This window comes from Osmerus mordax, chromosome 28 (assembly GCF_038355195.1).
Source record: "Osmerus mordax isolate fOsmMor3 chromosome 28, fOsmMor3.pri, whole genome shotgun sequence".
Classification (NCBI taxonomy): domain Eukaryota; kingdom Metazoa; phylum Chordata; class Actinopteri; order Osmeriformes; family Osmeridae; genus Osmerus; species Osmerus mordax.
This window is the reverse complement of record NC_090077.1, coordinates 1,258,767-1,325,471: the sequence shown is the minus strand read 5'-3', so window position 1 is coordinate 1,325,471 and position 66,705 is coordinate 1,258,767. Positions and strand designations below refer to the sequence as shown.

Sequence of the window (66,705 nt, the reverse complement as noted above, 5' to 3'; positions counted from 1 at the left end):
TAACCCCTTGGTGCCACACAGACTCTCTCTCTTCAACCCTCTCTTAGCTTGATGCTGGAGCGCTCCCCCCTATCCCTCTGGTATGAAAGCAAATCAGTGACATAACGTCAAAGGCATCGAATTCTTAATATTGATATTTAAACACCACCGAATTTGTTGGTTTTGTATTGACCTTTTTAAAATTGTTTTTGAACCCAAAAAATTTGAGTGTGTGTGTGTGGGGGGGGGGGGGGTCATGTGTCCCATCCTTCTGTTTTAGTATTTGCAATAACACTGATCAGGGAGCCCCATAGCAACACACCTCTTTCAGCTAACTTCTCTGTGTCCCTTCCTCCAGACCCAGAACCAATGTCCTTATGAGGGCAGGCTCGTTCCTTCTGAAGGGGCTCCCAGGCAAAGACATCTGCCCCTCTAATGAGATCTGAATTGCAGCCCTGGCCTACTGTGAAGAAACTGGAGTGACAGGGACCAGAGGAGAGAAGAGAGAGAGGAGGACAAGAGAGAGAGAGAGAGAGAGAGAGAGAGGAGGACGAGAGAGAGAGAGAAGAGAGAGAGGGGAGGATGAGAGAGAGAGAGAAGAGAGAGAGAGGAGGATGAGAGAGAGAGAGAGAGAGAGAGAGAGGAGGACAGAGAGGACAAGAGAGAGAGAGAGAGAGGACAAGAGAGAGAGAGAGAGAGAGAGAGAGGAGGAGTGAGAGAGAGGGAAAAGTGACAGAGGAGTGAAGGAATCATATTTCTGGAAAACGCGTGTCTCAAGTTCGTCTCTCCACTCTCAGATTTTGGCAGATAACACTGATGCAGCGGTAATTGAATTTGCTTGTGACCCGGCGTCATTTATGGTGGTTTCACATTGAGCTGAACAGAGATTAACCTTCACACCATGATCATCACATGGTTGAGTTTTCCCAGTATAAATCACAGACAGCCAGTCAATCACACAACCCGCAATGAAGACAACCACACACACGTTCCTGTACTGTCTCCAAACCTCGACACCTGTCACAGGGCTGTGAGGAAAATGACAGGTATTACACAAGTACGCTAGTTGTTAACCCTCACAAACGGGGGGCGTGGCTTGTGGGGGCTTTTTTTCATGTGAGTATGTGTGGATGTGTCGTGGGAGGCACATGCTCTGCTGTGCGGCAAGTGTGTCTGCACGCGTGTTCATATGCGTGTTCATAAGTGTTTCGAGGGTAAGCGATAGGCAGCTTGACAATGATGTCATGTTTGTTCATGGCGCGGCGAGGTGGGTTTCATGCATGGTGGGGCGAGGTCCAGGTTGATGACAGAGGTGAGAGTATTCTGTGGAGAAGTCTCTGAGGAGATGTGTTAATACGTCTCTTATCCTCTCTCCCTCTCTCTCTCTCTCTCTCTCTCTCTCTCTCTCTCTCTCTCTCTCTCTCTCCCTCTCTCCCTCTCTCTCCCTCTGAGGAGATGTGTTAATACGTGGCTGACTTTTCCTCTCCTCCTGGGAGTGACATGGTGTACGCCACGGACCCTCCAGAAAGGTAAACAGGGCTGGGCAGAAAGGCTATTCATAGGCCAGACATTTGATGACACACTGGAATCACATTCTCAATAACTTTTCGTAGTGCAGTGTAATCATGTACACTATCAAGCCCTGATGCTCTGCTTGTTTTGAAAGTATTAAAGAATAGGCTCTTTAAATTTGCCAACCAAGCAACTTGCAATAACACGTGCATCTGAATCAATATTGGATTTGTCCAGCGCTGTGGTTAGTCTGTTTCCTAACCCTGAGGGAATTAGTTTTGACTGAGACACACGAGAGGAAAATCTACCCCTCTCTCTTTCCCTCTCTCTGTCCCTCTCTCTCTCTTTCCCTCTTTCCCTCTCTCTTTTTTCATCTCCCTCTCTCTTTCTCTCTCCCTCTCTTTTTCTCTCTCTCTCTTTCCCTTTCTCTCTCTTTCTTTCTCCCTCTCCCTCTCTCTCTTTCCCTCTCTCTCTTTCCCTCTCCCTCTCTCTTTCCCTTGTTCGCTCTCTCCTTCTGGTACTGGTCTCTATTTTTCTCCATCTCCTCCTTCACCTTCTCCCTATTCCTCTCCCTCCTGAGTCCCAACTGTCATCTCTTCCAACTGTCATCTGTCCAGTTGTATAAAACAAGAGGTCACTAAGTGCTGTGTGTTTCAGTCTTATGGGAACACAGTGCCATCTGGAGGACTTGGAACCACTAAGGGTGACTTTTCCTGGACCAGCCCAGACAGGCAAATCATCACAAGCCAGCAGAGAGGGGAAGTCCTTTGAGGGACAGAGAGCACCAGGGTGACTGTCATACCTAGAGAGCCCTGGTAAGCAGATCTGGGACCAGGGTGGAGGTCAAGGGTCAGATGGCCGACATTACAGGCAGTTTGTTATCAATTAGTATGTAAACGGTGATGTAACCTAACTTATGTTTTAATTTTTTGTACAGGAGAATGTAATATCTGTGCAGTAGTCATATGTTTAACTATAATATATTTCATATAACATTATGTGACAATGTCATTTTATATTTTGGGGGTTGACATTGAATTAGAAATATATTTGATTCATGGGTTCATGTAGTTGTTTCCAGGCTGTATACTGAGTCCCTAAACATCCAGTACACGACTACAGTAGTCATGTTAAGCCATATGATCTCACGTTCTGTGATTTATATTGGTACTCATGAGCAGGTCTACATGTGACCTTCCAGAGAATGACATGGGGGTCATATCTCCCTCCTAGAGGTAAAAATAGCAGTCTGGTCATTAGACTGTCAGACACTGAGTCACTGAGACGTAGCTTCATGTCACACTGAAGGTAAACAAGCTGCTGACGGAACACAAGGCTGTGGAACACACCAGAACCACGGAACCCACCAGAACCACGGAACCCGCCAGAACCAGCAGACTGCGGCAAGCTGACTGAATACATTCGTTCCACAGGTAGGAGGAGGGAGGCATGGGTGTTTGTTCAACCATTTTTGAAAACAAACTATTGTCTTTCAAACTGTAGTTACATTAAAGCAAGGGTTTTTTAAATAACTGAAGTAGAGGAAATAGGGGTAAACATGATTATAGCTTTCTGGAACTTTTATATTCCTGGAGCATGTGGACATTATTCAAATCCAACCTGTTACAGAACGTCGGAAGTTGTCAGTTAGCGCTCACACTGGTTGCTTGTCCACAGATAATTATGCAAACCAAAGGTCTCCACTGACCTCACTGGGATCAACCTTAACACAGTAATAATGTGTCCAATCCAAATGATCTTAAAAGTAAATTTTAACTAAACGATAGGGATGAGAAGAAAAGTATTGTTTGTTTTCAGGTCTACACAGAGAAGCTGGACTCTGTGCAGCACACTTCAGATGAGACTGTTGAAAGATAAACGCTTTAGTGATTGATGAGTTCTACATTTAGGCCACAGGCACCTTTGGTGTCAAATATGAATGTTACTAGGGCCCCAGCAAAGCTCTTGACCCAGTTAATCACAGTGAAGCAATAAGGAGCAGAAGAAGATACTGGATACTGGAATAGTGAGACAACACGCATGGAGGATTGTGTTTGACCACAGTTTTGGGTAGATGTACTCGACTCTCAAAGGACTAAAGGAACCAACGTTTACGTTGTCTCCTGATGTGTCTCTCCAGGAGTACGGCATCCTAACTTTTTTAAACTGTCCGTCTACCAACGTTTTTTTAATTAATATATATTTTTTTTTACATTTGTATTTTTCCCTGACTTTGCTTTCCTCCAGGCGAAATGACCACGAAGTTGGAGAAGAGAATGGACGTCCCAGTGCCTGACCTCTCACTGATCCGGGGTTTGTGGGAGGTCCGAGTGAAGAAGTACAAGCACAAACTGAGGACGGAGAAGGAGAGGGTGGAGAAGAGTGCTCTAGTTAAGTCAGTACACCGCAAACAGCATCCCAACACAACAATTAGGGATTTAATAACAACATCTTCCTTTAGCAGACGCTTTTATTCAAAGCAGGGGGAGTGTTCAACCCGCTTCCTCTTGATATACAGTCAAATGCTCCATTGCTGATCTGAAACGATCCCTACATATCTGTATTGTAGCGAGTAGTCCTGGCTTTTGGTGTCGCCAGCTGTCGTGAATGTGCTCCACTGAGAACCCCACAAATGGCTTCGGTCAGAGTAGACCACGTTCCTCACAGAAGTATCGAGTACCACACATTCTGATGTTACTCAGTCAGAGTTTAAAAGGTGGGTTGGACACAGCTGTCAGTTAGGCCATGATAAGAGCGAGAGGTGAAGACTTATTTAAGGGAGATGAATCAATGTGCATCCATCCTTCCACTGACATCACTGTCATATATGTGTGTGTGGGCCTATTGTATGTATCACATACTTCATGGAATGACAGAATGGGGTTCTGGAATTAGGTAACTGTTGGAAACACCCTCTTGTTAGTCTGTATGTCTAGAACCCATGTGTATTTGTGTGTGTGTGTGTGTGTGTGTATAGGATCAACAAGCAGTGGCAGTACCGTATCCACTGTAAGGCTCTTAAGTCCAGTGAGGTGACGGTGCTGCATCACTACCTGGATAGGACCGCTCTGCAGGACATCCAACCCTGCCAGGAAAAAGGCAGGGACAGCTTCCTGTGTGTGTGTGTGTCTGTTTCTGTCTCCGTTTCTCTCTGTCTCTCTCTCTCTACGTTTCTCTCTCTCTATGTGAGTGTGCATCCCTTCCAGTTACCTAGTTTATTTGATAGATTCTAGATACAATGCACCAACCCCTTATCTGTTTCCCTGTTTCTGACAGATTCAGAGGCGCAGGATGAAGACAGCAGGTTCATCTTTGAGCTGGATGGAGACAAATGGACTGTAAATAAGGAAACAGCTTGACTATTTGAGGGGGGAGGGGGGTACAAAACGGTTTCTCTGTGTGTATATCTGTGAGTATTTGAAATAGATTAGATTAGCGTTATTGTTTTTTGTTGTTTGATTGTTTGTTTGTCGATTGTTGTGGATGTCCTCCATGGCAGAAGCTCCCTGACAGCCTTGAGTACATGACGTACCTGAGGGAGTGGCACATCCGAGGAACCAGGATCCAGCAGCTGCCGGAGTACATCATGGACTTCCAGGACCTCACCGTTCTGGAGATCCCCAAGAACGGACTCAGGAAGCTCCCTGTGGAGATAGGTACCTGTCCCCGCCTTCCTGACACAGTGAAACAAGGACCGTGGTGTGTGGAAGGTTGCTATTGATTCTGTCATTCTCCTCCACATTAAGTATTTCCCCAAAACAAAGTTATTTGTCATTCGTTTGAATGAATTGTGGGACGACGAACACATCAAACTGATTTTGTTTTCCCCCCTAAACATTCTCTTTCCTCCCCTGGCTTTTGTTCAGGCAAGTTGACCCAGCTGAGGGAGCTGAACGTGAACTACAACAAGCTGAGCAGCGTGCCCCCCGAGCTGGGGGACTGTGAGAGCCTGGAGCGTCTGGAGCTCACAGGCAACCTCAGCCTCAGAGAGCTGCCCTTCGAGGTGAGGGGCGAGGTCAGAGAGCTGCCCTTCGAGGTGAGGGGCGAGGTCAGAGAGCTGCCCTTGGAGGTGAGGGGGGAGGTCAGAGAGCTGCCTTTGGAGGTGAGGGGGGAGGTCAGAGAGCTGCCCTTGGAGGTGAGGGGGGAGGTCAGAGAGCTGCCCTTTGAGGTGAGGGGGGAGGTCAGAGAGCTGCCCTTTGAGGTGAGGGGGGAGGTCAGAGAGCTGCCCTTGGAGGTGAGGGGGGAGGTCAGAGAGCTGCCCTTCGAGGTGAGGGGGGAGGTCAGAGAGCTTCCCTTCGAGGTGAGGGGGGAGGTCAGAGAGCTGCCCTTGGAGGTGAGGGGGGAGGTCAGAGAGCTGCCCTTCGAGGTGAGGGGGGAGGTCAGAGAGCTGCCCTTGGAGGTGAGGGGGGAGGTCAGAGAGCTGCCCTTTGAGGTGAGGGGGGAGGTCAGAGAGCTGCCCTTGGAGATGAAGGGGGAGGTCAGAGAGCTGCCCTTGGAGGTGAGGGGGGAGGTCAGAGAGCTGCCCTTCGAGGTGAGGGGGGAGGTCAGAGAGCTGCCCTTCGAGGTGAGGGGGGAGGTCAGAGAGCTGCCCTTGGAGGTGAGGGGGAGGTCAGAGAGCTGCCCTTGGAGGTGAGGGGGGAGGTCAGAGAGCTGCCCTTCGAGGTGAGGGGGGAGGTCAGAGAGCTGCCCTTTGAGGTGAGGGGGGAGGTCAGAGAGCTGCCCTTGGAGGTGAGGGGGGAGGTCAGAGAGCTGCCCTTCGAGGTGAGGGGGGAGGTCAGAGAGCTGCCCTTTGAGGTGAGGGGGGAGGTCAGAGAGCTGCCCTTTGAGGTGAGGGGGGAGGTCAGAGAGATGCCCAGGTTTTCGACATGTACATGTAGCTACCGACCAAACTCTTAAAAGGTTCTTCTGATCTCACCTCAGTAGATGACGTGTGACTGGGAATCTGGCATTCAGCAAAACGAACATCCCTATCGTACCTATTTTTTGTTGTTGCTTATAATGGTGAAACGTAAGCATCTTGATGTCTTCCTCTCAGCTGAGCAGCCTGAAGAAGCTAAAGCACCTGGATCTAGCAGAGAACAAGTTTGCCAGCATCCCCATCTGTGCCCTTCGTATGGCCAGCCTGCAGCTGTTGGACCTGAGCAACAATCAGTTGACAGACCTGCCAGAGGATATGGACAGGTACAGCCAGCCGTGGACACACGTCCAGCACAGCTACCAGAGCAGTGAAGGGGACGTTTTCACTTGCCTCCCCGCTTCCTGAACCAGCCTTAATGGATCTAAAACATGCAGGACAGGAGGTCCTAAGGACCAGGGTTTAGAAAGGCTGGCGTAAACCAGGGGTCTCCAGTCCTGTTCTGAGAGAGGGAACTTCCTGTTGGCTGTTGCTCCAACACTAATCTAGCACACCTGATTTTAATGATTAGCTGGATGGTGTGGAAAATCAGGTTAGTTAGAACTGTTACAGCAAAAACATAGATGAAGGGAGCTCTCCCAGAAACAGGGTTGGAGAGCTCTGTCCTAAACAACTTGTCGTCCCAGGTTACAGGAGTTGGACACTCTGTTCGTCCACAAGAACAAGATGTCCTACCTACCACTGTCTCTGTCCAAACTCCCCAACCTCAAGATGGTTGTTGTCAGTGCAGACGAGCTGAACAGCTACCCCTCCAAACTAACAGAATCCTCTGACATCAAGTAAGTGGTTAGATACATTGTTGACTCACCGCTGGAAAAGTCCAAACTATTATCTTATCTCAACTGTTTACTGGGTTCACGTACGCACTCACATGTTCCTATAAAGACTGGAAAAAATATTCAGCCGAGTTTTCTCCTGTGTCCTGCCCCAGGTTCATCCGTCTCTATGACAACCCTTTCCACAAGGTGAAAGGGGAGGAAGAGGCTGTCAGAAAGGAAGATCATGAGAAGGAGTTCATGCAGACATACATTAACTCCCTCCAGGATAGAGGTACTGGCAGATAAGGGCAATGATGGGCCTGATGGATCAGTAGGGATTCAGCCTGTATTATTGTGTTTGAAAGCACTCTATGATGAAACTATACTGTATGTATAGCTGACCCAGCACTCCTACAGTGTAGAGAACGTAAAAACGATTCAATGACACTTCTTTTTTAAACGTTTGAAACACTTTCCTCTGCAGAAACGGTTCCCTACTCCACCACCAAAGTTTCCATCTCTTGTCTGCTGTGATGGAAGGATGCCCGAGGCGAAGGAGAGAACGGATGCAACGACGGAGGGATTAAGGGAGAGAAGGACGAATGGAGGACAGCACATCTCTCTGCCTAAATCCCACATCCGTGAGACAGACTGTGAGAGCTATGGAGGTAGAACTCTGTGGTGGGATTCTAGAACTGCACTTATGCGAAAAACCTCAATGATGGCCTCTTCATGGGTTTCTATAGTGATAGTGGAATCCAAGAACCCACACTCACTCACAATGGTGATGCATACAAAGAGGAATGTAAGAATGAGCATGGAGCTCTCACGTGATTCCTTTCGCCACGCCTGAGAACGAATTTGATTTTTTGTACGTTTTGCTTCATTGCAGCCTCTACTATCTATTTTTTGGACTGAAGGCATCAAATGCTTCATAAAATGACAGTTGCGTTTGAAAGGGAGGCCTGTGGAACTTCTCTCCAGCTGTGAGTACCGCTCTGCTTGTTGTTCCTCGGATTTTGCTGAAAGTATTTGTAGGTTTAAAGCAGTTTAGGCTGGCTTCTCACTTGTGATTTGCCTCTCGACTATCCTTTGAGAGAAACACTGTATGTACTTTCTATGGTGTTGTGATGTGACCAAACTGTTGTTGCCCAGGTAGGCTTACTTTTCCGTATCGTCTCAAGTGGGTTTATTGGTGGAGAATTAGAAGCACAGTTTATCACATCCTGTTCTCAGGAGTAGTAGACAATACCGTGAGCGACAGCTTTGTTATTGTGATTTGACTGTCCTCAGATTTAGCTGTGCGTAGGATGTGGTTTTAACACTGCTTGTCATGCCGTAAGATATGCCTACTTGTGCAATCGATATCATGCCTGCAAACAATATTTAATTAGAAGATTGAATGGATTTTTAAAGAATGAAAGGCTTCTTGTGAATAAAGAGAATAAAGACAACAATTAAATTACATACATTTCTCTTTATTATTTATTAATACGGTTGATATTATTCAAAATTAAAGTTTAAAGATAAAATGAATTACAAATGCACAACCCATATAGACATCATTCAACGTCATTTAAAAAAAGACATCAGTAACTGCTCAAATTATTAACATGATAATTTTAGGCACACGTTTCATTAAAATTAAGGTGCAGTATTTAGCAATGAATGCATGTACACTGCAAGAGTCAAGTAGATGACTGTATGTATATTCTACGTGGATATCTATCTTAACTGCATAACTGATTTTTTATTTGTCTTTTTTTACTTCCATTTATCGATTATAGCGGCTAAATAAAATAGCCTGGATCTTCAAACAGAGCAAGTGCTGCTTTATAAAAGTTTCAAAAGATTCTTGTCTACAGCTATAGATGGTTTCATACTACAACTGGTGCAGTGATATGTTGTAAGTTCGGGTCAAAACAGCTGACAGAAGGGGTACAGTACATCAATATCTCTATTATACAGTGAATACAGGACATCCATCTACTCTTACGGGTCAGCTACGATTGTATACAAAAATAGAGCTTGTATTCAGTTTCTGACATCAATTATCTCTTTAAGAAAGCATAATTGTAAGAAAAGAGAATTAAGTCAAAGCAATGAGATGGCGAGACCAGACAGAGGGCTGTTCCTGTCAGGTGTGGGCGCTGAGTCGAACCCACATCCCACAGACGAAACACACCAATACTAAACCCAGCTACCAGGTCTCATCGCTAGGGTCCTGTCAAATACCCAGGACGACAGTTGAATCCTAATGTGTCACATCGACACCATAAACGCTGAGGGCTGTGTGTGGCCACCGTCATTTCAACACACACACCTCAGCTTTTAGAAAGTGTGGCCGATAACACTCAGAAGTACTGTAAGGAACAGTCACGTAAGTGGTCGTATAAACTGATTGGCATGTGCTAGCTGTTGTTGAAGCCAAATTTGGGGCATAGGTTTGCTTGTTGACCCGTTGTATGCAGAGATAAACATTTGAGGTAGCAGAAATACGCCAAAGGACCGTGGGCAGAAACTCAGTTTAAACTCAGACTCGGTTCAGCTTCTCATTCCTCCTCAGAGATAAGTGACCCATGCAGTGCATTTGTTTTCCTAACATGGAGTTCAGTTCATCTCCAGCATAGAGGAGAAAAGAGATTCTGAGCGACTGAGTTTATCCCAGCCAGTCAGGAGTTTGTGAAGATTGGGGGTTGGCTTGTTTGGAATGTTATGGTACTGGAGGCGTCACACATTCAGGTCACAAGAAACGTCACTGTGCCAATTCAAAGGAACATCACACCAATTTAAATACAGCACCACAAAGATCAATGCCAATTCCAACAGTCTATTTGGCAATTCATAGCCCAAAACTGGCTTTTATATTGATGAAATGTTCCTTTACAGGGACTGACACAGCTGAAAGGCAGAAACGACTATGTAAAAATTAACAATGGCACAGAGATTTGTTAAAAATCAAATGCCTCACCTCTGTGAAAGCTGTTAAACTGTATAGTCAACTCAGCTTATAGACTTATCCTAACTACAACTATCCGTTTACGTAACAGGATTCATTGCACAGTAACTTAATTGACACAGGTCATGGTGTTCAAATTTCAAATAAAGCTATAATGAAAAGGATACTATTGGCCTTGGAGAGAAAAATCCTCGCTCAGTAAACACGTGAGTAACCAGCCAGGCCGGAGGCATCAATCTCTTTCAATCTACAAACATTGTCTTGGCAATCGCTTGACATTGGAGCACACAGACGCCCAGTACCACACCCACTCTTGGGATGTCTCCTCTCCCTCCCAGACCTCACTGTGATCGAGGGCCGGGGGGGTCATATGGATCGAGTTGTGATTGGGACCATTGAGTGACAGCCAAGTGCATAAAAAAATTATTCAAACTTCAAAACAACCACTTTTACTTTCTCTCTCTCTTTCCCCGCCTTTCTTTCTCTCTTGGTGTCTGTGATTGGAAGGATTCTAAACAATACAATTAAGTTGTCTCTGTAAAACGCAGAGCAGACAAGTCACCCTCCCTTGCCAGCTGCCTGTGATCTGCAAAGGCCGCAGAGTGGCGGGAGGGGGGCGGGACCTGCAGGTGGGCAAGGGGTGGTCTAATTGGAAGCCTTGAGTGTCCATCACATGCTGCTGTCTTGCAGGAGGGGCTCAATGTCCTCGTCGCTGGTGGGCGTGGCCAGGGGGGCGGAACCCTGTGGGTGAGGGGGGCCAGAGTGGTTCTTGCGGACCGAGCAGGTCTTGACGTCCAGGTTGTGGTGCTCGGGGATGAAGATGGCCACCAGCAGAGCCAGCAGCACGGCACACGCCCCGAACAGGAAGGGCGGGCCGGGGATGGCTGACTTCTGCAGACGACAAGCAGGTAATGCTTAGCTTTGATGTTGTGCGTGTGTGTGTGTGTCATGTTTGAAATAGTAACTGCACTTGAGATTGTGTGAAAGAGCGCGAGACGGCGAGAGAGATAGACACAGACAGAACAGTAGATGTATTCAGTACTAATCTTCCTTTGGGCTAATTAAAACATCCTAATGTGACTATCATCATATTCTCTCCCAAACTCATATGATCGGAGAGAATTACACAAGATATTCAGTTGACACTGTGTGTGTGTGTGTCCAGTACCTCGATGGTGGCGCCCTGGCGAGCGTCCCCCCCTCCCACAGGGTTCAGCTCGTTCAGCTCCACGTTGAAGAGGAAGAAGATGAAGCCGTAGAGAGCCGGGCCCAGGCCGTTACACAGGCCTCTGATGCCTGTGACCATGCCCTGCACCACGCCTGCAAACACACACCGTTTACAGCTGATAAGGAGCGTGCAAGGACACACATGATCCTGATTTAGAGGTATAGAGCGATGGGGGAGGAGGAGAGGAGAAGGAGGTGAAGAGAGGAGGAGAAGGAGGTGAAGAGAGGAGGAATGGAAGGAGGTGAGGAGAAAGAGGTGAAAAGAGGAGGAGTTACCCTGCTGCTCTGGGGATGCGCTGCGGGAGACGAGAGCACTGACCGCTGGGAAGGTGATGCTGGACATGGCTGCCACTGTGCCTGCAGCCCACATCATCCTGAAAACACACACACAAACAGTCACACACGCCTTAACATTTGACCTTGACCCACTTTCTCCTCCCTTGTCCCAGCATTACATTAGACTAGAGCTGAGTCTTACCATGGTTCAGATCCAAACCCGTACCAGGCGAGCTGGAACAGCTGGAAGCCCAGGCCTAGCAGAACCGTGTTCTTGTTCCCAATGGTTCTCATCAGGATACTCAGGAACAGAGTCTGACAGGAAAACACAGAATGAGAACAATCCTACTACAGTAGGAACAATGACACCTTACTATCACTTTCAGTATGAGCAACAACCAAAGACAGACCATCATTCACAAATGTTTCTGGTGACTCATTCTTCTAGAAACATCAATGTAAAATTGACTCAGACAGCAGATTACTGAAGTAAAAGGACATGAAAACAGTACGATACCTGAGCCACAATAGACAGGATTCCCACCATGGCGATAAAGGCAGTGATGGCAGCTGGAGAAAAGTCAATGACCTGAGGGAGTTCAAAAAGGAAGTAAGCATCTCCCCAACAATCCCACCACACAACAGAATTACTTTTATTACTCTCAAACAGATATCACTTCTTTCAAATTAGACAGATGAGATCGTGTATATGCTTGGTGTGTGTGTATATGCTTGGTGTGTGTGTGTGGGTGCATCACCTGTCTCAAGTAGAGAAAGAAGCTGGAGTATTGTCCGGCCTCGGGCAGGTAGGACAGGAACACAGTAACACAGATCAGCAGCACTGTAGAGTCCTTCCCCACGCGCCGCAGAGACTGAGGGGAGAACACACACACAAGCACACACACACACACCTGGTTAAGCACGGAGTGTCGCCGTCATTTAACCTGGGGTTATGGACACCATTAGTTAGCTGCTAAGGTCACTGCGAGCTATTCTAGGTTAAGTAACAGTATCTCACAGCGAAGGGGTCGGCCTGCTCCCAGGAGATGGCCTTTCCCCATGTGCTCAGCCTCATCTTGTCCGGGAGCGACTCGGGGACGATGAAGAAGACAAAGGCGATGTCGGCCACGGCAATGATGGTGGCCAGCAGCACCACCAGGCTGTCGCCGTAGCTTGCCGACAGGTACGCCCCGATGGCCGGGCTCGTCACCAGGCTAGCCGCGAACGTCGCCGACACCTGCGGAGAGAGAGACAGAGAGAGAGACAGAGAGAGAGGCAGAGAGACAGAGGGAGACAGACAAAGAGAGAGAGAGAGACAGAGATAGAGAGACAGACAGAGATAGAGACAGAGAGAGAGACGGGTGAGCACGTTAAGGCGGGTATGTAAACATTTGGACTTGTTTTGTGAAGGTTTGTTTCTGTCACAGGATTGGCTGAAGTCTTTATTAGTCCAGGAAGTTATTTTTAGTCCATTGAAGTAATGTTTAGTCCAGGAGCAGGATTAATCTGTGCTTCCCTGCAGTCTAATTCATTAGCACAGTATGTGTTGGTGAATGTGGAGGCTGTTATCAGGCCAGTATAAGAACTGGGTGAGTTGCAGCTGCAGGGTTTGCATTCACCAAGCGTCACACAGTGGAGCACTGATCAAGGATGTCTGCGTATCCTTCCACTGAAAGAACCCCTATGACCCTAAGTATCCTTCCAACCCCTCCTTTGAGGTAAATACGGCTTTCTCATCTCTGGACCGTGACAGGGCATGGCCAGGGGGTGTGGCCCGTGGGGCGTGGCCAGGGGGCATGGCCAGGGGGCGTGGCCAGGGGCTCTCACCAGTCCGTAGGCTGTGCTGCGTTCGTGCTCCTCTGTGATGTCAGCCACGTAGGCGAAGATCACCGAGAACGTGACCGAGAACACTCCGGAAACGGAGATCAGCGCGAAATACCACCTGCATGTCGGGGGGGAGACATAAATTAACGTAGGGTGAACAACAACGTTTCACACTATAGGTACTACATCAGCAACGCATATTTCTATATAATAACTAAGAAAAACAATATCCATTGAACAAAACTGAGCTGAATAGAGACATCTGTGTTATGTCATTATAACTCTAAGCCATGTCTCCCCCTCTTTATAACTTCAAAACGATCACTTTGGTTCTGACTGAGAGGAATGGACACGTACCAGTCCAATCTGTGTGTGTATAATCATGAGAACCACATGCCCCTGATTCCCAGCCCTGTGTTTGCAGTGAGAAATCACTGACCGCACTGCAGCAGCCCCCCTCACATGAGAAGCATGTGACTGCTCACAAAGAACACAATGTCTGCTTGCTGGTACATGCCGGCTTGGTTCGGCCTGCCTGCCTGCCTGTTTTCTGGGGCCAGAACTGAATGTGGCTGGTGGTTCATCTAGGGTTATGGTAAAGGTGATAACTCTATGGTTGTTGGCTGTGTGCTATTGTCTATACAAGCCTGGGAGCTAGATGTAGTAAACCAAAGACTAGGAGGCTTGTTTTGGTCTGGGGGGTCAGTAGTGTTAAAGGCTGGAGGTCAAGGGTCAAGGCCTGGGGCTCACCATGGGCTGATCCTCATGAGGGGGATGGGAGCGCAGGTGAAGAACACGGTCATCAGCAGGAAAGACTTCCTGCCCCACACATCCGACAGAGCACCAATCAGAGGGGCGCTCAGAAACGACAGCAGGCCCTGCGTGCATGCAATTACACACACACACACACACACACACACACACACACACAATGTCACCAACGGTGACAACATATGCAATATGACAACACATACAATATGACAACATCAACACTCATGTCAGTGAGCATTGAGAATTCAACTCAGTACTAGAACAAGCACCTGCAACAGTTTAAGATGTGTGGCATTTGTAAGAATTGCATTTGTTTTTAGATTCAGAATTTGTTCATAATATCCAGTGCTATCTGGGCATGACCCGATTCAACTGACAATCACTATATGAGTCAGAGTTGTCAAGTTTACTCAATAGGCGGAAGCAGATGGCACTCTTCTACAGGGGAGTTTTCACATCTTATTATTGTACCAAGGCCAGAAGGTTTCACAACACAATTTCGTCAACCAACAAAACCATAGCAACACGTTTCAGAGATGAGAAAAACATGACGCTAACCTTGGCTCTTTATGTCACTAACTAACGGTTAAAACAGCCCCATTTAAACATGACTAATCAAGTGTCTCACCTTCACGCCTTGAACCAGACCGTTCATCAAGAAGGTGTGCTGGGGAAAGGTTTCATGGAGAACCTGCTCAACAGACACGCACAAAAAACACAACATGTCAGTTAGGCTTTAAATTGGTTTGACTACAAAAAAGGCTGATGCGTGCTTGGTGACAACTTGGCCCGATCCCCGTTCCCACTGTTTACTAACGGTCAGCATTGGTGTTGTCAACAGCCCCCACGCGAAGAACTCCAGGAAGATGACCACAACAGCATGGGTAACTTTAGCACGACTTGTGCTGTGCTGGTATCGGTCGGAACAGAAAGAGAAGTCAATATAAAAAGTTGTCGATGAAAGTACCAGTAGTAGTAGTAAATGATTGAACAGAATCCGCCGAGTGTCTCGACTGGAATAAACTAGAACTGGAATGTTATTTTAAAAACTGGTTAGACTAACTAGTGTCGGCTTATTAGCTGTGTTTACTTGATCTGTCATCCGACCGTAACCAGATTGTTTAGTTTGGTCTTTGCTGTAGCGTTTGTAGCGCTTCGCTAGCCTGCTAGCTACAGTACATTAACGCCAGCATTGTGGCAGACAATGCTTTTCGCTCATATTTAGCCACGACGAAATATTCGGTTGTCAAACAATTAAACTATACGTTATTTAGCTAGCGCTCTGTCAAATATTACAACAATCATAAACGAGATTAGCAGCAAACCCTAGCTAGAACTACTGTATCTATTTGCTCACTCTACTTACTGAGGTCCCATCTCTTTTCCTGACCAACATGATGTCGTTGGCCTCACTCGGTATTTTTTCTAGGTTAATTTCACATCTTGATGACTCGTTATTTGCATGAAGTCCATTCTGAGAATATGTCCGAGATGTATCCGTTACTTCCAGTTTGTCTGATGTTAATACTATGGCAATGTCTATACGTTATTTCACCGATTGTCATGGACTGATAAACTGGGGGAGTTTTTTTCTGAAATTCCTCCTTCTGATGTCCATCATGACATCCGTCTTCCGCCCGGCACCGCCTCCGTCACGCGCGCACCGGATATCACCAAACATCTGTTCTAGGTGCAGTTTTTTCCTTGGCTACTCAAACCGTCTGTGTAAAGACATGAACTACAGAACCGACCTCAGATCAGCCAAGATATTTGTGAATGGGTGGTTTCTCTCTTCTTTGTTGGCTTGTGTACATGGTTTTGAGAAGGTAACTGCGCCACCTATTGCTTTACAGTGCAAGCTACAATGCAGTTGATGTATCTAAACATTTCTTACGAAAAGCTTGGGTAAAATGAAAAAAATGTTAGTTCATTATTCTTGTGAATTTTCTATTCAAAGTGCATGAGCTCTTCTATGCCCCTGTTTAACGTGAAAAGGAAAGAAAACGTAGTCTGCGATAGATCCCACTATTTGGCAGGAAGATTTTTGCGTGTCGCTTTATCACACAAAATACTGGATCTCTATTTGGTAGGCACAAGGATAGGGATAGGCGGGACTCGGTCGAAGAATTTGGGTTGTATGCAAACGGCGCAGAGGGGATCAATGTAGACATACTATTCGTCTGGTAAGCAACCGTGACACTGATCCTTCGATTGGTAAGACGCATGGACTCTTATTAGCTTTTATTTGCGCCGAGTTATGCATTTGCAGTGACAATTGCGTGGTAAAACGAGGTAGATGTTTGCATTTTGTTCATGTGAGACCGACCCACTGGCTAGCTACCCTCCCCTCCTTCTTTGTTCGCTTGCGCCTTTTCGCACTGATGCGGGGTTTGTAAATACTTGGTGCAACATGGCTGACATTGAGGTTACCTGAGCAGATATCACCTATGTAACAATTATGGATCACATTGGCATTATTGGGATGAGGTTCACACGTGTTGGCAGTAAACAACCAGAACCTCCCCCTTTACGTTAACGGTATTCATTGTAAACAAAACGTCTATTTTGAGGTCACAATATTGGCATCTCAAGTTGTAGAACCAGTTTAATGTTGTCCAGCTTGTACATGAAAGGTAAGTACGTATTTTACATAATAGTAATGGAATTAAACGATATTAGTGTAATTTATGAAAGACATTACCTGAAGATAATGAAGAAGCAACATTGAAGCATTGAATTTGTCTACGTTGTACTTAAGGCTATCCACGTCTATAACTGGCTAGTTGATCTGGTACATGGGCAAATCCAATATATTTGCCTTGTTATTGATAACCAATTGAAACAAGCTTAGTACAAACATTGATGTAAAACCTCTGTAGCCTCCAACATCATCCCAATATGCATCATCCCAGACTGTGAGCAATGCTTGTGCCTTGGATTTTGCTATTCAGGACACACTGCCTCATAGTCAATCATATTATATTACTGCAGAGTGGCTTGTCTCTGATTTCAGTGCTGATGCTAATTTGCCATCTTTCTCTCCCCAGTGCCACAGGCCAGAGTAACCACAGTAGGGAGCTGCAGAGAGCACCCATCCTTCCAGGAGCCACAAGCTGCATGTGGGGGCCAGCCCTCCTTCTACGGTCCCCATCTCAGAGCTCCAGAGTAGCAGACACTGTCCTCTTCCCCCGGCAGCCTGGCTGCCCACCCACATGCACATGAATGAAGACCCCATTTGGGAAGACGCCAGGCCAGAGACCCAGAGCCGATGGGGGTAAGACCCAGACAGACAGGCAGACAATCAGCCAAACAAACAGACACAAGCCCTTTTTAAACAGATCCTGCCAGATCGCCTCTTTATGGCGGGGTTGTTTGTTTACACCGAACCAAACAAAGCCAGCTTCATGCGACACTCTGTGTGGAACCATGACGGCGTTCTGGAATCAGAGGCGTGACCTTGGTGTCTGGTGTGTGTAGTCTCTTCTTGCCAGCTCTCCCTTTTACCCAGATGTCAACATGCTATGGAAAAGGCTTCAGACAGTCAGACAGACTCAGATGTATAAGTAGGCTGAGACACACACTCATACACCGAGGCAAGATTGTTCTGTTACAGATCAGAATGTAGGCTATACATGTCTTCATAACTGTGCCACAAAGCTAAAAACTGTTTTTCATTACACACATGTTTGATGTTGAGGTGTTAATTATAATCTGCGGCCGTTTCTGGCACATTTTTAGACCCCCTGTTTCTGTTGTTTCAGGGCATTCGGGAGTTTCTGCAAATATGATGAAGAAAAAGAATTCCCACAAGTGAGTTGGTTATCTTCATGTTAGATAACTTTCAACGCCTTCTCAGATCATATGCCTCTATGCTCATTAATTACCTTGTCTATCATCAGTTAGACTCACAGACATAAATAGATCAAAATATAACATAATTTCTTTGGGCTCCCTCACTTTCCGTAGAAAACAAAAGACCAGTGTGGGCCCCAGCAAGCCGCTAGCCCAGCCCAGACGCAACATTGTGGGCTGCAGGATCCAGCACATATGGAAGGAAGGCAGCAAGTCGTCCCAGTGGAAGGGCACCGTCCTGGACCAGGTCCCTGTCAACCCCTCCCTCTACCTGATCAAGTACGATGGATTCGACTGCATCTACGGCCTGGAGTTGCACACAGACGAGCGTGTGCAGGGGCTGGAGGTGCTGCCTGATCGAGTCGGTAGGTCTGGCAGGAAACCGGAGGACTTCACAAAAATCTGTCTCATTCTCTGGCTAAAGTCCACCTTGACATTCACATGTTCCATGTCTTGACTAGTTGACAACACATTTTGTCCCCAGCAAAAACCAAATGACACATGTCATTTCAAATCACGATCACACGAGTCTTTGGTAGCTACAGCCAGGCTCTTGTCTGAGTGGTCTTCCCTCTCCCCCAGCTCCGTCTCGCGTGGGCGATGCCATCTTGGCAGACACCATGATAGGCAAGGCCGTGGAGCACATGTTCGAGACAGAGGAGGGTCCGAAGGAGGAGTGGAGGGGCATGGTCCTGGCCCGAGCCCCCATCATGACCACCTGGTTCTACATCACCTACGAGAAGGACCCCGTCCTCTACATGTACCAGCTGCTTGACGACTACAAGGAGGGGGACCTCCGGATCATGCCTGACTCTAGTGAGCGTTACACACACACACACACACACACACAGTACTGGGCTGACGTCTTAAGGCAGACAAGGGTTTTGTACATCAATATCGTGTTGTTTTTTTTGTCTTCTGTTTAAAAGTGAAATTTGGGAAAAATGTTTGTTTAGTCTTTGTTTTTTTAATTGTGTCAAAGACTATTGCACAGTACTATAGTACTACTAATATATAGCTTTTCATAGTCTCCATCTTTCAGACTCTTTCATTCTTTCTTTTGTCTGCTGGCTTTCTTTCATTCTTTTCTCTCCTCTACTATGTTTGTTATTAACATTTCACATCGGTGAAAGTGCTTTCTCTAACGAGGATGTCTTCCGTCCTAGACGACTCTCCGCCAGCTGAACGGGAGCCGGGCGAAGTGGTGGATAGTCTGGTCGGCAAACAGGTGGAGTACGCCAAAGAGGATGGAGGCAAAAGGACTGGCATGGTCATTCACCAGGTGGAGGCCAAACCATCGGTGTACTTCATCAAGTTTGACGACGACTTTCATATTTACGTATATGACTTGGTAAAAACATCATAGGCCTCATCTGCAGTATCGTCGATCCATAGACTTTGACGAAGATCGTGAAGATTTCTCTATGACAAGACAAAATGACCCCCCCCCCCCTCTCCCTTCTCATACCATTATAAATGGACAATTCTTTGTGGCCCTGTGTTTCATGACACAATATTATTGTACATTACGGTTCCAACTTTCCCCTTTGTTGATGAAGGAAAGGACATGCCTGCAGAATCCACCCATGTCTGTAAGCTTGTTCTTGGAATTGGAGCAGTTTAAGGAGAGACTATGTTAGAGCATTTGAGCTACTTGATAAATGGCCCATCTATTCCGTTGGTTTGTAAGAAATGCCCCAATGACGTTGTCTCTCATTGAAGGTTAGTTTCCAAGACTAAAAGTATTTAAGCACTTCGGACTTTATGGGTTCACAGAATCCCTGTAAAAAGGGTTCACTCCAGGCCAACTGTTTCATAGGTGTGAGTGGAACTACAGGTGTGGCCACAAAGTTTTGCAGTGTTCATTCGTCAGATATCATGTTTCTTTTTTCTTTTCATGTTTTTTTTTTTTCGTTTCTTTTTCACAGCGACTTACTGTATTTCATAGCATTGTAGTTTTATGCATTTTGGAATGGCATATCTTTTGGCACATATAGTCTACTATTTTTTTATACTTTTGCTTTGATTGTACTCATGTTTTGTATAATCCTATTTTTAATATATATGTACTACCATATGCTACTCTAACCCTATTTAGAACCACAAGTATCTAGCCTAAAAGCTAATTGAAATTGACAATGAATAGTTATAAAACGGGCAACAGCAAATCTAGTGCGCATATATTCTGTTGATTTTTTTTTTTTTGTATTCATGTAACTTGCAGCTCACTGAACCAGATGGCATTGTTCCCATGCTCATCTCGCCTGTCCAAAGTTTCATGTGCCTGAAGTGTTGGTAGAAACTTCCCTAACAAACCTTCCCTGTCAGGGGTTAAAGGTGTTGTTGGCATCCTGAGGGGCCATCTTGGATAATAGGGGTGGTAGAACCCTGTCCCCCTCTAAGGTGTACAGGCTTGGGCTGGAAAGGTTACTCGCCCCCCAACAGATTGTCTTTTCTGAGTTTCATTGATTTCAGCCTCGTCTCTCATCGAAGCAGACATGTACTCTGGCCTGATCCCAGACCTGTCTGACCTTTACCGTTTTCCTCTCGTCCACGTTACCTTTTCTGTTTCCTTCCACATGTTACCAGAAGACTTTTAAGAGGATATTCAGATTCAGTCGACTTTTAATATTGGAATTCTGTTAGATGGGTGATGTTGTGATGTTTAAAGTGTTACCCGGTATTATTGAGATCTCTTGTCTGTGTCTGTGTCGTCCGTACCAGCAGTAAATTCTAGAGCTGCTAAAGGTTTAACCCTCCGCAACCGTCACTCTGAACGCACAAACACTCGCCCCTGCCTGCCCGGTGTGAGGACAGGTCGGAAATCAGATGCAGATCGCTGATCTACACGTACCAGGGTGGACTTCTATCTGAATGCTAGACTCCGGGTGGCCCTTCATTGATCGCCATGCTGTGGAGATCTGTGGTTGTGTGCTGGCGCTGGATCCAACCAGACGTCACCTTCGTACCTATACTGTCGTGCTGCACTGTGTGTAATGTCGATCAACTTATGAAAAGCAGCCTTGTTTTGCATGCGTGTAGTTCAGTGTAAAATTGATGTGAGTTGCATGTTGTTTTATTTTTATTTTTTTCTCAAGTTATTTGAGGTTAATAAGTGTCAGTTGTGGCTTTGGGTAAGTTGTTTTTGTACTGTGCATTACAAGAACAGATGTGCTGGGTGATGCTTAATGAGTGCCAACTCAAGTTGCCAGTGTTGTACAGCATTTTAAGGGTCACACAGTTCCAAATAAACAATTCTTTGTTTTTTCAGAAAGTTGAATATCTGCGTTTTCACAAAGAGACTTTCATACTTGATTAGGTGTGTGAGTGTGTGTGAGAGAGAGACTTACCCAGGCATAAAACATAGCTTTGCATCATATAATTATCCACAATCATCGTCTTAGTTTACGCCTTTTGAATTACAAAATTTCTCATACTGCAGTCCCCAGCTCAATAGGTGGCGATGTCGAAATAATTTTCTATGTGCAAGCGCATGTCCGTTTCAGTTATTGTCCCAGAATGCATCTGTGTGAATAAATTACAAAGCAACGGGTTTTTCTTTATTTTATGCCTAATTTCAAATAGATTATACTTTTACAGACCACTTCAGAGTAATACATGTAATTACATTATTTCAGCATTTGTTTACTGTATTAAGTATGTAATTTTTGGTGATTCTAACCAGTACATGGTTACTTATCACTTTCGTACTAATACTTTGCGCTACCTGTCGTTTGGTTGATCCTTTCGAGTTCAATGCATATGATGAATGGGTTCTTCACGGTATATCTGTGACAGGTGTGACCTCCGTTACGCACCGCGCCTCAGCCCTTCTGAGCTTGACTTGTTCATAATGTAAATGAAATACCTTGTAAAAAATTCAATTTAATAATTAGAAGTAGATAAATAATATCTATTCTCGGAAGGTCATTTGTGAATTTGTTACGTACAGGAACATTATTGTAACAGTTTATGCGGCACTTAAAAGAAGTCTGATAAAAACGCTATGGAAACCAGTTTTAAAGGGATATTATTAGATACGACCATTTGGTTGGATTTCAACACCAGTAAACCACCAGATGGCAGTGGTAAAGCAGTACTTTTTTAGGTTATGGAATACGTAGGCCGCCGAACAGTAGGTGGCGATAATCAGAATTTCCGAGGTTGGTTGCAATGTTTCGTACCCTCATAAGAAATTGTGTCACGCAAAAAAGATGTCGGCTTCCTTGATGTCCATGTGGCTTCACTGACTCACAACCTAGAATAGATATTTCATTACAATTTACATTTGGATATTTTATCGACAGTTGAAACAGACGAGAAGCAGTCAACGAGACGTTGAAAACGATTTGAAAATGCAGCACGACGACGTAAGTAACTCCAGTGGCGTATGCTGGACCAGTCGATTTCTCAGTTTGCTAGCTAGCGTAGCGATAGCCTACTAACATGTTCAACAGGGAATTAAAAGTCCCGTGTTTCGATGGTTGTCTCTCCGGTAGCTAATTTCGATATTCGTTTTCAGTTATTTTTTAATTGGGTCCATAAATATCACCTAGCAAACATGCATACCTACCAGCGGTAAAGTTAAGGGTTCGTCTGTATGCTAACCAGCTAGCCAAATGCATGGGGAATGTGTGGTAAAACCTGACATCTAACTAGTTCTGACCTGAAATGTTTTGTTCCTATAGGTTATCTGGGACGTTATAGGTAACAAAGCGTTCTGCTCCTTCAAAGTAAAGTAAGTTAAATATGCGCGTTAAGGTTTCCAAGCAGCCATACATCCATAACGCTCACTTGTTTTGTCGTAGGTACCGAGGCTCTACTCTTATGATGTTAATGTTCTCTCACCAGGACAAAAACACAAAACTTCTGCAGGAATGAGTTCAACATAACAGGCCTGTGCAACCGGTCGTCCTGCCCATTAGCAAACAGCCAGTATGCAACCATCAGAGAGGAAAAGGGCAAGTTGTTTTCTAATGATATTAAACGTGTAGTTATGTTAGTCTGTCTTTTTATAACACATAGTCACTCCTGCCTCAGAGAATCTGGACATGGTGTCTAATAGCTTGATTTAAAATGTAATTCTCAAACTACAATGTTTCCACAGGTCAGTGTTTCCTGTACATGAAGGTTATTGAAAGAGCAGCTTTTCCTGCCAGAATGTGGGAAAAGGTATTCCTTATCAAAACCTTTTACAACAACACAGCAAAGGGTAGTGTTTTGATACGCAGATAAATGATGTTTCCACCATTTGGTCGTGTCTCTCTCAGGTGAAGTTGAGTAAGAACTATGAGAAGGCCCTGGAGCAGATTGATGAAAACCTCATCTATTGGCCTCGCTTTATCAGACACAAGTGTAAACAACGTTTCACCAAGATCACTCAGTACCTCATCCGCATCCGCAAGCTAACCCTCAAACGACAGTAAGCAACCGTACCGCCCTCATCTGAACACTAGCTTGGCACCCTGAAGTTTATCTAAGTTAAATGTGCTGTTTGTCATCCTGACAATAACGCCAATGAATGTTTGTTTTTCCAAAGGAGGAAACTGGTTCCCCTCAGCAGAAAAGTGGAACGTAGAGAGAAAAGGAAAGAGGTAAGATTTTCATCTGACTGTGTTTCTCATTCGTTTTATTTGTTAATGCATCAACAGCTCATTTGTGCCTTGTCCTCCAGGAAAAAGCCTTGATAGCTGCCCAGCTGGACAATGCGATTGAGAAGGAACTGCTGGAGAGACTCAAGCAGGGAACAGTAAGTAGTTATTGTCCTCGACTACACAACTTGTGTGTTTGTGTTCCAAAGAGCTTCTTTGTGTGTTAATCACATTGTTGTGTGTGTTTGTTACAGTATGGAGACATCTACAACTTCCCCATCCACGCGTTTGACAAGGCTCTGGAACAGCAGGATGCAGAGAGTGAGACTGATGAGGAGGAAGAGCAGGAAGAGGATGACGCGGTAAGGGAAATGGCTTGTTCACATGGAGGAGTCACTCGCCTTGCCAGCCTCAACAGGTTTTGGATACTCTGTGGATCACAATTACTGTCTCTAATCATAGTTTTGTATCCAGGATGTCGGGAAGAAAGAGTTTGTGGCTGAAGATGAAGTTGATGAGAGTGACATCAGTGATTTTGAGGTAAATGTGGTCTTTATCAATGTTAATATTTGCTATTGGCACGTTGTTAAAAAAAAAAAAAACAGATCAGAAATGGTCTTTTTCCTGTACTAAACTATTTGATTCATTTAGGACATGAACAACTTGAAGGGAAGCAGCGATGAGGACGACGAGGATGAGTCCAGTGATGAAGAGTCGTCAGAGCAAGAGATGGAGACCGAGGCCTCGGGATCGAAGGTCAAGTCTAAAGGCAAGGCGCCCCTGAAGGGTTCTTTGAGGAAGAAGAGGGCGTATGTGGAGATTGAATATGAGCACGAGACAGATCCAGTCCCCAAGAGCAAGCACACGTAGCTGGAACAACCTGCTGATGGACTCTGTACTTCCCCCTGAGAAATGCTGGCCTGACAAGAGCGTGCATCTCAGAACTCTTTCCCCTGCATTTTCACCAGCAAAAAAGGACTTAGCTAAGGCTTTTTTTATTGGTTGAGTTTTTGTACAATGACTGTGCTGGTGTGAGATGAACGTTGTATGTAAGGATCTGAAATAAACATTCTAATAAGCAGAATGAGTCTTTTGTAAGCTTTATACACACACACAGCACAATGTACAATACACAATACAATGTGTAGAACGTACAACATCTCCTTCAATGCGTCCTGCTCCAGATCCAGCACAGGGTCTGATGGTAGTTCTGGCCCCCCGGTCTGGTATAGGAGGTGGTAGCTCATCCAGCAGTGTTAATGTCTCTGGGATACCATCTGTAGGCAGCGAAGCACAGGAGGACTGGCACAGCCACTGTCCACATCCTGTAGAAGAGTCTGGAACAACAGAACACAACCATCAAGTTTGCTGTGAGATCTCCACATTTGAACGTAGCTGGAAAAGGTATGACACAGACACACCTGTACTTTTCCCTTGGTAGCGTGGTCCAGCAGTAGCAGGCAGCGCAAGGCTTTGTCCATCAGCTCCTGTCGGACAGCAGTAGACGTGTCCTCTGACGACACGTCAACCAGTAACCTCAGCAGGCTCCTCACCAGCACACTCAAACGACACGCCATCCTACAGACAGAATGATAATGAAGGGCCAGAACAGGAAATTGAATCTGACCAGACACCCCTGTGTGGGTGTGTCTAGCTGTGACTCCTGACCTTGGCCAGGCTACAGTGATGGTCTTTTCCAGAGCATCCAGAATGGCGATGCGGCTCTGCTCCTCAGGACCATCACACACCTCCAGGTACCCAGTCACAACACGTTCCACGCGTTTCAGGTGGCGCACCACCAAGACCCCCATCCTGTTAGGACACAGATACACACCGGCAACTAAGACTTCTGTAACTTTGAGGCCTTAAGTACCCAACTGATCATCTATATTGGAGGCTGTGCAGTTGCTCTGTGATGACAGAGCTCAGTCAAAGTACAGCCTGGTTTACTATCAACCAGGGACCTAGATTTGCTTCCGACGATGTGAAGCACTGCGTGCAGACAGATACAAGCGGCCCACCTGTCAATGAAGAGTGGCAGGATGCCGGCGTAGACCCTGCGCAGAGGCAGCTTGTGTTCCACCTCCATGTGGGACAGGACCAGACGCAGCACTGCGTCGTACCGGTTGAGCCTCCGGGAGGCGACAGTGAGAGCAGGGGATTTCTCCAACACCGGCAGCAAATCCAGCAGGCATGGCAACACCACCTGAAACAGTAGGGCATTTCAGTACAGCATTAATCAAATACATGAAAGAAAAACGGCTGTCTAAAGGCGGCATTGAAGCAAGCAATAGCTCACTACCTGTACGAGCTACAGTCGTGTGGATGTGGTTGTACCTGTATGAGAGGGGCTTCAGATGTGTACAGGTGGTTGAAAAGGGCGTGGTAGAGAACCTCAGCTCTGTTGTACTGGCGCAGTTCTGCAGCAGGCTGGTACCAGAGGGAAACGTGCAAAAAACATACATACTGTCAGTATATAAAGAACCGCAGCCTTAGTTCAATGCATCTTCCTCTACATTAGGGGTCTTCAAGCCTGCTTCCTCAGGGGCCGCTGTCCTGCATGTTTGAGATGTTCACTGATCCAGCACACCTGATTCAAATGAATGGTTATCAGGCTTCCACAGAGCTTGATAACGACCATTCATTTGAATCAGGTGTGCTGGATCAGGGAAATATCTCAAACATACAAGACAGCGGCCCCTGAGGACCAGGATTTGAACACCCCTGCTCTACATTGAGCCCAGAAGTTCCTCAGGTCGTCGCCTGGGTGAGTGGCACACAGCCCAAAGAAGCTCGACTGGAACAATGTCTCTAGTTATGTAGTGCCCGCCACTCCCATTGTTAATTGGCAGGGGAATGTGGATTGGGTTTGTTTAGGTGTGCTTGTTTGCTCAATCGCAAAATAACAAACATGAAGATTGCTATTTTGCATGTATGTCTATTTTATAATTCATGTTTTGTTCACACCAACCAAGTTAACAAGGTTGTGATGTGGAGCTCCCCTGCAGATGGTTTGGTCCATATTAATTAAACACCTGGACACTATAAAGGGAGCTCATTTGTGTATGTCATGGTACTTAGTACCATGACGTTAGTACTGAAGGAAGGCCTGAAACAGTGGTCTTTTCTTGATTATGGGCACAAATAAATTTACATTTCAATTGCTGAACTCAAGTTATTGCATTAAAAACGGTCATGTTTTGAATTTTGAGAACTAAATGTGGAGTTTAGCTTTGAGTGATCAAATAGTTTCATAATATTACGTTCAGTTTCAAGTTTATTGGAATTCAGTTCCAAACTAAAATTAACTTGATGAATTATGCTATTATGTTCAACAATACAACATCAAATGATGTGATTAGGACTGTTTAATGTCATTATTCAAGTTCAGCAATTCAAATGATCCAAATTCTTGTGACACATTTCTGCCCATACTCTGAAGATGGGCCTCCTCATTTCATCCTTCAGACCAAGGCCCTGTCTCACTCAGCCCCTCGCCTCACCACATGACGGAGGAGGTGGTGGAGGCAGCGGACCCCCAGCAGCTTGTTGTCGGAGGAGTAGTCGTCAGACATGAGGAGGGAGGGGGGGAAGAGCCTGTCCAGGTGGTCGGACACACAGCTGGCCTGCGTCTGGAGCAGCACCCAGGCAAACACGTACTTCAGAGCCTCGTTCCTCTTCCAGCTCTCCCTGGCAGAGACGGACGACAACACAGGTCACAGAGAGAAAGAAGTCACTGGCACAAGGGGAATACAAGCACTCATAGATGAACGCTTCCTAGTCTCGTATTTAAACCTATCTAGCCTTCCCCTACAAGCGCACCATTAGTAAGTTGCTTTGGATAAAGGCGTCTGCTAATTGAATTCAATGGATATGTAAGTGATGAACTCACTTTGTCAGGTGTGGCTGCATCAAGTCCAGGACCCCACCCAGGACCCCAGGCGGCTGCTCTGAGGCTGGGCCTGACCCCCCCAGTAGCTGAGCAGGGTTCCCCCAGCCCCCGACACGGAGCAGAGTCTTTACCAGGGAGGAGGCCTCAGTCCTGGAGCCCTGGCTGCTCCAGGCTGCTTCCTGCAGGTGGGTCACTGCCAGCACACAACACTGGGGAGCCAGGAGGGGCAGGAGGGTCAGCCCAGGAGCAGGGGTGGTGAGATGGGGACAAGAGGAGCCACGCTGGGCATCTCTCTGGTCACCCAGCCTGTCTAGCAGTGCCGAGAGCAGGGAGCAGACAGCTGTGGCTCTGGGCGGGACGTCCTGATAGGAGCTGGCTGGGAGCGAACCGCTGTCACACTCACACAGAGGAAGAGCAGCGTGCTGCGCCAGGCATAAGATCAGGTCTGCATAGCTTCTCCTCAGGTCTGTCCCTTGATTGCAGCAGCAGTCTAGGAACAGCCAGTGGGGGTCCGCGTGTCTGACGACCTGCTCCATGGTGTTGAGGAGAGGGACAGTCTGGTCAGAGTGGAGCCCAGGGGTCTGGAGACTGTCCTGGAGCCCGCGTAGGACATCGGCAATAGGGGGATGAGCAGGTAAAACATCGGGATCTCCTGGAGAATGCACCTCTGCCTCAGGAACCCTAGCTATTTGGAGGTCTTGCAGGACACGGGGCAAGTCCATGTTTAAATGGTAGCTTGCTACCTGTTGTTGCAGAGTTCAAACACAGCGCAAGTTAGGAGGAGATGTACACACGTGGCCGGGACCGCACCTCTTTCACAACAATATTGGACCAGGATTGTTTCCGCTCAGAACGTAGCATTCAGCCCCAGCCTTAAATGAGATAGGGTGAACCGAAATTGTATACTAGCTGTTCTCAGACTTTGTGCATGTTAAGTTAACTTAACCATTCCAGATAGATCAAATAATTGAATAACTGGGCCCCATTTAATTATTACAGCTTGCTAGCTGGATAAACCACTGCATTGTCAAATTCAGGTTTGCTGAAAGTAGTATGGGTACTTGGATTGTTACTTACCACTGCGTTGATATTACCCAATTATTTATTATAATACGTTATAAGAAAACGTTTTGAATAAAAACATCCCGATGAATGTCTTAACTTAGAGAAGAGTGAATCCTATGGTGAATTTAAGATGTATTCAACCTAGCTTTTCTCCAGCAAGGCTAAACGTTTAGCCTCAAGAAGGAATCTCATTTCCGGTTGGGGTTCAACTTTTCAGAATAAAGGTCCTAAAACAATCTGTATTTTGGGGGATTTTTATGTCAGTTCACTTTGACCAAAATGGTACGACCACAATCCAGTTAGGATGGCAGTCAGACTAGACTAAGGTTAGACCAGGGCAGTGTTTAAACACCCTCTATGGAAGTGGACTGGTGTCACCTAGCCAGTTCTGTCAGGTGAGGGATTAGGGCAGGGGGGTCGGGGGTAAAGGCAGGGGTCAGGACCAAGGTCATGCATGCCTGTGGGAAGATATTAGTCACCCTATACACATCATGTGTGTGATTGATATAGATCACTTGTATGTACTTCCTAGAAAACAATGAATGTTAATTAAATGGTATTATGTTGTTCATTATTTTCTTCCCCGACAGATCAGACGCTGCAGTCAACTGTGGGTGGGGAATCGATGTAGATGTTTCAAATCTTCCGGGAGGGGGGGGGGGGGGGGGGGCGGAGCAGGGGTGGGTCTGATCAAAGGAAAAGAAGAATTGCTTAGTTAACTTCCTCTTTCTCCCTCCCTCCAGTGATGTACCACATTCAGATGCTCCACATGGCGGTGAACCAGTCTAAACCCTACAGACCAGGTGATGAGAATACTCCCTCCCTCCCTCTCTCTTTCTCTCTCTCTCTCTCTCTCTCTCTCTGAGCTTCTCTCTCTCTCTCACTCTCCCTATCCCCCTCTACTTCTGTCTTTCTCCCTCTTTCCTCCATTCTCTCTCTTCCTGCCTCCCCATCTCTCTCTATCGCTCTCCCCTCATCTCTCACCATCTCTCCCTCTCTCTAACCATCTCTCTCATACTACCAGTCAGTCATTCCCTGGCATCTTTGTTGTAGTTTTAAAGGCCTGTGTTTCTCTCTATGCACTCCACTGTGAACTACAGTACCCAACATGCCTCAGCAAAGGTCAGACCAGCATCACCCCCAGGGCATTCCCACCATGATGCACCCGGCACTACCAGTCCCAGGTACACACACACACGCGCTGCCTCTTTCATGGGGGCAGCCACCCGGCCAGCAGCCACCCGGCCCCCCAGCAGCAGATGTACTCCGCCCTGGCCCCCACCCTCCATGACCCCGGGGCCCAACCCCCAGTCCCCGCAGGCCAACTTCCCCAAGGCGCAGCAGGTGCAGCACGGGTACAACCAGACACACATGGCCCACGTGCAGCAGTTGAGCCGGGTCACGCCTACAAGACACACATACACACCCTTCATTTTGTAGGCCAAAAGGAGAAGTCTACAACTGACAAGTACTGCCAGGGTACTGTGATTGTCTCATATGTGTGATATCAACACCCATATTGTCAGTTTTTTCGGCTCTACTACGACTCTGTCGACTCTACAAGGGCTTTATTAGTGGGGTTCGCGTCCGATCGCGTACTGTAAAATTTAATCTTTCACTACATTTTCTGCAAATACAGCAAAGAAAAGAGCCAGAACTAGTGTGTATAGTAGATAACATCATGCTAGCCAGAGTATCAGAACTTTGCTTAATGTGTGTAAAAGTTGTATTTTGATCGATATTTTTGAAAACTACAACTCTGCATTCATCTGTCGGACACGCCCCCGAGCGTGGTGCACTGCGGGAAGGCACGCGATTCGCGTCGCTTTAGCGTTGTCAAAGAGTAGTGGACACACACCAGAGAGCCACGTTGTGCTCGGTGATGGTCATTCAACAGTTTTTATCAACTAATCTTCCAGCTGTGGAGGCATTCTGATGGTAGAGTAATATTTTGCGCTACGAGACTATCGGAAGTAAGCCTAGATGAATTGTAAACAGTTTCTGTTAGCGTAACCAAATCTCTGCTTTCGCTGTGTCATCTTGTCTCCAAGGCGATAGAGACATGCTTTTTGTTGTGCGTGTGTGTATACCGTTCTTTGTCTCATTCAAAATACAGTGTATTGAATGTGACAGTACAAACGTATCTATCACTGATTATCATTAACGTGTGGAAATGACTCCGGAAATGTCATTCACAATCTGACCGATAGGTAGTATTGGTCATGTGATCTTATTGCCAATCAACGCAAACGATTGCCAGGTGTGTCTCAGTGTGGGTGATTGTGAGCAGTATCTATGCAATCTTAGATCAAGTTAAATTATTTCATGTGACATTACTTATGTACATGCAAGTCTTAAATGTATGATGCGCTTGTCGCATCAAACGTAGAGATGATTGATATAGATCACTTGTATGTACTTCCTAGAAAACAATGAATGTTAATTAAATGGTATTATGTTGTTCATTATTTTCTTCCCCGACATATCAGATTCTGCAGTCAACTGTGGGTGGGGAATCGATGTAGATGTTTCAAATCTTCCGGGGGGGAGAAATGTAGATTCAGGTTCAGAATGTAACTGAACTAGAGCGAAGCTTCACCCGACTCATCATTTGTCCCTCCCTCTGTGGCCTGATGTCGTCACGCAGGGAGTTTGTGGAACGAAGCTTCATCTGACTGCTCAACAAAAGCCGGTCCACACCCCTCCTCCTGTGGCTCCACCTCCTTTTCCTGAGACCCCTCCTCCTGTGGCTCCACCTCCTTTTCCCTGAGACCCCTCCTCTTTTCCATGTGGCCCCTCCCCCCTGGTCCAGTGGCTCCTCCCTCCTCCCCAAAGTATGTCGAAAATTCGGCTGCCTCGCCGGCCGGCTAGCGAGGCACTCAAAAATCAAATCTAGAGAAATGTTTGTAAAAAGTCCCTGTTGTTGGCTTCCTGGGCTGGATGACCTCTTGGATTATTGTTGGGAACCACCGGGGGGGGAGATTGCCCCCCCCCCTGCCTCGTGTAGCCGGGGCGGCTCCAGACAACCGTGGGTGACGATTCAACCCGACCGTGGGTGAGATTCGAACCGGCGATGTGTGAACTCCAAGTACCCAGTGACTTGTCTTTGTTCATGCCCTTTAACCGCCACACCACGGAAGCCCTTCGCAGAGAAGTACTTTCTCCGGGCGTTCTTGACATGCATTTCAATGCCAATCTTTGCTTTAAAATTTGGCACTTGGAATCAAACAATCAACTTTTCGGTTTCAAGGCAGCCGCTCTCCTCACTGAGCCATCCAGGCTATAACAGACCTTTTCTCTGTGTGTTTTTCAAGTGCCTCTTCCAATCTGTGCTTTAAAATTTGGCAACAGCTGCAGCCTGGCTTCAAACCATCAACCTCTTGTTTGTAAGGCTGCATCCCTCACCCGTGAGCCATTGGGACTGTTAAGACATTGACACTCCTCTTGGGTATTTCACTGGAAGACTAGCACATTGAGTTCAATTAAAACTCACATGTGGGTGGGGATTGGACTAGCCATGTCACAACGCCCATCTAGCCAATTACTCATAATTAACAACCACTAACCCCCTCTGGCGATAACAGACCTTTTCTCCGGGTGTTCTCCAAGTGCCTCTTCCAATTTGTGCTTTAAAATTTGGCACCGGGAATCAAACCATCGACCTTTCGTTTTCAAGGCAGCCGATCTCCTCACTGAGCCATCCGGGCTATAGCAGACCTTTTCTCTGGGCGTTTTTAAAGTGCCTCTTCCAATCCGTGCGTTAAAATCTGGCACTGGGAATCAAACCTTAAACCTTTCAGTTTCAAGGCAGCTTCTCTCCTCACTGAGCCATTGGGACTGTTAAGTTATTGCCACTCCTCTTGGGTACTTCAAGGGAAGACTTGCACATTGAGTAACTCAATTAAAACTTACATGTAGGTGGCGATCAAGGGTAGGCAACTCAAAGCCGACAATTGATTTAATATTTATGACCACAGTAGCCCACCTGGGAATCAAACCTTCAACCTCTTGGTTTCAAGGCAGCTTCTCTCCTCTCTGAGCCATTATGGCTGGTGAAATATGGTCACCACTCTTGGGTACTTCACTGGAATGAAGACATGCCATTGAGTAGCAAGATCAAAACTCATTATTCACACAGTCCCCAGTGGGCGGGGATCATATCATATCAAAATGTATTTGTCTAGCCCTTTTCACAAGCGATGTCACAGAGTGCTTCACATACGCCCATAGAACTGCCCCTCAACCAACCTAAACCTTCAAGGAAGACAAGGAAAACCATTCACAACCATTATGCACTTTGAGATTTGTTTCAAATGTAAAGTGCGTTACAAATAAAATCTATTATTATTTTGGGAGTGGATATTAAATACATATGACATCAGTTAAGACGACTCTCCAGCTGCTTCGAACCCAAATAAAAGAGTTTGAACCTGTGACATCTTGATCTGTCATCTCATGCTCTAACATACTGAGCTAAACCTAACTGAGTTGTGATTTGTGAAACACACCTGACAACCGTTTGCACTGATTGGCATTAAGATCACATGACCCCGACCACCTATCCAGATAAATTAGATCTAATGCAACAATCCCTAGTGTAGAAACAGTTAGCAGATCCAGCTCTAACATTGAGTCTATGGGAAACCAAGTCATTAAAACTGACTGCTTGTTTTAGATCTATAAATGCTTTCCCAACTGGATGGGCTTAATGTTGTGACCCATCCAGTTGAGAAAGCACTTCTAGATCTAAAAAAAAAGCAGTCAGTTTTGAGAATGCATTCCCCATAGACTTCATTTGTGAAACACACCTGGCAGTTGTTTGCATTGATTGGCATTAAGATCACATGACCCATACCACCTATCCAGATAAATGAGATCTAATGCAACAATCCCCAGTGTAGAAACAGTTAGCAGATCTAGCTCTAACATTGAGTCTATGGGGAACCCTTCAACCTCTTGTTTACAAGACAGCCTCTCTCTGAGCCATAAACTTGATTTTAATATATTCTCATATGTGAGATAAGCCTTCTTATAAAAATATATATTTCATACTTAAAAACATATGCCCGTAATCTACACCGGCTCTACAAGCCTAAAACCATGAACCTACACCTGGATAACACTGAGTATAGCTAATATAACAAATAAAGACCCAAAGAGAATTTCCATATTTGAATCAAAATAGGACAGATAAGAAATCAAGGTGCAATTGCTCCATCTTGTTCCTCCAAGAGGTGGTTTCTGTTGGGGAACAAAATGAAATGCATGTCAATGTTTGCTATGAAGTATATGAATCCATATTGTATGTATGCATATCTAATTATAATCATAACACTGATTTATTCTTTAGTCTGAGTATGAGTAGATAATGGGTGATAATAGCAGATAAATACTGTTCAGCCAAACTAATGTCCCCTCCAATGACTCCCATCTAAACCAACAACTTTCAGAACTGCAATGAGAACTTGTAATGCTCACATGACACTACTGGCTCCTAAAAACCCGTTCCATAGGGCTGCGCTTTACCATCGCCATCTGGTGTTTTACTGTGGGAACTGCACCTGTAATTCTCACTTTAAGACACTAGATGGCGGTATTGAAGCTCAGCCCAATGGCGCTGTCTAAATAGTGCCCCTTAAAAACCCGTTCCATAGGGCTGCGCTTTACCATCGCCATCTGGTGTTTTACTGTGGGAACTGCACCTGTAATTCTCACTTTAAGACACTAGATGGCGGTATTGAAGCTCAGCCCAATGGCGCTGTCTAAATAGTGCCCCTTAAAAACCCGTTCCATAGGGCTGCGCTTTACCATCGCCATCTGGTGTTTTACTGTGGGAACTGCACCTGTAATTCTCACTTTAAGACACTAGATGGCGGTATTGAAGCGCAGCCCAATGGCGCTGTCGAAATAGTGCCCCTTAAAAACCCGTTCCATAGGGCTGCGCTTTACTACCGCCATCTGTTGGTTTACTGTGGGAACTGCACTTGTAATGCTCACATTAAACCATTAGATGGCGATATTGAAGGGCAACCCAATTGTGGCATTTGAATAGTACCCCTTTAAAAACTGCTTCCATAGCGCTGTAATTATTAGCTTCATTGGTAACATTAATCTGCAATTAATAAAAGTATGAATTAGTCAATCATAGCTAAAAATATAATGTTATGTAAATATATATGTCTATTGTATAATTCACGTTTTGTTCATACCAACCAAGTTAACAAGGTTGGGATGTGTGATGTGGAGCTCCCCTGCAGATGGTTTGGTCCATTTTAATTCAACACCTGGACTCTATAAAGCGAGCTCATTTTGTGTATGTGATGGGTACTTAGTGCTGAATGAATGCCTGAAACAGTGGTCTTTTCTTGATTATGGGCACAAATACATTTACATTTGAATTGCTGAACACATGTCTTTTAAAATAAAAAATATGAAGTCACTGATTTGCTTCCATACACCATACATTTGTACGGTACCTGAATTTTTTACATTATGGGATGTCACGGCCCAAACACCCTCTGACGGGCAGGAAACACATCAAAGCTTTCGAGTTATTGTTTTTGTTTTTTTGGCAGATCTATTGTCAAGTGCAAGAGAAATCATTGATTTCTTTATGAGTGTGTCATTATCAATCCATCAGTTTAAAACACCGGTGCTACTACTGAATGCAACATACTGTACCTCCTAAATATTTTCTGCAAACCTATTCAGTTTGTATCAACTACACTCCGCAGAACCCACCTACACCAGGGGGGATAATCTTCCAGGAGGACACTAAAGAAGCTCCAGAAGGTTCCACCCCTGAAGAGAAAAAGGAAACCATATCCTGTTCCAGCTGCTCTACGGAACCAGGTCTTTCCTGAATAGATGTAATCGTTATTGGACTAATCTGCACAGTAAAAGGTCAAACAGACACCATTGGTGACTCAGAGTAGGGTTGTGATCTGATTCTGAGCCCATGTCTCTAAAAAGGGACGTCACGATCCTGGCTGTGACGCAGGTCATTTTATAGTTGTCTTTGGAAACCTAAACAGCTCTGACATGTTTCGCTGGATATACATCCGCCTGGCGTCCCCCTGCATTGTCAATAGGTAAACACTACCCAATCACAGACAAAGTGAATACGCACACACTCGACTGAGCCACGTGACTATAGGATGGAGCCGTCGATTGACACAATATGTAAACACTGATATTGTGTGACAAGGTAGATTAGATATTGTGCAACAGAGAATCCTACAATGGAAGTCTCTCTGACCCTGTCTTTATGGGTAACGATTAGATTCACTCCATGATTGGCTGAATGGAGCAGGTGAGTTCTCACATCGTTGGCCCGCATGGGGGTAAACAGCCCAGGTGATGCAGACCACCCACCACAGCGACATGTTGATTTAGTGACACCGGCGTGACAGCAACGAAGAGGAAATTAAAGATGAAGGGAGATAGCTTGCTGCTCGACACCCAGTCAGACCACAGCTCAACTCTCACCCCACATCAGGCCTCTGCAACCCTGAACCTCAGAGAGACACTGGCAATACTGGGTCAAGTTGCAGGAGAAGATATGGATGGTGACAGCATAACAACTAAAATACAAAAAACCTCGCGAAGGTTTGACAGAGCACAGAATGAGTATATATTCATCGTGTGAAATATTGAGTGACTCAAGTTCCAATCGTATGAGATCTTTAATGGTGTGCAAAGCCTGCATGTGTGTTACATTTACATTAGGACATGGAACAATAATAAGAACAATCTGACAGGACAAATAACAGTCCGGCAGAATGGAACAAGGTGCACATCACTTTAGTATGGAAGATGGTGTATATATGTTCCATTAGATCTTAAGTAAAATAATAGTACAGTCTGGAAGGGATAACTATTTCTACTGTACAAAAACAGTGTTTCCAATGACTGGCTGTAGGACGGGTTGATAGAGGGTTGATATCACACACACACACACACTAACAAACAAACAAACACTACGTCTTTTCCTGACATAGCATAAAGGTTCACTTCTCATCAATGATGTGTTACGGTTTTCGGCACCATCATTGTAGTCATTCGACAGTTTTTAAACAATATTTTTTCTGAAACACCAACATGCACACCCACAACCTTTAGTCTGTGAGTGTGCATGTGTGTGCAAGTGTGTGTTCGTGAGAGTAGTCACGTTCCAGGTCATTCCTCTGTCTCCTCTTCGCTTGCATCGCTCAGAGGGAACTCGCGACACTCTCTCTGTGTCGTGTTGTAGTTCTTCCTGTGCATGGGACACTCCTGGCCGATTATAGCCTACAAACACACACAAACGCGCTTATTATTGGAAAGATATTCAACTGTGTGAGCTCTCAGTCTGTAATGATTTTAATCGTTTAATCTTTGTCTAATGGGCGACTGTGTAATTAATTCCTGCCGTCTGTTTCAGTTACACCTGTCGCTTTAAAGTAACTGACCCTCCGGCTTTCATCATCATCCTAATGATTCCGCAAAAACCCACATCAAACAGAAGCTTCACTAAAGTATACTTTACTAAATTATAGTTCCGGATGACACGGCTTCTAAACGTTTCTGTCTGAGCGTAGAGACCAAAACTGGGGAGAGCACTGTCTTTGAAAGTCTTCTGATTGGCACAGACACAGAAATACTGAGAAACCAGTAGTACACACACACGCGCACACACACACACACACACAGACATACTGTACATACACACACACACAGTCAAGCACACACACATGCAGCTCTGCTCCTTGTGTGTGTCAGGACATGTCGTCCCAGACACTGTGGTGGGGGGCGGCATTAATACCGGAGCCAGGTGAACAGGAACAGGAAAGGCCCAAATATGGTCAGGCGGTTAAAACTTGTTATGATTATTAGTCTGAGCCGGCAGGTGGTTTAAGTAGCTAGTCTGGTGTCCCGTTAGGAATTACTTTTTTTGTTTGTTGACTTGATTAGTTTAATACACAAGCAAAGTCTGAAGTATCACACTCAGGCACACAAACACATGACTCACCATCTTCTCTTCCCGCACGGCTGGGTTCCTGAGGAAGAAGCAGAGAGGCGCGTACAGGATGTTGATGATGCCGATGAGCACCATGAGGTAGGGGAACCCGATGGCTCTCACGAGAGCGCCCCCTGTGGACGGACCTGGGTCACAGACAGGGAACAGGTTCGGGTCACAGAGGAACTGTGACGTTTCTTCAGGACTGTGGTGAGCGTGAACGTTTTTACTCACCAACAGCGAAGCCCATACACAACGCTACATCAGCTATGGCATACACACTCCCATAGACAGAGGAATGACGTATGTCTACCAGGTATCCCATTATGGCCATCATGGAGGAGTCCACCATACCTGAAACACACACAAAAACACATAGTTCAGCAACAGCTCATTGGCCTACGATCCTTTCTCCATACCTGGCCATTTCCTAAGACCTACCAATAGCAAAGCCCAGGCCTCCATTTGGACCAATGAGACCATAGATGCTGGTGGCAAAGGGCACCTGTGGATCAACATGATGTGAAAATGTTGTTGGTTAAAGAACTACATCTGGTACATTCGGAGAGGAAGGGTCATGATCTTAACAAATGTCACATTCTAGAACTGCCATATTAGAATTAGAATCATTACATTCCTCGAAATACGAAGATATCACAGGCCTGCACTGTATACGGTATACAAGACACTACAATAAGCGGGCTGCTCGCTGACCCACAGGACCTAGCCTGTTGACAGAGTGAGCGAGCGGGGGGTTAGCCCGGGCTGGGTACTTACACACAAGAGGCTGATCCCTACGATGAGCATGCCTATCATGGAGCACAGCCACCTGAGGACACAGCACGGCTCAGGCTCCATACATTTACATTTAGTCATTTAGCAGACGCTCTTATCCAGAGCGACTTACAGTAAGGGACAGGGACATTCCCCCCGAGGCAAGTAGGGTGAAGTGCCTTGCCCAAGGACACAACGTCAGTTGGCATGACCGGGAATCGAACTGGCAACCTTCGGATTACTAGCCCGATTCCCTCACCGCTCAGCCAACAGACTCCACACTGTTTTATTGGTTCCTTACTGGGAACCAATAAAACACTCTGTGTACTTTGTGTACACAACCTCCGTGAAAGGACACAGTGTATCTTTTGAAAAGATCACTCTGTTTGGTGCGGTTAATTGAATCATCACAGCAGCTTTGGAAAAAGCATCTGCTAAATGAATGACGCGAATGGTAAATTTTTTAATGGAACAGGGCAGATCGAGGATAGCTTACCTTCCCATTTTATTGGCTAGCAGCCCAAACAGGTTGGTGCCAATGAGGTACGCAATGCTGGCAGGTAAAAAAGCCATGCCTATTGAGACAATAACAGACTGGCAGATGAGAGGAAGAAGGGTTTCTGGAAGAGTTCGATTATTAATTTTCTAATAAATAATTAGAGGGTTTAGGCAGAGGTCACAACCTTTGTGACACTGACTTATGTATTAGTGACACTGCGTCAATGGGCCATACAGAGATCCGACAGGAAGTCAAGGAAATTACCCAGCAGCCACTTTGGGGAGCACATGGTCTGCAGCATCCAGATGGGCAGGGTTGGCTCTAGGATGGCCACGCCCATGTTGGCAAAGCACAGGGATCCTGGGAGTGTAAGACAGAAAGTCGACCATGTTGGATACCTTTATTGCTAATACAATAATGTCAGTGTACAGGTCGGTTCTGTTCTGGTCTGCCCTCACCTGCACTGATGAGGATGTAGGGGTCCTTTAGCAAGGTCAGGAGAGGGGTGCCTTCAACACTCTGTAAACCAACATAGAGGTCAAAGGTCACACACATTCATATTCACACACAAACAGACACACACCCTGACAAAGGAGACTCACCCCAGGTGAAATCTTGGACGGCTGGAGAATGCAGAGTTGTAAGGCTTGGTGTTGGGGGGGAATTCAGGTTGTGTTTAGTCAAAAGTTTTAAGTCTTGCTGCTCCTCTCTTAATGAAACCATCACATTGTCATGTTATATATGCTTACCTCCATCGAACACTGCCAGAAAGGCCAGGATCAGGAACGGAGCACGCTTCCCCACAAACTCATACATCACACTGCCGAACGGAGCTCCAACTGTACAACACAAAACAGAGAGGTGACTTATAGTAGCTAAAACTCAAAGAGAGAGGAGAAGAGAGAGGAGAAGAGGAGATGTTCTCACTCAGGACTCCCATGGCCAGTCCTCCCAGAGCGATCCCCATGGCAATGCCTCTCTCTTCATCATCTGTGTACACACTGGCCAGCATGCCCAAACCTACCGGACAAACACAGCCATGGTTGCTACACACTTATTTATTGATTTTCAAACACTAGATATCATAAACATCTACAGGACAGATCAGCTTATCCAACCAAAACTTCAGAAAACTTCACAAACCACGTAGCAATCAAGATTCTAGTACCTGCCACAGAGGAGAACGAGGATCCGATTCCCTGAAGAGACCGCGCAAAAAACAACAAGGCGTATGTTCCTGAGAAGGCAAACACTACGCAGAAAGAAACGTCATTGTAGAACATGTGCAATATATGGTTTTAACGGAACAATTAAACGCTCATTCAATGCAATAGTACAATGCTGTCATCATATAATTTTAAAGTTGAACCGAGTAAATGACTGTCAGTGATGAAATGGGTCAACCACGCTGTAAAACAGAGCTGCTTACTGATGGTGGAGACGAACATGATGAGGAAACCAGCAAACATGGGGATGTGATATCCAACCCTGCAGTGGAGAAAAGGGCATGACAATATAGATGCATGGAAAGTTTTCCACCCCTGGCCTCTCCCCTGGCCTCTCTCCTGGCCTCTCCCCTGGCCTCTCCGACCCCACCCTGCAGCCCCAACCCAGCCTTGTACCTGTTGGTGAGAGGACCAACGAAGGGGTTGACCAGCAGCTGCACCAGGGCCTTCGAGGCAAACAGGAGGCCCACACGCACATTCTCCTCCTCCAGGAACTGGCTGTCCTCCTGGCAGCCCGCCTGGGTGGAGTTAGTGCTGCCATCATCCTCCCGGGAGAGATTGCCGGGTGAGCTGGACTCAGACCCCCACAGGTTGTAGGTGGTGTTGTCATAGAGGGAGAGGACCAAGGAGGGAGCGGCCCCCCCAGGGGCCTGCGGTGTGGGGGCTTGAGTGGGGGAGAGCGCTGGGCTTGGCTGGAGGGGGGGCAGTGTCTGGCTTTCGTGCTCTATGGCATATAGAAAGGTGGGGATGATGGGCACTGCAGGGGAACAGACAGGACAGGTTAGCCTTTTTTGGGCACAGCATGCTCTTTACTAGACAGAGTGTGGAAGAGAGGTAAGGCCACACATATGTGCATGTCTGTGCGTGTTTGTATGTGTATGTGTGCGTATTTTTATGTGTATGAGTGTGTGTGTGTGCATGGTCTTGAGCAGGGAAGCTAGCCAGGCCCCAGATGCTCTCTGTCTTGTTGAGTCTGACTCACTCTCTGTTTTGCTCTGCTCAGAAGGGCACGGTGATAAATGTCACGGCAGAAAGCTGCGCTGTCTTCATATGATGGGCACCTCCTTCAATACCCAGATGCTTCACGGCTGTGTGTGTGAGTGTGTGTGTACGTGTGTGTGTACTCACCGACCACAGTGAGCAGCATGTTGTCCAGCAGCAGAGCTACACACACCACCACCAGCACCAGCCTGGGGGAACCTCGGCTGGGTTGCAGCCACTCCACTGGGTTCAGCACAGACATGGCTCTCAGCAACACACCCTCAGACTACAGCTACACACACACCCATGTGTACAAAAGCACATTCATGTGGAGAGACAAACGCAGTAATGTGAAAATACACGTAAAGACACATCTACCTGCTTGTTTGCTTTCATGTGTCAGCCAGTCGACTGACCGACCAACCAGCCAGCCGGCCAGCCTGTCATTCAGTCTGCCCGTCTGGTTCTCCTGGGCAGATGGTTATCTCCATGGATGATTGTTTTAGGTATTTTTTTTTCTCTCTCAAGAATAGAATTATCTCTTCTCCAGAGCATGCATTCCCCCTCCCCCCTCCCCGCCCCCTCCATCTCTCTTTCTCTCTTTCTATTTCTGACCTTGCTGGACTCTTCAGTCCTCCAACCCCAGCACCAACCCCAGCACCAACCCCAGCACCAGCCCCAGCACCAACCCCAGCACCAACCCCAGCACCAACCCCAGCACCAGCCCCAGCACCAACCCCAGCACCAGCCCCAGCACCAGCCCCAGCACCAGCCCCAGCACCAGCCCCAGCCCCTGCTCAAATCCTGAGTTACAGCCCCACCTTGCAAGGTGCAGCTCCAGACATTTTTCATTTTCTGTTGCATGAAAAACATTCTGTTCCTCTTTATGTTCTGTCATTCTCTTCTATTCTATGTATCTTTATACTTTTTACAGTTTCAAATGACAACTCTAGGCTTCATAGCAGTTTACACATTCTAAACTATGACCATAAACTATACATTTTATAACAACCATTATACAATTAACATGAATAACATTTGACTGTTTTCCAAGTCAATCCAAATGTTACCACATCATCCAACGTATCATTGAATAATAAAACAAAAACAATAAATGTTAAACATTTGTTTTTATGGTGACCAACTTTATTGGTCACCATAATTGTAAGTCACTAGATCTTAAGCCTCAGTCCTCTCAGAGTGATCTGAGTCTAGCTTACCTCCAGTAGCATCCCGTGCCTTCACAGACGAGCAGCTAGTTGTGATGTTCAACGCTGTTGGCTCTATTTAAGACCTCATGAGACTGTCCTCTCTTCATACGGTACTCTACGCCTCACCCCCTCAATAAGAGAAAACACACACAAGCAGAAGAACACACACACACACACTCACCCTGACCTAAGTGTGCTCTGCGTCACAGAGGGAAGTAATTGCTTGCATCTGCTGTTCTTTATTGAAGAGAGGCATAACCTGCAGGCTGCAGGAGCTGACAATAAGCCGTTATCTGTAATCAGCCACACTACACCCCCCGCCCCCCCCCCCCCCCTGGCTGGACGGCAACCTGGGCCTCTCACCAGGCCGCTCCCACGGCAGTTCTGTGAACAACACATCCCCCAAAGCACCAGCTAACCAGAACTTGAAACACTGTAAACAATGACAGCATCTGGTCTTCAAATTCAGGGACCCGCTGCATGGTCAACATGGATTGAGTACAAATAATGTTTTGAATTTAAAAGGCATTGAAAACGTAATATTGACATTTAAACACCACCACATGTGTTGGTTTTGAATTAAACTCTTTAAAATGCAATTCTGATCCAAAAAAAATCAAGATTCGGAAATTCAGGTTGCCCAAATTCGAATGGTAAGATTCAGATCCCAAAAATTCTAGCCGAAAGGGATTTTGCCGAAAGAATTCAGATTGCAGCATCTGGGATACTAAGGATAGGTAAGGCAATCGAGCCTGAATGAAATCGAACTATCTCACTTCTCCGAGAAGGGTCCAACTGCTTGCCTCAGACCGGACCTCCTCAGACCCCAAGCTGTGATTGTATGACTACTGTATCGATTTTTTAGGGGGGGGGGGGGTCAGAATTTCACCATTCGAATTTCAGCAGCCTGAATTTTTGGGTCCGTTTTTTGAAATAAATAAAATAAACATTGAAATAAATTCGTGTTTCCATAAAGAGGTTAATTCAAAAACAAATTCGGTGGTGTTGAATTAATATTAAATGCCTTTTAAAATTCTAAACACTGATTTGCTTCCATAGCGCCTTGATTGGGGTTTACAGTCTCCTGCAAATGCAGTTTGTTATTTAACGTGCTGACGCTCTGTCAGATGAAAAACAGACGGAACAGAGATTGAACTTCAACAACTCCAATCAAATTATTTTTCCTTAGGTATCAAGAGATGGGAGACAGGGAGGTAGAGATTAGAGGTGGGGGGGGGGACTGAGCACGTTTGAGTCATCTGATATTTTCCTCTGAACTCACGTGCTTCTTGTCGTTGCTGCTTGGTGGCCAAGCTTTCTAAAAGTAAAGGTAAAAGTAATGTAGTCAGTAGAAGCGTAAATAGTTCAAGAACTTCAAAAGATGAAATGTCGTAGGGCCGGGGATGGTGCGCGACTTTCATCCAACTCATTCATGATGTACTCATTTTCACATAGCTTACATGATCAGCTTGATGTATTTTTCATATCGACAGCCAATCTCTAAAGGTGAGACTCTGAGATGGCAATCTTTCCTCCGACCATATCAAACACTAACAAGATCAATGCCACGGTTTCCTTTGCTTGTGATCTAAACATGCATGTGTTCCGGTCGGTCAGGAAGCCACGTTCATCCGTCGACTGATGCGGTTTGTTCAAAGAATATTTGATATTAATCAAAAAATACATTTCAAAGGGCCTGTGCGGGGCGGAGGGTTTGGGATGTTAGCCTGCGGATGTATGAAAGAGCTAAAGTAGCTTTACAGCCTGCGGGTGGTCGGCCTGCAAAGGCGTAGCCTATAAGTAGGCTAGGACCGTAACGCTCACCTGTTCACAAGACAAGGCAGATCACCTGTTCTGTGCCAGTGATTAATAGCACATGCTACTATTCGAATTGTAGGAACTAGCTCAAGCCTGTGGGACTAATATTCCAAAGTGACAAAATGTGGACCCCCACGATCACTTTTCTTCTCATGTGTTCATATTGTGTCGTGCGCTGCTTAGACTCTAACGTGATTCGATCCTCCAAAGAAGTAACGGAGCCCGTGGACCAGGTGAGCGTTTGTGCACCTGCTGGATTTGTCTGTGGTTTCTGGAGGATGTGTTTGTTGTTGACAGTGTTTTACTTTGGTAGAGTATTAATGTGCGCTTGTGCTTGACAGGAACGTTCGCAAAGTGGCTCAGACAGTGAAGTGCACAATTCTGGAAACGCTCGTCGCGCGGTAGACACCTCCTCTAACCGCCACAGCAGCCGCAGTGCTTTGGAGGTGAGTGGCGTCATTGTTTAAGCCGTTTGCCAGTGTGTGTGAGATGCCGGTGTTTTAAGTGGCATTTATCGAAAAATACTTTTTTCCCCCATAGGATGAAACCTGCCGTAACAAATCGAAGAAGAGCAGGACTTCCATCAGACATCCAACTTCTCCTGAAAACAAAGAGAAAGGTAAGTGTTTACTTGTTTTTATATGTAGTTTCAATGTAAGTTTATGCTTAGTTATGCACAACACGCACACCGAATCCCACTTTCGGAAAGTAGTTTATATGCTGTGCTGGTTTTTAAACGTATTAAATTAAGCGTTTCTCTCCTTTCCCCCTCAGTACCAGAAAGGGGCCCGTGTGTGCGCTCCGGAGACTGCGGAGATGGGCTGTGCTGTGTCCGTGATGGGAGAGGAAAAAGTTGTCAGCGGATTCCGGTGGAAGGCGAGGCGTGTTTACTGCGAGGGCGTTCCAAGGTGCGCAGAAGAAGCTTAGAACGCTGCGACTGCGGACATGGTTTGTCGTGTCGTGGGAATGAAAACTCCAGAGGCCTAGGAGTCTGTCGACCTAAGCAGCGAAGGGAAGCGAGACACTCCAAGAGATTGGCTGAGAAAAAGTGTGGATGAACTTTGCGACTAAACTATCCACATTACTTTAATTTGAGTAAAGTGGACCTTGCATTAGTTTTGTGGAAACACGCATCTGTCGCTTAATGTTTCTTCAAAGGCTTTGGCAATAAATTGACAGCGCTATGGCGCCATCTACTGGTGAGATGCGGGTATCTTAAGGTGGCGCCCATTTCCTGGTAATACAACTGCGCAATTTTTTATCACTGCCCTGCCCAGTGTAGAAAGTCAGTAATGCCCTGTAATATTTTCCCCAAGCCATGACTGCTTTGCACAATAAAAGACTGGTTCTTTCACAAGTAAATTGTCTGTTATGGTAGAAAAAAAGTAGGCGACAACATTTTCAAAGGACATTTGATTAAGTACCAACAAAATGAAGGCATTTGTTCCCCTTTATTTTTTAGGATTTAACAAACCGTTGGACTTGAAAAAAATAATGCAAAAGAAACTCTGAAGGCAAGTCACAGATGCAACAAGTTTGGACAAGGAACAGAATGGAAAGGGAAGTAACAAATATCCATGGTTAGGAATGTTGAGGTTTAAAGGGGGAGGGGGCAGGGTGGTAAGCTATAGGGCAGCAAGAGTGAGGGGGGGTGATGTTGACGGGGGCACATTCAAAGCTGGCCACAGTCGGAAACGGTGATCTTGGCCTTGGTCTTGCCACTGCTGGAGCCATAGGACTCGCACTTCTTGATGATGTCTGTGCCCTCGAGAACCTGGCCGAACACCACGTGTTTCCCGTCAAGCCTGAGGAGCAAAAACCACCATGAGCTTGGTCCCACTCGGGCCGCTACAAACACCTACGCAGCCACTTAAGATGGCCTGACAACACATTTAAAATAAGACTTTACTACTAGCTTTCATCAACTCTGAAGACCGGCATCATTGATTTACCAGTTGGTGTCAGCTGTGCAGATGAAGAACTGGGACCCGTTGGTGTTGGGTCCAGCATTGGCCATGGACAGACAGCCCATGCCAGTGTGCTTCAGATTGAAGTTCTCATCGGGAAACTTGTTGCCGTAGATGGACTTTCCACCAGTTCCGTTGTGGTTGGTGAAGTCCCCACCCTAGACGTACACAATCTAGATTACAATCTAGATCACTGCACAAACAGATGGTATTCCCACCATCTTGGATAGAATCTCAGATTACAGAACACACCAATATCTTAATCCTACATAATTTAAGTATTTTCTAATTCTTTCATACTCAGGTCCTTAAACTACACTGAACGGAAGGCACAATTTCAATCTGATCAGATGTACTTTAACTGACGTAGCTCAACCTTAACCATTACTGGCAACGTATCAGATATCAGACCCTGGCACAATCCCAGACACCATACCTGGCACATGAAGCCGGGGATGACACGGTGGAAAGTGGAGCCCTTGTAACCAAAGCCCTTCTCGCCAGTGCACAGGGCACGGAAGTTCTCTGCAGTCTTGGGGACCACATCAGACCTCAGCTGCACACAAAAAAGAAGAACGGTTAGATCAGAGTTCAACTGAATTTAAGCCTTGCTTGGGACACTTGACTATCAGGTTAGCAAACATAGCCACATTATAGAACCCAACCCTGATGTTTTATTGCCCATGACAGCATGTTATCAACCATGCAAGGAGCAAGTGTGTGGGGGAGGGGGGTGGGGGTCAATGCAGACCCGGTATAGCTGCAGTAAAACGAAACGGTTGGGTCGCTAGATGTGCTGATGGCAGCTGTAGGGTTCCTTTACTGCGCACCTGCTAAGGCAGACATGCGTGCCCAGTCAAATATCACAGAATAAATCAAGTGGAGTTGGTGCGGGCGAGTCTCTTCTGGTGCAATTCGAGCCGGACATTCCAACTTGACCATTAGCAAACGAGAAAGACGAGTCATGCAATTTAGTGTCCGCAATACGCCGTTAAGCCACAAGATGCTACAGTAGCTAGAAACACCATGAACACAATAGGCGCAAAATGAACGTTATCTTTAGCAAAATGTACACTGACATGCCGGATCAATTGACGCAATAACATTTCCCGGTGCCATGACTATTTGATACGAGTGACAACTGGTAGCCGTTGTCCGACGCCTACTGAACAACGACGCAGGCTTGGAAGCAATGAGTACTACAAAGAATGGCGCGCGGCCTAGCTGGTTAGTCGCAGTCATTCATTTACACTGGGCGTTGACGAACTGCTATAGTAAATGTAGTTGAGGGGCAAATGCGCTTGCTTAACATCCTAGACATTTTCAAGTACTACCACATCATAAGTAGGGACATTATGCCATTGATATGTTAAGGGAAATCACAGAAAACGCGGGCTAGTTTGGGTAGCTAGCCAACAAGGAAAATGGCGCTTTCAACGCCAAGTCAATCTTCATGCGTAGAGCTAGCGGCTAATAAAACACATAGTACGTCGTGGGATTCAATTAAAAGTACCTTGTCACTAAACTCAATGTTAACTTCTAAAGTGACTTTAAAAAGTACTCAAGGCAAGATATCACCAATCAAGATAATGTGCCTATATATTGTGGAAACAATAGACTGGTTTGCGAAGTTTCCGGGTGCACGTGCACATGGCTTTCTTAACCAAGTTACTCGTGACAGTTGCAAGCTGCACCCCCTCTGCCCATTCTCCATCTCAACCGCTTTCGAGTTCGCTAACGTTAGCCAAGTTAGCTTGTGGGTAATCAGCCAAACACAAATATTTATACTAAGCTTGCCAATGCCAACATTTCCTTACCTCCATAGTAACTCTGCCAAGAACCTTGCCGTCTGCCGAGATTTCGAAAAAGACTTTGGGTAGTGCCATGTTGGCTGATAGTTAACGGGAGGATTCTGTACCAAATGAAGGCCTAACCACGCAAGAAACAGAAGAAAATGGAGAAGTTTGATTTGGATATATATAGTGTGAGAGAGGACGGTCCAAAATGGTCAGGAGTCAATGAGAATCTTATAGTTTATTTGACGTGTTTTTCCACGAATCACGTTTCACATTGGCTGATGGCTCCGCCCATTTTTCAAGGCGCACTGGTTACGATTCGCTAGTTATTCACAGGGTGGAGTTTCCCCTTTTCGAGCTATTCCCGTTGGTCATAAATGACTCGAAGAACGCCTACACGGCGAACCAAGACAACCAAATTGAGCAGCCTGTATACCAGCTCATTTTTGATTGACAGAATGTTCTACCACACAGCTCGTGGCTAAAATGCCGTCTGTGGCAGCTGCGAAATCCATCGGGGTGTGGCTGGCAAACTCTGTACTTCAAACTTATTACAGATTCATATCGTTCAACCACGACCCATAAATAATTTATTTTCTCTCAATACTTTGTTAAAATGCCTGTGGTACACTACTTGTAGCGCGGAACCTTTCGTGAGAACTTGTTGACGTTATTAAATTCACTTTATTAATCCCTAAATTCAAGCGTTCAGTTGCTCCGTATGCACATATACAAAATAATGACAAACTGAGGTAACACCATTGTATTACTTAGGTCTGAGCGATATAGTTTTTCTAGGTGCAGGTGAAAGGTTGCATAGTATTTTTGGATGTGTTATAATGTTCATTCATCAAGTAATTATTCTATTGTTACTGTATGGCCGAACAATTATGCAAATGAGTGCTTCTGAATTTGGTAGATCATAAAATGTATTTAGCGTAGTGATTTTAATTATATTTATGTCGATGAAGGACATAATTGACGTTTACCGTTTTTTCTTCAAGAAAAACGAAGTCATCATCCGCCTCTGTTCATGTTCCATTTATTAAATTAAAAAGGTCTAAATTATTTAATCATAATGTGATGGACATTTTCAAACCCAACTAATGCAGCTGGAAATAAACTTATCACAACCGTATGGACTTTTAATTTACAGACATCTTGATAATCCCTTCAGATGACACACAATAGACCTTCTAAAATGCAGCCATGACAGTAAAACATGACCCTTCACCAAGAGAAAGGTAGCGATAAGGGATTGGACGAGGCAATAGTTTACAGATAGATATAAAACAATAAAATATGTTACCATAGTTCATAGTCAGACAAATGACATCAAACAAAGATTCTCATATTTAAAAGTCCCCCCCCCCCCCCCCTCCCCACAACCTCGTTAGCCGCAATTGGCTCAGGGGGTGTTCTTAAACGACAGGGAGTCTTTTCAACCCCTGCGATTGGTTGGTTAGGTGTGTATCTAAAGTTGAGTGACGGGGAATATTGAGGAGGCCGAACACTCAGGAGGCTTCAGTTGTTCTCGAAGAGCGAGAGCAGGTCGTCGTTGTTGTTGTTGGGCAGATCGGGAGGGCCCAGGTAGGACAGCAGCTCGTCTGGGTTGGTCAACTCCGGGAGCAGCTGTGGAGGACAGGAGTACGAGTGACTTGGTGCCTCGGATCAAACGATTTATCGCCTATACGCTACAGACCAACCGGAAACCCTTGATCTTAAAATGGAAGTTGAGTGTAAGGAGATGTCTGTGGATGTTGACAACAGTAGAGTAACAGTAGAATGGGCTTTATAGCTGACCAATGAGAGTAATAATACAACACAACAAAACACAGAGATCTAGAACTAGAACTCTCACTCACGTCCAGAGAAGGTTCTGGAACGTCAGAACCGGGCGGGCCTCCCAGGCTGAAGTTGTCTGTGTGTAGCCGGGGATTCTGGGAAGGCAGGTTGCGTTGCTGCATCATTGGACCCCCGCCACCGCCCATGTGGGAGTTTCCATGGAGACCGTGGTGCTGCTGTTGCTGAGGAGGGAGCGAGGAGTGGGAGGAGTCTAGACGTCCAGGATGAGACATCTGGAGACAGGAGAAGAGAGCGGTCAACATCCTGAAGCTAACTGGGACCACAGTGAGGCGAAGGGGACTATTTAGACCCGCCAGTGTTAGGTGTTGAGTTCCAAGGGAGGGGTAGTGACCAGAGGGACTGTACCTGGCCGGACATTGGGTGTCCTGAAGGTTTGTCTGGGGTGAGGAGACCGCTGGGAAGGTCTGACTGGTAGGAGAGAGGCGGTGGGCCAGAGGAGAATTCTCCCACATTGGGGGTCCCGGGAGCGTTAGAGAAGTCCGAGAAACCTGACTGGTTGGAGTACCCTGGTCCTGTGTGGTTACAGACAAACACTTATAACCCATGCAGGAGGGAGGACAACAAATATGTGTGTGTAGACTTGTTAGTTTAAACCTCAAACCAAATCTTGTTTGTATTGCTCTTTTTACAAGCATTATCACAGTAGGGCTACATCCGTAAATTACTGTTTTGAGATCGGCTTTTGGCTTGGGGGGCCACCTTGACTAAAGCAGATTATCGTGGGAGGGGTAGTTAACTATAGCTTGGCTGGGGTAGTTTGGGTCATTACCCTACCTTGGCTGGGGTAGTCAGGGGTGCAGCTGTTGCCCCCTGATGGCATGGAGGGGTACGGCGAGGAGCCAGGACCGAGGGAGGCGATCATCTCCATGACGTTGGGCAGGATCATGTGACTGGGGCTCAGGGTGCGGCAGCGCTTCAGACCCGGTCCGTCCGGTTCCTCTTTGATGTGTAGGTCCGGTTTGACAGGAACTGGCTTCCAGCTGCACACCGGGTCAATGGTGATCTCCTCATAGTCAGAGCTGCCAGGATGTGAGGAGTGGGGTTGGGAGGAAGTGAGCGTTAGATAGAAAATGTGTCTATTATACATGTTTTATTTTTTGCTGGCAGAACATTATTTGCTATGTAGAACACCAGTTTTGTTCCAAAGGTATTTGATCATAATCAGGGATTGCCTTTTCTCTGATCCCGCTTTGAAAGCTCAGGGACTGTTTACTAAGAACAAAACAACACATGGTGCTGTCACACCGGTCATCAGAGCCCAGATGGAAAAGAGGAGTTCTTACTTCTGGATGTAGACGAGGATTCCCAGCATGTACTGATCCACCTCCAGACCCTCCAGCAGAGCTGTCTTGCTGCAAGGGAAGATGACACACGGTCATATTCATGCTGCAGAACAACTCCCTTGGAAAAGGCTTTGCTCGAGCTCAAACCGGGCTCTCTCGAGGGGGCTCTCCCTCGAGGGCTCTCCCTCGAGAGGGCTCTCCCTCGAGGGGGCTCTCTCGAGGGGGCTCTCCCCCAAGGGGGCTCTCTAGAGGTGGCTCTCTAGAAGGGGCTCTCTCGCTCTCTCTCAAGGGAGTTCTCCCCCGAGGGGGCTCTCTCTCTCTCTCTCTCTCTCGCTCTCTCTAGAGGGGGCTCTCTCGAGGGGGCTCTCTCGAGGGGGCTCTCTCGAGGGGGCTCTCTAGAGGGGGCTGACACTTACTTGCACACAGGACAGCGCCAGGTTCCTCTCTCACAGTTGAGCTGCAGGTACGACTCCAGGTCAAAACACTAGAGGAGAGAGAAGAGGGAGTTAACATGTGGATACTCAAATAACACTACAGAGTAGTTACTCTATCGTACTACTATAGTCACTGAGCAGATAGCGGTCCCAGGGTAGTTGACAGTCACACAGTAGTCTACAGTAGTAGACAGATAATGCCTTTATTTAGCAGACACTTTTATCCAAAGTGACGTTCAAGGGAAGGGAGGTGGAATTTGAACCTGCGACCTCTAGTTCTGCAGGATTCTGGTCCTTACCTGTATGTGTCTGCAGTCGTGGCCCCGGGCAGGCAGTTGGATGCGCCGGAAGGTGATTGGACATTTGAGGGAGACCCTGATGCCGGTCTGCTCCACGCCGTCCTCCCCGTTCAGACCCGGAGTCCCCGGGATGGTCCCACTGCTGAAGTTACGCTTGACTACACAGAGAGAGAGAGAGAGAGAGAGAGGTGGAAGGAGAGGGGGAGAGAGAGGGGGAGGGGGAGAGAGTGGGAGAGGGAGAGAGAGAGAGAGAGAGAGAGAGAGGGAGGGAGAGAGGGGAAGAGAGAGAGGGGGAGAGAGAGAGGGAGAGACAGGGAGGGGGAGAGAGAAGGGGAGAGAGAGGGAGGGAGAGGGGGAGAGAGAGAGGGAGAGACAGGGAGGGGGAGAGAGAAGGGGAGAGAGAGGGAGGGAGAGGGGGAGAGAGAGAGGGAGAGACATACAGATTAGATTAGTCAGATCAAGAGAGAGAAGGAATGTAGAAGAAAATGAGAAGAAGACAACGTCTGCAGCCCCTTCACAGGCCAGAGAGAGAGAGAGAGAGAGAGACAGAGAGAGGAGGCGTTCATGTCTTCCACTCTCCGACCCTGTTCTCCGTGTGCTGATGCTGATACTCACTCTTGGTGACACAGTGCTCTGCCGGCAGCAGCCTCTTCTTCATGAGGCCCTGCAGCACGGAGCGCACAGACGGCCGGTGGACCAGCTGGAGCACAAACAGGTGGGACTGCAGAGAGACAGAGAGGCCATCAACACAACGGGAATCACACACTGTCAGGATACATCCGCCTGTTCTTGTGTACCTCTGACTGTGTACCTGTGTGTGTGTGTACCTGTGTGTGTGTACCTGTGTGTGTGTGTGTACCTGTGTGTGTGTGTGTGTACTCACGCAGCAGCATGCGGTGACGGTGATCTGGATGGTGTTGCGTCCAGGCTGGCACACCTGCTTCAGGTACAGGGGCTTGTGGGACGTCTTGTTGTCGCCCCGCTCGATGGTGAGGGGCGTGGCATTTACGCTAACCTGCACCGACGCCGGCCAGTTGGTGTTCATCTGCCGGTCCTCGTGGTGGTAGCACTTAAACTGCAGCTCCAAGTCAGGCCTGTCAAGGGATTTTATTTATATTTTCATATTCATAATTATTTGTTTTTATTTGCTTCATTTAGATCATCTCCAGAACGGTATCAAAATCGTGCCTCTAAACTAACAGTCTTGTACCTGACTTGACTTGTTTGGACTATACAGTATAATGAATCTTATTGATAGAACACCAGTTTGAGAAGAAATGGGAGTCAGGTGGCTGAGCGGTGAGGGAGTCGGACTAGTAATCCGAAGGTTGCCAGTTCGATTCCCGGTCATGCCAACTGACGTTGTGTCCTTGGGCAAGGCACTTCACCCTACTTGCCTCGGGGGAATGTCCCTGTACTTACTGTAAGTCGCTCTGGATAAGAGCGTCTGCTAAATGACTAAATGTAAATGTAGGTAGCCGTGGTAACAGGGCAGATGGCTGGGCTCTGACCTCATCATGAGGGTCTTGTAGACGGAGTCTCGGAGCTGGAAGACATGATTGGAGACCGCCAGGTTGTGTTCCAGACGGAATGGTTCCAAAACCACACCGTCACGCACAGGGAAGGTCAGCCGCAGGTCGTCACTAGGGTTACCTGAAGGAACCAGGAAGTGAGGGGAGAAGTGAGGGGAGAGATGGTGAGTCACTGTGTCCAGCTCTAGTTAAAGAACTCTCTGTGTGTTTGTCACGTGTGTGTTTCTGTGTGCGTGGGTGTGTGTGTACCTGTCGGCGGAGGCGGGGGAAGATTCGCCATGTTGGGCTTGATGTCTGGAAGGAAGGAGGGCTTGACATCCTGGCCGGGGGACATGTAGGGGGGGGGCATGGAGCTCCCGGGGGTAATGGGGGGGGTGGGGTTACCCGGGAGAGGGGAGCTGGGGTAGCCAGGCATCCCCCTTCCAGGCTGAGAGAGAGAGAAAGAGACCAACCAGAGTTAAATTGGTAAACATCCTGACGCAGAACACTTGGCATGTGCATAGTACCACAGGTGAGCTTAGGCATTAGAAACTGCTGTGGATGAATACGGCCTCAGTTGTAGGTCTCACCCCACTCACGTTGGTCTGGCTGAAGGAGTTGTAGTTTCCTCCAGGGCCCCCTGCGGTCAGGACGTTCAACGTACCCCCCTGCCCGTTGAACTGCTCAGACTGGAGACACACACACACATTTAGTATTTTATGAATTTAGCTGAAGTTTTTATCCAAAGCAACATACAAATGTTGTATATAGAAAGAACAGTGGAAGAGCAGGGATAGGAAGTGAGTCGTTCCAACAGTATCTTGGGTGGTCAGACTCAAGGAACAGTGTGTATTTACTCCCCACACCTCAGCTACCACACACACACAAACACAGATTTGAACTTCGGACTCCAGATTTACGAGGCCATGCAGCCAGGTGATGTTTACCGGGAAGTGTGTGAGAACAGCAGAGACAGTCCCTCTGACCCTCCCTGAAGGAAGAGGCTAAAGTCCACTAGCCAACCACACGCGACAGGCCCAGCCATGTTTACATTTGAACATATGATGGTGAGAGGCCCACGCTGTCTGTCTGCCAATGTCCTTGAGTGTAAGAATATCAATCTCTCCTGAGCCTCCAGCTCCTTTCAGTCAACAAGCAGGCAGGGAGAACTGAGTGGCATGAAAGAACCCCAGCTAAAGGGTTATGAGTAGAATTCCATCCATACTAACTGTATTTCTGTATGGCTGTATTTCTGAACAACCCCTACGGTGTACAAAGGCCCCATGATGCAGAGTGTATCATGTTAGAGAGACTGTTAGAGAGACTGTTAGAGAGACAGTGTTAGAGAGACAGAGTTAGAGAGATTGTTAGAGAGACAGTGTTAGAGAGACAGTGTAAGAGACAGTGTTAGAGAGACAGTGTTAGAGAGACTGTTAGAGAGACAGTGTTAGAGAGACTGTTAGAGAGACAGTGTTAGAGAGACAGTGTTAGAGAGACAGTGTTAGAGAGACAGTGTTAGAGAGACTGTTAGAGAGACAGTGTTAGAGAGACAGTGTTAGAGAGACAGTGTTAGAGAGACAGGCTACCAAGCCAGCTCAAGACAGGATCAGGCGGAAAGCAGTGTTCCTGACAGCCTACCTTGTAGTACTGCCCAGGGTTGGCAGGTCCGGGGGGGTACTGGCCCATGCCTTGCTGCTGCATGGCCTGCTGTTGCATGCCCTGCTGTTGCATGCCCTGCTGTTGCATGCCCTGCTGTTGCATGCCCGGTTGCTGCATGGGCATCTTGTGGTTCTGGTAGGAAGGGGAGGTGGCCGAGCGCTGGGGGCCAGGTCCGTGGTACTGCATGGGCTGGCCTGGGTAGCCCGGAACCTGACCCTGACCTGGGCCGGCCATGCCTGGTCCATACTGCTGGCTGGGAAAGCCCTGAAGAGGGGAAGAGGGAGACAGAGGGAGGGAAAGATAGAGAGGGAGTCAGGGCGTGGGAAAGGGAGGAGAGGAAGTCGCAGGAGAGGACAATGGGAACAGCCACGAGTGAACTCTTTTTTTTATCAACGATAAATCACAAACGTGGAATATACTTTTAGCTTCGCAGCAAATGTACAATAAAACCAACAAATGACTTAAAATGTCTTCAGGTCAAATGAAAATGTTATCTAAAGGATCAACTGAGCTTAGCATAAGGGAAGTTACCTCGGGGTTGTACGGTCGTTTGAGCCCCTGGGGGGGGCGGAGCTGGGCCTGCTGGGCCCCAGGAGGGTAGCCGGGGTGCTGGGGCATCCTCTGGCCCTGGGGGGCGTACATGGGCCCCATGGAGGAGGGCCGGGCAGGGCCCATGCCCGAGGGGGGCATGTTGGGGGGCCCGCGGGGGCCAGAGTGTGACAGGAACTGGTTGTTGTAGGCCGCTGCTTCTCTCATCTGCACACGAGACGAACAATAAAGATAATTCGATTGGGGTTTGTAAGGACAATAAACAGTCTCGAATGCATCATCAAATGTACGCTAAAGTGGCTGTAATATATTTAACAGACTATTTATTAAGAGCACAGCTGTGCTGCTTGGAGCAGTGTTACTTTGTTGAACGTGTCACGACCATCGAAAGCCAACAGGGGGTGCAGTAGTTCCCCACAACACAAAGGCAACCATTTTGGTGCCATGATTCATGGAACAACAGAACAACAACAGATCAGACAAGTTTGTCTTTATCCAGACAGCCGTGACCTTCAACCAATGACCCGTCAGCTAGATATTTAGAAAAAATGCTTCATCTATTCCTTGAGGAAATAGCAAAATGATTTGATCGTTCGGGGCATGTGTTGTTCTGCAGAGCTGACCCTAATCCAGTTATATCAGTTCAGTCACTTCTCAAAGGAAGATAGGAGGGAAGGATGCATTGTAAACAAGTTTGAACGTGACTGGCAGGAGTTCCTGCTTGGCCATGCGAAAGTGACAGACGGAGAAAGTGTATCACTCGACCAGGAACACGCTGTTCCTAAACCCTGACCTGGGGTCAATCCTATACATGTTGGCCACTAGATGTGGCTCATCCTGGCCACATCTAGTGGCCAGGATGAGCCACATCTAGTGGCCAGGATGAGCATGCGTAGAGCAGATCTGATCCTGGGTCTGTACCTGGCCGTAGTTCATCTCCTGGTTCTGCTTCTCCTGAATGGCCGCCACCGTTGCCGTGGCGGTGGCGGTCGCCGTGGCGGCTGCCGCGGCAACAGCTGCCGCCGTGGCCGCCTGGGTGAAGTCCGTGGGGGGCCGGACGCCGTGCTGTCCCATGTTTCCTCCACCGTTGTTGGGGTAGCTGAGGACCGGGTAAAGAGACAGCGTCAACACACACACACACACACAGAGGATCTGTCAGTAAACAGTCATCCAACCCCCCCAGAAATACCCCCCCTCGTTCCCACGGGAACGTCTTACCTCCCGCCGTAGCCCGGTCCTGGAGGGTATCCCCCCTGTGCGCGTCCGTACATGCCCTGCTGCATGTAGCCCTTGTTGGGCTCCGGGTAGCCCTGCTGCCCCATGAAGCCCCCGCCTCCCATACCGGGACCGCCCCCAGGGCCCATCATGTGGCCCCCGCCAGAGTTACCCCCCGGACCCATTGGAGCACCCAGACCCTGGGGGAGGAGGGAGGGAGGGTGGGTGAGGAAGGGAGAGAGAGAAACAATATTAGCTTTCATTCAGATATCCTTGAGTGAACTCATTCTCATAACTTTTTTTTGTTCATCTTTTTTTTAAATCCATATATATATATATATATTTTTTTTTTTTAATTGTTAATCAGCAACACGTCGTAACGGCCATGTACCTGGCTGGGCGAGGGATTGGTCACACCCCAGACAGTGGTTACCACCGAAAGGGATCCAGCCGGCTGATTGGTCCCCTGCTGCCAGTTCGAGGGGTCATAGGAGTAGGAGCCGTCACTGGAGGAGGAGAGGATTTAGAATTGAGGAATTGGAGAGAAGGAGGAATCCAGGAGGAGACCTCAGTGGGGAAACTCTACTACAGCCTGTCCAGCTCATTTCCTGGATCAGACAGCAAGGCAGAGTGGGAAGAGTAATACATGGGGTCAACAAGCCTCTTGCCTTGAGCCAGTGGGGCTGTGTTGCCGTGGTCACAGTACCGCAGGGACTCAGTACTGTAGGGACAGATTAGCTAAACTGGTTCTGTATGTAGGAGCCTGACCGACCCGACCCTGGGTCACATGTCTGCCGTGTTCAGACAGACCTCACGTGTGTTCAGACCAGGCATCCACCGTGCCGCACACACACACACGCGCGTTCCCTGCCTTTGTCTCGTCTCCCGAACGCAAGCTCGCAAAACACCGCCGCACTGCGTCGCCATGGAAACAACGCTGTCACTTGGATACGGGTTTGGGGAGGCAGCAGGAGGAGGATGAGAGAGTGTGCGTGTGCCAGAGCGTGTGTGTGCGCGTGCCAAAGCGTGTGCGCGTGGCTCCGTGCTTGAAGACGACAGGACTATGGGTATGTCAGCTGGTCTTCAATGAGGTTGAGCTTCTGGTTGAGCTTGACCTTGAAACGCTGAGTCTTCTTCCCATCGCAGCCCCACCTGACCTGACCTGGGTTCATCCACACCTGACCTGACCTGCGTTCGTCCAGGGTGAGGATGTGAACGGGACAGAGGCTGGCCACTTCCTCCAGAGAAGCAGACAGACGGTGAAACAAGCTGAACGATGTCCTTCACCAGCAAAAGCAGTCCTGTCTGTGTGACGCTAAGACACTCAATCTTCCGTGACTGTGACGGATATCTCCGGGGGGGCTGACAGTCAGGTGACAGACACGCAAACACGAGCGCACACACACACACTCGCAGATAGATCTGTGATCATACACACACACACACATACAGAGAATTATCTGTGATCACACACACACACACACACACAGTGTGAGTCCAGCTACATCTAGCAGACTGGCCACCTCTTCATGTGCAGTTATCCAGATGCCTCCACTAAGATGCTAATACAGAAGATCATCCACCTACTTCTGAGAACAACCAGTCACTGTTATCACCTTCTGTTCCCTCCCACATCCACCTGCTCCCTCCCTCCCTCCCTCACCCCCTCCCTCCCTCCCTCCCTCCCTTGAGGTTAGGGCAAACCCTGGGGTTTAGTGTGTAGTGGCTGGTGTGGAGCTGGAGTGTGGGGTGCAGTGTGGTGAGAGACAGGTGAGCTCTGTACCTGTGTGGGTTGGGGGCCAGGCCAGGTTTCATGGAGTTGATGGGGTTCATCGGAGGTGCGTTGGGGTCAACAGGGAGCCCCAAAACTCCTTAAACAGCAGGCAGCCTGGAGAGAACACACACACACACACGTGTCACAGATGTGTCGCAACATGTCATCTGGCCCATAGTAAGCAACACACGGGCGAGATAAGAAGGGCAGGCACTGCACCACAGGATGCCCCTGTCTCCCAGCAGTATCTACACACACACACACACACTGTCAGCCTTAGAGGAGAGGTCAGGAGGACGTGGTGATACCATTCGTTTTTTCGAGATTGAACGCTACAGAAAGTGTAAATGACATCAATTTAGCACTGCCTGATGTGTTAGAGACAGAGGGAGACAGGAGAAGATGGAGAAATAGTATGGAGGGAGTGAGAGAGGGAGAGAGAGAGAGCGAGCAAGCGAGAGAGGGAGAGAGAGAGGGAGGGATAGAGGGAGAGAGAGAGGCAGGAAGATAGAGAGAGATGGAGGGAGGGAGAGAGGAAGATGGAAAGCCTTAGATGCAGTCAGTGCTCAGGTTGCTAAATGCCTTGTGTTGTAGTGGCTCCAGCAACAGATTTCTCTCTCCCGAGAACAGCTCTGGGATATAAATAGACAGAGCGGAAAATAAGGTGAAAAAAAATGAAATTGAGAAAGAGATGGAGATAGGCCGAGAGAGATAGGTGACTAGAGGCTGTGGATGCCTCTCCACACACACAGAAGTGTGGGCACACGCACACAGACACCCACACAGTCAGAGTGCCATCACTGGTGAAGATGTTCTAGAATGATGAGGTTAATTAGCCTCTAGGGACCTTTGTTCACAGGGCTGTAGCATCCTCCCTCCCTCTCTTTCCATCTCCTTTTCCCCTCCTCCTCTTTTCCCTTTTCCTTCCATCCCTTCATCCTCCCTCTTCCCCCTCCTTCCCCCTCCGCTCGTCCTCCACCTCCCATCCCCCCCTTTTATCCTTTTACAGCTTCAGGACGAGCGACACTGACTGACATGCTAATTTGTCACCAACATCATTGGCCCTTCTATCGCTTCCCTCCCCCTCCTCCCTTCATCCCCCCTCCTCCTCCCCCCACCCTTGTCACTCTGTGGTTGCTAGATGTAGGTCAGACAGCCTCCAGCTTGAACAAGAGGGAGAGACGGAGGGAGGAGAGCCGAGGAGGGAAATAAGAGAGGGAGGGAGGGGGTGACGGAGGAAGTGGTGTTTAGGGGAGAGAGAAGGACACCTCCAAGGATAATGAAGGGAGACAGACAGACGGAGGGAGGGAGGGAAGGAAGGAGAGAAACACATGTATTTCCTCATGTTACAGCCTATATAAGTGAACCTCAACTCAGTCTGGATGTAAGGGGAACACACAAGCTCCCCGAGAACAACTGGTGCACTAAACATGACGACTTCAGCTCGCCATCTCCTTTGTCATCCGGTCTCTGGCTCAAATTGTCAGTACTTCCACCCAGCTGCAAAACGTTCTCTGATTGACTCCGGAGTCTGAGCATCTGGTGCTTGACCAGCAGACTACCCCACACGCTGCCCAGACGGGGCCTCATCCCAGTCTACCAGCGATGGGGGACCAGCTGTTTCTGGGGAGCAGTTGGGGTCGTGAATACTGGCCTATTAGTGGATATAGATGGTATATCAGCATAGGATAGATTCATGGTCTGCTCTTATGTCTGATAAAGACTCTCTTTGCTCAAACCCTCACACAGCTGTATGTGCCGTAGATGCCTGGAGTCGAAATGCTTCATCAGTGCCACAAACACTCAAAACCCATCATAAGGGCCTAAGAAGGGTTGGCTGAGTCGTAAATTCTAGTTTCTCAGACACGCTCGGTGTCTGTGCTTGCCCTGGTGGAAAGTGATGACCTCCGACCCCTGAATGGACGGCCTCCATCACAGATGTAAGGTCTGGGAAAGAGAGCTGGGGAGAGGCAGTGCAGAGGACACAGAGAGCTGAGAGAGAGGCAGACCAGGAGACCCAGAGAGAGGGGGAGTGAGGAGAGAGAGAGACAGACAGAGAGAGATTAGGAGAGAGAAACAGAGAGAAAGGAGAGAGACACTGCTCCAGCAGCACAGACTGTTCCTGTCCTGGAATGAACACATCAACATGTTCCCTGGTTCCTCTCCAGTGTTTTTGCCCTCCTCTTCTCCGGGCCTCTTTCAATCATCCACTCCCTCTCCAACTCTAAATCTCCATCTCTCCCACATTAACTCCCCCAATATCTTCCAGGAGTTTCTCCACTACAATTTCACTCCCTGTTCCCCAACTCTCTCTTCCTTATTCTTGCCTCTCCAGAACTGTGTGGGTGAGGCAGTAGAGCTTCAAACCGGTGAGCAGGTTAAAGAGTGGTTTGCTTGTGAAAAGACTGCCATTTTAATCTAGACCCCCCACCCTCACACACAGTAGCTTACAATAGAAACCTGCTAGTGAGTATGGTGCAAGCCAGGCCAAAGGGGTGTGTGTGTGTGTTGGGGGTGGGGGTGGCTTGGCTCTGATTGGTGACACCTCCTAAACAAACTCTATCATCTTGTCCCTTCCCTTCCTCCATCGTGTCACCGTCCACACCGTCCTTCTCAGTCCCCCTCAGAGCACACACGCAGACACACAACATGACACCCATTCCATGTCTTATGGACTTCTTAAGGGTCGTCCAGCCGTCCAACACTTGATCTGGCTAACACAACAGCCCCGGGGGGCTACCCAGGACTGACCGTGTGAGGGTCCTTTCCTCTCTCATGTCCATGGAGGGGGAAGACCAGAACCAGGGAGAGCGGACAATTGGGTCGACGATCCTGGAAGGTTTCTGCACAGCCCTGCCTGAACAGACCCTGACCCCAGTAGCACACCAGACCAGACCAGACCATCAACAGTAACACACCAGACCATCAACAGTAACACACCAGACCAGACCATCAACAGTAACACACCAGACCAGACCATCAACAGTAACACACCAGACCAGACCATCAACAGTAACACACCAGACCAGACCATCAACAGTAACACACCAGACCAGACCATCAACAGTAACACACCAGACCAGACCATCAACAGTAACACACCAGACCAGACCAGACCATCAACAGTAACACACCAGACCAGACCATCAACAGTAACACACCAGACCATCAACAGTAACACACCAGACCAGACCATCAACAGTAACACACCAGACCAGACCATCAACAGTATCACACCAGACCAGACCATCAACAGTAACACACCAGACCAGACCATCAACAGTATCACACCAGACCATACCAGACCATCAACAGTAACACACCAGACCATCAACAGTAACACACCAGACCATCAACAGTAACACACCAGACCAGACCATCAACGGAACTTTGGACCCATACTCCAAAGAAGCGACTGAACAGGAGTGAAGATAAAAGTTTTTTTCACGCCTGGACGAAACAGTCATTTCGACTGAGTTAACTGTCTTACCTTTTTAACACACCTGTATTCCCAGATACGCAGATTACCGAACCAGAAAGCAGTCTATTCTAACTTGACCAAATAGTCCCAATTGATTGGCCTGTCTAGTAATCAGCACAAGGACCGGCTATTTCATGTCCACAGTCCCTCAGAGTTTAACTGCAAACCCTGCCACTTTTTCAACCAAATGGCCAGGGTCACATGACCCTGCCAGGCCCTCCCCCACCCCCAGGGTTGTTTGAGGAGTGGCTGAGAGAATGGAAAGGGGGGGAGAGGGGCAGGGGGGGGGTCAGCGAACAGAAGAGGGTGGAGGGCTGAGTACAGAGGGGAAGGAGAAGGAAGGGAGGGGGGAATTACACATTCCTGAACATCACTACGGTGTCAGACAACAACACACGCTCGCCTCGCACACACACTTCAGAAAAAACAAACACAGATGTGGTGTGTGTCTCTCGTATAGTACACACACACACACACGCACTGTGCACACACACACACAGATACAAAAGGTACAGTACTCAAACAACTGGTTGTATCGCCTCCAGTGGCCACCTTGGTGAGCCCTCAAGCTCTACTGCCACAGAGCAGCAGAGCACCTCATTGAAATCGGTGGGGTGGAGCGCAGAGTGAATGGCAGGGGTCAGAGGTCAAAAACAGAAACAATACTACTCCCACCCACCCTGACTTGAGCAGGGTTGGAGAATTACGGCCCCACATAAACCGGGGCTGCCCTCCTACCTCAGTGTGTCTCCTTACCTGACTCAAGCAGAAGTAGGACTCGCCTCCATGCAAACAGCCTTGCCTGGCTTAACTGAGCTAACAGAGAGGATTCTATTTGCATGATCTGAGATCTGCTTTCCATAAGCTCAGGCTGTAACAGGCTAAACAGGCCAGCCAGCTTGGTGGACTAAATGAAATGCCCTCACCTAGCCACCCAGAGGTGAGGAGAGGCCAGCTGAACATCTAACAGCTGTGTTTGTGACACACTACTACCTTCCCTGGAAACACTCACATTTCATTTAGGCAGCACATTGTACAGCTGGCTCCCCAGGAAAGCTAAGAGGCAACCCTCATTCTGACGTGACTCAAACTGAACTCTTCTGACCTCTCTCTCTCTCTGAATCCTACCATGCAGTACAGCACAAGCAAACAGCCGGAACACAAAAGCCTTTCCTTAACTCAGTAGCTATCGGTGAGACAGCCTCATTGATGCTAAACATGGCTGGATGTTGCTCTGTCATGGGTGAGAAACATGGACACCACATAGTCATCATGGCTGACATTCTGAGACACGTGGGCGGGACCATCACAGCCAATCACAACCCCTCTAACCCCTATCAGAGCAAACTGCACCAATATCACAACTGCCCCCCCACATCAGCCCCCCAAACCATAACTTCCCTCAGCATCAGCCCCCAAAAACCACAAATACCCCCCACATCAACCCCCAAACCACAGCTGCCCCTCCCGCGGGAAGCTAAACCTAACAGAGGAACATGAGAGCAGCCTGACAATGTAGCTCACTTTCATAATATAGACCTGGGCCCTGTGCCAACACAGCCACAATGTCTCCTTCCGTCACTTAATGTACGTAATGGATGGCATGCTTTGCTGGGACCGATGCAATTATGATATAATTACTATAAGCTAAGGAGGATGGATGGATGGATCTGCACGGTATTCCACAAGACTGTGTGGAGATGCTGACAGCCACGCGACAGAGCCCTTTTTGCTGCTGTCCTGTCATTACAATCCCTTTCCCTCCCCCCCCCCCTCCCTTCCTCCCTCCCTCCCTTCCTCCCTCCCTTCCCCTCTGGTTCCCTCAGTGCTGCAACGTGACTTTCCCATCAAAGTGCCACTGGCTCTTTCTGGTTTGAGGTGAATAAACAGCTTGAGAACAGACTGACGGGCGTGCAGATCTCCACAGACAGGACACACAAACACTGTTAATGCACGAACACCGATACAGACACACACACACAGAGAAATGCGGACACCCACAGTTCACAGCTGCACAGGCGAAAACACACAGACACAATCTGGCGCATGCACACACCTCTGATACACAGAGCCTTGTAAGAACAGGCTCCTCCATCAACAATGCGGCCAGTCACTCCACATTCAGACTGCACAAAGACACCTCTCTTCTGAAGGAGGAATAGGGACATGTATCATCCAGCAGCAGTGTGTGTTTGAGAGAGAGAGAGAGAGAGAGAGAGAGAGAGAGAGAGAGAGAGAGAGAGAGAGAGTGAAAGAGAAAAATTCTTTCCATGTGATCTTTTTGCTTCCTTTAAATAATGACTGTGATTTGAGATCACATCTGAACTGTGGATTCTCTTCACTACTGTGCTGCGACTGTGTTATAAATGCTGTGCTATAACCAGTCCTGTCAGAAGACTGTGTTTCTTCTCTTTTTTTACTGTCTGCTAATCAGACCATGGGGACAATCAACTCGTAAACATGAGGAGCGTCCAACGACTATTGGCGACACACTGTACCACCTTGTGTGTGTTTGAGAGAGAGACAGAGAGTGATAGAGAGAGAGAGACAGACACACAGAGAGAGAGAGACAGACACAGAGAGAGAGAGAGAGAGAGAGAGAGAGAGAGAGAGAGAGAGAGAGAGAGAGAGAGAGAGAGAGAGAGAGAGAGAGAGAGAGAGAGAGAGAGAGAGAGAGAGAGAGAGAGAGAGAGAGAGAGAAAGAGAGAGAGAGGGTGGGCATACACGTGTGCCTGGGAAAACAGAGGCTGAGTGACTGATTCTCAATCGTTCTACTAATGTTTCAAACCTACCGAAAGGACCAGGCAAGGCTGTGATACAAAGTTCAACAACAACAATCTGACTGGGTAACAAACACATCGGCTGGCAAACAGACAGAGCAACAGGCAACCAGAGCTTCCTGGTTACAAGTCCTGATCAACATACAGTAGTGAGAGAGAAAAACACTCCCACAGGTCTGGCTTCCTGTAAAGGAGGGAGAACTCTGCAGCTAGGAACTCAAATAAGCCTCGGACCTGATTGCTCTTGAATCAACATCCTCACTGGTAGTGCCTCGGTCACAGAATCAATAATGTGACCGCTACGGTCTCTCCAGTTCTGACCTGAACCGCTCTGTGGCGTCAGCAAGGCATGGGGTCTAGACTATGTTCGTGACACAACTGGCTGACTGCAGACCTCAAAGTCCAGCCCGATCTCAGTCTGTCATAGAGCCAGAGATCCTCTCACGCATTCCCTCAAGCTGCCTGGACGCCCCCCCACCCCCCACCCGCACAGGACATGGACCACAACCCAGTGAGGTCAGTCAGTCCCCTCTACGCCCTCCCAAGCACACACATACCTTCCCCACATCTAGGTGTCTGTGATGCTAATATGCGAAACATTTAAGAAGCATTCGGTCTAAAAAAGTTTCTTCGGTCGGGTCCATTTGGACTTTTGTAGCTAGCTAGCTAGCGTCTTTAAGCTCGAAGGTGTTCCTAAATTATGACGAATGAGAACAGTGGTGCTTTATTATGCAAGTTATGCCAGACAGAAACTGCTTTGTTAAAAAATAACCACTGGAACTTAATGAGGCAACGTTACTATGATTCATACACAGTCACCATGCCTCTTCAGGTACACTCGGTTCCTGTAGAAACTCCTTGGTTGCGCTCCACCTACGGGACAGCAGGCACGCGCGCGCACACACACAAACATTGACCGTACTGTACCATCAGGACATTTTGGATTCCTTGTGAGCATTCCACTTCCAAAAGGATCGAGCTAACTGTCTGCTAGGCTAGCTGGTGTTAGAAAGCTAATCAAACAAGCAGCTGGAAGCACATTTTATAAGCTAGTAATGTCTATCTACATACCATCATTTCATAAATTAGCTACCCCTACAAGTAAGTATACACTTGTATTTCTACAGCTCAGTTTGCCACTAATTTAAGTCTACGATCGAGCCATTTGGTCAACCGGAATTTACGCTGGTCTCGCTAGCTTGTTGGCTACTAGACTACATTCCCTGTGGCGGTGCGGTACTGGGAACTGCCGGGCAAGCTAACGGGGTTAGCCTAGCCAGCTTGCTAGTTAAGCGAGTCTGTGACAATAGAATGATGCGAGCGGAGTCACTGCTGGCGCTGCCCTGCCAGGCTTACCTTCAACTCCAACTGCCCGGTGTCGGTATCCGTTGGTGAGCGGTCTTGACCCTCAACAGGAGTGTACACACACCAGTATTCAAGTCAATGTGGTCCGGTTTCATTAATAAGGAATTTCACAGACGAAACGGGTCGCTGAGTAGACGTCCAATTATCTCGATACCTTGGAAACTTCTTGTTCAGCGAGCTAAAATTAGCTAGCTAGCTAACGTTAGCTGGCTAGCTTTCTCAACCTTTCGCAGCTCTTTGTATGTACCATTACAGTATTCTATAAACATGTACTAAGCATTGTAATAACCATGCTACTTTAGTATGGTACTATACTGTATAACAGTGTCCTCGAAGACAATTTCAATAAAACGGTCGTTAACTGGCTTGTCTGTCTCTTGTACGAGGTGAAAGCCTTCTCTTGTCTAGGCTGTTCCACTCTGCTTCTGGCTGGATGACTGGCTAGCTAATAGCTCCTGTGTGTGTTAGCAGAAGACGCCGCCACCACGACCACAGTTCAGCAATCGCACAAGCAGCCTCCCTCTGTTGCACAATGGACTGCTGTAATTTATTCATGAGATCAAGGATTTAGGTTCCACAGGAACCGTAGATCTGGTTG

General features: G+C 47.3%; 8 protein-coding genes and 1 long non-coding RNA gene across 11 annotated transcripts; 4 read left to right on the top strand and 5 right to left on the bottom strand.

Annotated features, from left to right (window-relative positions):
• The first annotated feature begins 2,290 nt into the window (after nucleotides 1-2,290).
• Nucleotides 2,291-8,631, top strand: lrrc2 (leucine rich repeat containing 2). Its single transcript, XM_067231063.1, has 11 exons — nucleotides 2,291-2,306; nucleotides 2,800-2,924; nucleotides 3,739-3,886; nucleotides 4,469-4,590; nucleotides 4,768-4,829; nucleotides 4,991-5,147; nucleotides 5,358-5,494; nucleotides 6,527-6,672; nucleotides 7,033-7,185; nucleotides 7,338-7,456; nucleotides 7,649-8,631. The coding sequence occupies exons 3-11, from the start codon at nucleotides 3,744-3,746 to the stop codon at nucleotides 7,696-7,698; spliced, it is 1,089 nt and encodes a 362-aa protein (XP_067087164.1). The 5' UTR covers nucleotides 2,291-2,306; nucleotides 2,800-2,924; nucleotides 3,739-3,743; the 3' UTR covers nucleotides 7,699-8,631.
• Nucleotides 8,632-9,470: 839 nt separating this feature from the next.
• On the bottom strand, nucleotides 9,471-15,812 carry mfsd14bb (major facilitator superfamily domain containing 14Bb). The gene is made up of 12 exons (XM_067231062.1): nucleotides 15,588-15,812; nucleotides 15,039-15,131; nucleotides 14,850-14,912; nucleotides 14,201-14,328; nucleotides 13,454-13,568; nucleotides 12,645-12,863; nucleotides 12,385-12,498; nucleotides 12,144-12,215; nucleotides 11,829-11,941; nucleotides 11,627-11,724; nucleotides 11,292-11,443; nucleotides 9,471-11,014 (listed from the first exon to the last, which is right to left on the bottom strand). Exons 1-12 carry the CDS (start codon nucleotides 15,615-15,617, stop codon nucleotides 10,793-10,795), a joined length of 1,419 nt encoding a protein of 472 aa, XP_067087163.1. The 5' UTR covers nucleotides 15,618-15,812; the 3' UTR covers nucleotides 9,471-10,792.
• A 560-nt stretch (nucleotides 15,813-16,372) lies between these two features.
• Nucleotides 16,373-21,567, top strand: spinb (spindlin b). The gene is made up of 6 exons (XM_067231067.1): nucleotides 16,373-16,404; nucleotides 17,269-17,495; nucleotides 17,983-18,031; nucleotides 18,188-18,438; nucleotides 18,656-18,889; nucleotides 19,240-21,567. The coding sequence occupies exons 2-6, from the start codon at nucleotides 17,444-17,446 to the stop codon at nucleotides 19,437-19,439; spliced, it is 786 nt and encodes a 261-aa protein (XP_067087168.1). The 5' UTR covers nucleotides 16,373-16,404; nucleotides 17,269-17,443; the 3' UTR covers nucleotides 19,440-21,567.
• A 260-nt stretch (nucleotides 21,568-21,827) lies between these two features.
• mak16 (MAK16 homolog (S. cerevisiae)) lies at nucleotides 21,828-24,748 on the top strand. 2 transcript variants are annotated; one of them, XM_067231066.1, is made up of 11 exons: nucleotides 21,828-22,236; nucleotides 22,381-22,443; nucleotides 22,762-22,811; nucleotides 22,925-23,034; nucleotides 23,181-23,245; nucleotides 23,344-23,495; nucleotides 23,613-23,667; nucleotides 23,748-23,822; nucleotides 23,919-24,026; nucleotides 24,139-24,204; nucleotides 24,316-24,748. In XM_067231066.1, exons 2-11 carry the CDS (start codon nucleotides 22,429-22,431, stop codon nucleotides 24,532-24,534), a joined length of 915 nt encoding a protein of 304 aa, XP_067087167.1. In that variant the 5' UTR covers nucleotides 21,828-22,236; nucleotides 22,381-22,428; the 3' UTR covers nucleotides 24,535-24,748. The 2 variants fall into 2 exon arrangements, with proteins under 2 accessions (XP_067087167.1, XP_067087166.1); XM_067231065.1 differs by lacking the exon at nucleotides 21,828-22,236 and having other exon boundaries at nucleotides 22,282-22,443.
• Nucleotides 24,749-28,794, bottom strand: tti2 (TELO2 interacting protein 2). Its single transcript, XM_067231061.1, has 8 exons — nucleotides 28,634-28,794; nucleotides 27,557-28,299; nucleotides 27,168-27,354; nucleotides 26,002-26,094; nucleotides 25,686-25,870; nucleotides 25,333-25,476; nucleotides 25,086-25,242; nucleotides 24,749-25,001 (listed from the first exon to the last, which is right to left on the bottom strand). Exons 2-8 carry the CDS (start codon nucleotides 28,276-28,278, stop codon nucleotides 24,921-24,923), a joined length of 1,569 nt encoding a protein of 522 aa, XP_067087162.1. The 5' UTR covers nucleotides 28,279-28,299; nucleotides 28,634-28,794; the 3' UTR covers nucleotides 24,749-24,920.
• Nucleotides 28,795-36,301: 7,507 nt separating this feature from the next.
• Nucleotides 36,302-42,435, bottom strand: LOC136938108 (chromaffin granule amine transporter). Its single transcript, XM_067231352.1, has 16 exons — nucleotides 42,320-42,435; nucleotides 41,247-41,391; nucleotides 40,515-40,875; nucleotides 40,322-40,380; nucleotides 40,061-40,144; nucleotides 39,820-39,912; nucleotides 39,642-39,731; nucleotides 39,495-39,538; nucleotides 39,351-39,411; nucleotides 39,157-39,252; nucleotides 38,890-38,968; nucleotides 38,397-38,448; nucleotides 38,061-38,124; nucleotides 37,854-37,973; nucleotides 37,632-37,765; nucleotides 36,302-36,910 (listed from the first exon to the last, which is right to left on the bottom strand). Exons 2-16 carry the CDS (start codon nucleotides 41,359-41,361, stop codon nucleotides 36,800-36,802), a joined length of 1,563 nt encoding a protein of 520 aa, XP_067087453.1. The 5' UTR covers nucleotides 41,362-41,391; nucleotides 42,320-42,435; the 3' UTR covers nucleotides 36,302-36,799.
• Nucleotides 42,436-44,511: 2,076 nt separating this feature from the next.
• LOC136938267 (uncharacterized) lies at nucleotides 44,512-45,455 on the top strand. Its single transcript, XR_010875249.1, has 3 exons — nucleotides 44,512-44,574; nucleotides 44,669-44,747; nucleotides 44,903-45,455. It is a non-coding gene; the product is annotated as an uncharacterized lncRNA (long non-coding RNA).
• A 71-nt stretch (nucleotides 45,456-45,526) lies between these two features.
• ppiaa (peptidylprolyl isomerase Aa (cyclophilin A)) lies at nucleotides 45,527-48,061 on the bottom strand. Its single transcript, XM_067231068.1, has 4 exons — nucleotides 47,913-48,061; nucleotides 46,532-46,651; nucleotides 46,081-46,253; nucleotides 45,527-45,933 (listed from the first exon to the last, which is right to left on the bottom strand). Exons 1-4 carry the CDS (start codon nucleotides 47,979-47,981, stop codon nucleotides 45,801-45,803), a joined length of 495 nt encoding a protein of 164 aa, XP_067087169.1. The 5' UTR covers nucleotides 47,982-48,061; the 3' UTR covers nucleotides 45,527-45,800.
• Nucleotides 48,062-48,916: 855 nt separating this feature from the next.
• On the bottom strand, nucleotides 48,917-66,485 carry LOC136937909 (zinc finger MIZ domain-containing protein 2-like). Of its 2 annotated transcripts, none has more exons than XM_067231059.1 (19): nucleotides 66,099-66,485; nucleotides 58,491-58,595; nucleotides 57,099-57,213; nucleotides 56,711-56,907; nucleotides 56,414-56,591; nucleotides 55,475-55,699; nucleotides 54,923-55,207; nucleotides 53,875-53,973; nucleotides 53,555-53,732; nucleotides 53,285-53,426; nucleotides 52,657-52,867; nucleotides 52,389-52,494; nucleotides 51,774-51,931; nucleotides 51,457-51,524; nucleotides 51,041-51,109; nucleotides 50,532-50,776; nucleotides 50,103-50,269; nucleotides 49,757-49,969; nucleotides 48,917-49,523 (listed from the first exon to the last, which is right to left on the bottom strand). In XM_067231059.1, exons 2-19 carry the CDS (start codon nucleotides 58,538-58,540, stop codon nucleotides 49,416-49,418), a joined length of 2,814 nt encoding a protein of 937 aa, XP_067087160.1. In that variant the 5' UTR covers nucleotides 58,541-58,595; nucleotides 66,099-66,485; the 3' UTR covers nucleotides 48,917-49,415. The 2 variants fall into 2 exon arrangements, with proteins under 2 accessions (XP_067087160.1, XP_067087161.1); XM_067231060.1 differs by having other exon boundaries at nucleotides 53,884-53,973.
• Nucleotides 66,486-66,705: the final 220 nt, after the last annotated feature.

Bases quoted from the DNA above. Each gene is read 5' to 3' on its own strand.
- lrrc2 (XM_067231063.1), top strand. From the start codon at position 3,744: ATGACCACGAAGTTGGAGAAGAGAATGGACGTCCCAGTGCCTGACCTC. The intron at 4,830-4,990 runs GTAAATAAGGAA...CCTCCATGGCAG, and splicing joins TGGATGGAGACAAATGGACT to AAGCTCCCTGACAGCCTTGA. The intron at 7,457-7,648 runs GTACTGGCAGAT...TTTCCTCTGCAG, and splicing joins TAACTCCCTCCAGGATAGAG to AAACGGTTCCCTACTCCACC.
- mfsd14bb (XM_067231062.1), bottom strand. From the start codon at position 15,617: ATGTTGGTCAGGAAAAGAGATGGGACCTCA. The intron at 12,216-12,384 runs GTGATGCACCCA...GAACTCCCTCAG, and splicing joins TCTTTCTCTACTTGAGACAG to GTCATTGACTTTTCTCCAGC. The intron at 11,725-11,828 runs GTAAGACTCAGC...GTGTGTTTTCAG, and splicing joins GGGTTTGGATCTGAACCATG to GATGATGTGGGCTGCAGGCA.
- spinb (XM_067231067.1), top strand. From the start codon at position 17,444: ATGAAGACCCCATTTGGGAAGACGCCAGGCCAGAGACCCAGAGCCGAT. The intron at 18,032-18,187 runs GTGAGTTGGTTA...CACTTTCCGTAG, and splicing joins AAGAAAAAGAATTCCCACAA to AAAACAAAAGACCAGTGTGG. The intron at 18,439-18,655 runs GTAGGTCTGGCA...CCTCTCCCCCAG, and splicing joins GGTGCTGCCTGATCGAGTCG to CTCCGTCTCGCGTGGGCGAT.
- mak16 (XM_067231066.1), top strand. The intron at 22,812-22,924 runs GTAAGTTAAATA...TTCTCTCACCAG, and splicing joins TTCTGCTCCTTCAAAGTAAA to GACAAAAACACAAAACTTCT. The intron at 24,205-24,315 runs GTAAATGTGGTC...TGATTCATTTAG, and splicing joins GTGACATCAGTGATTTTGAG to GACATGAACAACTTGAAGGG.
- tti2 (XM_067231061.1), bottom strand. From the start codon at position 28,278: ATGGACTTGCCCCGTGTCCTGCAAGACCTCCAAATAGCTAGGGTTCCT. The intron at 25,477-25,685 runs GTGGGCCGCTTG...GTGTCCTAACAG, and splicing joins CTGCCACTCTTCATTGACAG to GATGGGGGTCTTGGTGGTGC. The intron at 25,243-25,332 runs GTCAGGAGTCAC...TTCTGTCTGTAG, and splicing joins ATCACTGTAGCCTGGCCAAG to GATGGCGTGTCGTTTGAGTG.
- LOC136938108 (XM_067231352.1), bottom strand. From the start codon at position 41,361: ATGTCTGTGCTGAACCCAGTGGAGTGGCTGCAACCCAGCCGAGGTTCC. The intron at 39,913-40,060 runs GTACTAGAATCT...TTTGTCCGGTAG, and splicing joins CTCGTTCTCCTCTGTGGCAG to GTTTGGGCATGCTGGCCAGT. The intron at 36,911-37,631 runs GTGAGTCATGTG...GTGTGTTTGTAG, and splicing joins CCGTGCGGGAAGAGAAGATG to GCTATAATCGGCCAGGAGTG.
- ppiaa (XM_067231068.1), bottom strand. From the start codon at position 47,981: ATGGCACTACCCAAAGTCTTTTTCGAAATCTCGGCAGACGGCAAGGTT. The intron at 46,652-47,912 runs GTAAGGAAATGT...TTTTGTGTGCAG, and splicing joins TTGGCAGAGTTACTATGGAG to CTGAGGTCTGATGTGGTCCC. The intron at 46,254-46,531 runs GTATGGTGTCTG...GTGTACGTCTAG, and splicing joins TCCCCGGCTTCATGTGCCAG to GGTGGGGACTTCACCAACCA.
- LOC136937909 (XM_067231059.1), bottom strand. From the start codon at position 58,540: ATGAACCCCATCAACTCCATGAAACCTGGCCTGGCCCCCAACCCACAC. The intron at 57,214-58,490 runs GTACAGAGCTCA...CTCCTCCTCCAG, and splicing joins CTGGCCCCCAACCCACACAG to TGACGGCTCCTACTCCTATG. The intron at 55,208-55,474 runs GTAACTTCCCTT...TCCCCTCTTCAG, and splicing joins AACGACCGTACAACCCCGAG to GGCTTTCCCAGCCAGCAGTA.